General features: G+C 30.3%; 6 protein-coding genes across 15 annotated transcripts in view; 2 read left to right on the top strand and 4 right to left on the bottom strand.

Annotated features, from left to right (window-relative positions):
- LOC109608805 (IQ motif and SEC7 domain-containing protein 1) overlaps positions 1-11,522 on the top strand; it is a 63,571-nt gene extending 52,049 nt beyond the window's left edge. For 3 of the 6 annotated variants that reach the window (XM_020025355.2, XM_020025353.2, XM_049961087.1), the window contains 6 exons: positions 5,264-5,515; positions 6,174-7,434; positions 7,495-7,969; positions 8,060-8,254; positions 9,946-10,113; positions 10,166-11,522. In XM_020025355.2, coding sequence (XP_019880914.1) covers positions 5,264-5,515; positions 6,174-7,434; positions 7,495-7,969; positions 8,060-8,254; positions 9,946-10,113; positions 10,166-10,380 — 2,566 coding nt within the window. In that variant the 3' untranslated portion in view covers positions 10,381-11,522. The remainder of the gene's footprint in view (positions 1-5,263; positions 5,516-6,173; positions 7,435-7,494; positions 7,970-8,059; positions 8,255-9,945; positions 10,114-10,165) is intronic. The other 3 variants (XM_049961086.1, XM_020025354.2, XM_049961088.1) reach the window with 2 other exon arrangements.
- Positions 11,523-11,705: 183 nt separating this feature from the next.
- On the bottom strand, positions 11,706-25,904 carry LOC109608806 (laminin subunit beta-1). Of its 3 annotated transcripts, none has more exons than XM_049961084.1 (17): positions 25,533-25,904; positions 18,519-18,601; positions 18,411-18,464; positions 18,059-18,178; positions 17,507-17,762; positions 16,771-17,453; positions 16,534-16,722; positions 15,382-16,482; positions 15,184-15,327; positions 14,513-15,133; positions 14,163-14,459; positions 13,916-14,107; positions 13,427-13,860; positions 12,839-13,372; positions 12,621-12,784; positions 12,423-12,564; positions 11,706-12,371 (listed from the first exon to the last, which is right to left on the bottom strand). In XM_049961084.1, exons 2-17 carry the CDS (start codon positions 18,580-18,582, stop codon positions 11,907-11,909), a joined length of 5,460 nt encoding a protein of 1,819 aa, XP_049817041.1. In that variant the 5' UTR covers positions 18,583-18,601; positions 25,533-25,904; the 3' UTR covers positions 11,706-11,906. The 3 variants fall into 3 exon arrangements, with proteins under 3 accessions (XP_049817041.1, XP_049817040.1, XP_019880916.2); XM_049961083.1 differs by lacking the exon at positions 25,533-25,904 and adding an exon at positions 22,379-22,655; XM_020025357.2 differs by lacking the exons at positions 18,059-18,178; positions 25,533-25,904 and adding an exon at positions 22,379-22,654.
- A 2,709-nt stretch (positions 25,905-28,613) lies between these two features.
- Positions 28,614-30,469, top strand: LOC109608807 (putative GTP-binding protein 6). 2 transcript variants are annotated; one of them, XM_020025358.2, is made up of 5 exons: positions 28,614-28,712; positions 28,805-28,983; positions 29,038-29,884; positions 29,936-30,137; positions 30,190-30,469. In XM_020025358.2, exons 2-5 carry the CDS (start codon positions 28,841-28,843, stop codon positions 30,420-30,422), a joined length of 1,425 nt encoding a protein of 474 aa, XP_019880917.2. In that variant the 5' UTR covers positions 28,614-28,712; positions 28,805-28,840; the 3' UTR covers positions 30,423-30,469. The 2 variants fall into 2 exon arrangements, with proteins under 2 accessions (XP_019880917.2, XP_049817048.1); XM_049961091.1 differs by having other exon boundaries at positions 28,617-28,635.
- A 67-nt stretch (positions 30,470-30,536) lies between these two features.
- LOC109608793 (uroporphyrinogen decarboxylase) lies at positions 30,537-32,880 on the bottom strand. Its single transcript, XM_020025342.2, has 5 exons — positions 32,650-32,880; positions 32,408-32,586; positions 32,196-32,351; positions 31,012-31,311; positions 30,537-30,957 (listed from the first exon to the last, which is right to left on the bottom strand). The coding sequence occupies exons 1-5, from the start codon at positions 32,774-32,776 to the stop codon at positions 30,640-30,642; spliced, it is 1,080 nt and encodes a 359-aa protein (XP_019880901.1). The 5' UTR covers positions 32,777-32,880; the 3' UTR covers positions 30,537-30,639.
- A 1,645-nt stretch (positions 32,881-34,525) lies between these two features.
- On the bottom strand, positions 34,526-67,502 carry LOC109608792 (uncharacterized). Of its 2 annotated transcripts, XM_020025341.2 has the most exons (9): positions 66,967-67,501; positions 38,818-38,995; positions 38,386-38,570; positions 37,165-37,356; positions 36,995-37,107; positions 36,629-36,942; positions 36,031-36,575; positions 35,876-35,974; positions 34,526-35,127 (listed from the first exon to the last, which is right to left on the bottom strand). In XM_020025341.2, exons 1-9 carry the CDS (start codon positions 67,022-67,024, stop codon positions 35,021-35,023), a joined length of 1,791 nt encoding a protein of 596 aa, XP_019880900.2. In that variant the 5' UTR covers positions 67,025-67,501; the 3' UTR covers positions 34,526-35,020. The 2 variants fall into 2 exon arrangements, with proteins under 2 accessions (XP_019880900.2, XP_049817046.1); XM_049961089.1 differs by having other exon boundaries at positions 36,995-37,356; positions 66,967-67,502.
- A 4,546-nt stretch (positions 67,503-72,048) lies between these two features.
- The window catches only part of LOC109608783 (delta(24)-sterol reductase-like), a 10,803-nt gene continuing 10,762 nt past the window's right edge, over positions 72,049-72,089 (bottom strand). The window contains exon 5 of the mRNA XM_020025332.2: positions 72,049-72,089. This exon is cut by the window's right edge and continues 173 nt beyond it. The gene's annotated coding sequence lies outside the window, so the exon portion shown is untranslated.

The raw sequence follows: 72,089 nt of genomic DNA, 5'->3' as shown, positions 1-72,089 counted from the left end.
TCGTATAAAATTCAGTTTTTCCTGTCAAATACTAATTTAATTATTACTTTGATAATTGTTCCAAATTTAACATTATATAAAAATACACTGATGGATTATTTTTGTTGTACAAGAAATGAAATAATTTTCCTACAAACAGTTAATTTTTTTGTTAATTACTAATTTAATTGTAGCTGTGATAATTGCTGGTTAAATTAAATTATTTACAAGGAACAAACTAATTATTTTTTTGAATATAAATTGATAGTATTAATTCAGTCATTTATTGGAAAATACTTATCAATATTATAAAAAGATAGGGTACTGTTATCTGCAGGATTATCTGGGTCAATTGAATGCAGCAGAATAGTAGTAATATTATAAACATGTGAGAACCAATTGTTTTCCGTAGTTTATCTTTAATCTATTAATCGTAGATAATTAGACACATAAACAGTATTGACGTTTCAAGCATGCACCGATTAGTAATCATTACCTATTGTACAAACAGGAAAACTAACCGATATATGGATATTATAATTCAAAACTAATTTTCAGCTTAAAGCAATAGCTTCCCATTTAATTTACATCAGAGTGTATTGTTGGAAACAATAATTCGAATGCATTTGCACATTGGAACGAGATATTCCCCATTTAAAGCGATAAACCGAGTAAATTAATATAAACGATCAATTAACTCTTCTTATCGTTTTTATTGAATTGAAGACGCCTTTCATTTCGAGCCGTTTTGTGTTGATAAGCACTTGGGGGAAATGGGTTACAATTTACACACTTTGTGTGTATCCATTTCAAGTTTATTTATATTTACTTGGCGGATACGAGGAAGTTAATGTTCCACGATTTGTTGTTTCCCAATAAATTACGTTGTCGAAATGTGCCCGGCAGATTTTGCAAACGGACAGAATTCCTCAAAATAAACACGCTTTCGTAAAACACTTTTATGTAATCGTGTGTCGGCACGAAAATAAATTAACGCCTACCATTTATTATCGTCATTGCGGCCAAGAAGAATGGAACGTCGACCCAATTGATAATTTGTACTGTACAATTTCAACCCTGAATTTTAAGTTAATGGTTTTATGTCGTCGTACATGGCGAAAAAAAGTAGTTTAAGCGATACGTGACGGTCATGCATAAATGTATTAGTAATATTCGGACCGTCGATTATAAATTAACGATTAAATTAAATTAACGTGTGGCATTTTCGATGGACCAGTTCACCGCCACCAGATAATGTACCGGCCCAATGTAATCCCCGCACAGATTGCAGACTGCGTCCCTGTGCTCACAATGAGGTGGAGCAAAAAAAAACCTACTAAATAAAGAAAAGAAAACACCTGAAAATTTCGTGCAACAGGCTCATATACGAAATGCCCTGTCAATTTCGGAACAGCTGCTGCCTTATTTATGGTCTTATCTCTGTTCGGTGTTCCTTGTTTATACCTGTGATTTGGAATACCATTTTACGATCTCCAGTTTTGTTGTGGGTCCGTCAGTTCGCCATCTGCTACCTTAAGGGTAACTCGAGAAAAAAAGTATCGGAGCAGTCAGTCGACCACCGTCGTCAGGGTGTATTATTTTGTTATTGTGATTGTGATTTTATGAAGGTGCTAATAAATAAATAAAATATGATTATATGCATATCCGGATTCGTGGTGGGGAACAAGTGAGTTGGTTTTATTGGTTTTTAATATTAATTATGGATTTAATTAAGTGTTTTTAATTATGTGGACAGTGTGGTGTTTTCACTTGTCATCTTTGTCCAATTTATTCTATGGTATTAATGCAACAATATTTTAGTGTATCAAATCAAATCATTGATATTTTCAATAAAATTTCTTCATATTATATTTATTTTTTTCATAATTTATTTATGTGAATTTTAATAAAAATTATATATTTTTATTTTAACTAAATTTGAAAATTAATTGTTTAAAAAATAATTAAAAAGCATTACTTTATTCTAAAATATTTTTACATATTTTTAATATTTTTTTTTTTATATTTGTGGCCATATTATGTGACTAACTGATTATTTTTGAGCTCATATTAATTATTCTCTTGACAACTACTTACTTAATTACAGCTTAGATAAATGCTTCAAATAGAAATATTTGTACATAATATAAAAATATTCAAATTAATTATATTTTGTACACAACAAATATAATAAATAATAATTATAAGAAATAATTAATTTTTCTTTGTCAATTACTAATTTACTTGTTACTTTGATATTTGTTTCAAATTAAATTAAACCATACTGATCAATTATTTCTTTGGGCACAAGAAATACAATAATTTTCGAATAATATTTAGTTTCACCTGTTAACTACTAATTTAATTTTTACTTTGATGATTGATCCAAATTAAATTATTTGAACATTACATAAAAATATGCTAATGGTTTATTTTTTGTGTACAAGAAATGACATAATTTTAGTAAAAACAATTAATTTTTCTTTGTCGATAACTAATTTAATTGTTTCTTTGATAATTACTCAAATTTAATTAATTGAATATTATCTAAAACTATGCTGATCAATTACTTCTTAGGGCACAAGAAGTACAATAATTCTTGTATAAAATGTTGTTTCTTCTGTCAACTACTAATTTAATTATTAATTTGATAATTGCTTCAAATTAAATTATTTAAACAATATATAAAAATATATTGATGGATTATTGTTTTTGCACAAGAAATGAAATAAACAGTTCATTTTTCTGTCACTTATTAATTTAATTGTAGCTTTGATAATTGCTTCAAATTATATTAATTGAACATTATCTAAAACTATACTGATCAATTATTCCTTTGGTCACAAAAAATGCAATAATTTTCGTATAAAATTCAGTTTCTCCTGTCAACTACTAATTTAATTATTACTTTGATAATTGCTTCAAATTAAATTACTTGAAACATTATATAAAAATATACTGATGGATTATTTTTAGTGTACAAGAAATGAAATAATTTTTGTATAAACAGTTAATTTTCTCTTTGTCAATTCCTAATTTAATTGTTGCTTTGATAATTGCTCAAATTAAATTAATTGAACATTATCTGAAACTATACTGATCAATTACTTCTTTGGGCACAAGAAATACAATAATTTTCGTATAAAATTCAGTTTCTCCTGTCAACTACTAATTTAATTATTACTTTGATAATTGCTTCAAATTAAAATACTTGAACATTATATAAAAATACACTGATGGATTCTTTTTTGTGCACAAGAAATGAAATAATTTTTGTATAAACAGTTAATTTTTCTTTGTCAATTCCTAATTTAATTGTTGCTTTGATAATTGCTCAAATTAAATTAATTGAACATTACCTAAAACTATACCGATCAATTACTTCTTTGGGCACAAGAAATACAATAATTTTCATATAAAATTCAGTTTCTCCTGTCAACTACTAATTTAATTATTACTTTGATAATTGCTTCAAATTAAATTACTTGAACATTATATAAAAATACACTGATGGATTATTTTTTGTGTACAAGAAATGAAATAATTTTCGTAAAAACAGTTAATTTTTCTTTGCCAATTACTAATTTAATTGTTGCTTTGATAATTGCTCAAATTAAATTAATTGAACATTATCTGAAACTATACTGATCAATTACTTCTTTGGGCACAAGAAATACAATAATTTTTGTATAAAACCCAGTTTCTCCTGTCAACTACTAATTTAATTATTACTTTGATAATTGCTTCAAATTAAATTACTTGAAACATTATATAAAAATACACTGATGGTTTATTTTTTGTGTACAAGAAATGAAATAATTTTCGTATAAGCAGTTAATTTTTTTGTGTCAATTATTAATTTAATTGTAGCTTTAATAATTGCTTCAAATTAAATTAATTGAACATTATCTAAAACTATACAGATCAATTACTAATTTAATTATTACCTTGATAATTGCTTCAAATTAAATTACTTGAACATTATATAAAAAGACACTGATGGATTATTTTTTGCGTACAAGAAAAGAAATAATTTTTGTATAAACAGTTAATTTTTCATTTTTTGTCAATTACTAATTTAATTGTAGCTTTGATCATTGCTTCAAATTAAATTAATTGGACATTACCTAAAACTATACTGATGACTTCTTTGGCCACAAAAAATATAATAATTTTCTTATAAATTTCTCTTATTAAATACTGATTTAATAATTGCTTCAAAAAAAAATTGAATATAAAGTAGAAATATAGTTCTTTAGGCACAGGAAATATAATAATTTTCTTATAAAATAATTCAGTTTCTCTTGTCAATTACTGGTTTAATTATGGCTTTGATAATTGCTTAAAATAAAATTATTTCAACATTATCCAAAAATATGATATTTTTATTATATAGATAAGCTTGCAATTAATAATAAGTTTAATTATTCACGAAAAACAAATTAATTAAACTTTCGTCTGTATTAATTAGTCTATAACAGTTATTTAATTAGATTTTACCAGTAGAAAACACATTGAACTAAAATAGAAAATCTGCACATTAAACAGCGTATGATTGTTTATTTTAATTTGTTGTTATAATGTGTTCCACTGGAAATTCACCATACTACATAAGCTTTTCCAGACGTTTTACGTACACAAATAAAAACGAATACTATTTTTTATATACGCCTTTAATAACACAATAACAAAAAGCGGTACTACACATTTTAAACATGGCAAATTCGATGGCGTCTTAAAATGGTAATGAAAATCAACGGACCGTCAAAATCGTATTGAATTTGTGTGTCAGCCGAGTACGAACTGAAAAGAAACTGGGTCCTATACAGGTACACAATAGTTTCAATAATCTACCTTTCGAAGTTTCCGAGGTTTTTCAATGGCCAGATGGCCCCGATTTACAATTAAAACGGTCCCATTGCTGGTGCCGTCGCATTTTCTGTATTTCTGTTGTGTGCCTGTGATTTTTGATCCAGGGGCGTTTGTTTATCGCAAGGTCAGGTGTAAAAAACAGATTTGTTGCATGCGAGATTTTCATACTGATTACTGAGTAGATTACAAGGGGGAGTAATCTGGTGTTCATTTCCTTATCACCTTAAAAAAAACTGGATTGATATCCGGTTACAAAGTCGTTATCACGTGCATATTGTCTGTCAAAAGTATATAGTACCGCATCTGCAAGAAAATTCGTCTACGACAGCAATATGCTAGTCAGTACCTTGTAATGATGTCAGTCATACACCTCGATGTGGCTCGTGTTGTTATCGAAGTTGTTTTGTTGCAGTTTCCCACCGAAAATGGAGCGGTCCCAGATTGTGAATTCGATGGGATCGACGGACCACATACAGGAGCAGACTTACATCCAGGCACCTAACTTCGTGCAGGCCCAAAATTACAGTACGCCGGCCCCGAGTCCCATCTACTGCCGACCGTCGCCCAACAATTCCGGCTACGTATCCGTATCCGCTCCGCCGCTGCACAAGAAGGGCTCGCTGAGGAACGGGGACATACTCAAGAGATCCAGAGTACAAACGACGTAAGGAACCACCTCGTGTTTTTTCAAATATTGAGTTAGTTAGATGAAAACACGATAAATATGTTTATCGATTACGTTTAAACATGAATCATATCTAAAAAATTGATAATATTATTTGGATATATTGATTCAGCTTAGAAGACTGATTGACGCATCAGTACCGTTATAGCGCACGTGTATCAGTGACACAGAAAATAGAATTCATCCAGTGGATCAATTTTAAATAAATTTAGAGTGTAAACTCCTCCATTTGAAGACTAAAAGTGATTAGATTTTGAATGTGATTTATTGAAGAGTTTTTGTGATACCTGATATTTTTTTCATTCCTTCAATATTCGTTAGAGGTAATTTAACAGCTCAGTTACTTTGGAGTGTTTCCAAAATTTCTATGTGAATTTTTTGTCATGACCAGCAATGTCTCCAGACTTATTACCAATTGAACACGTATTGGTTTCTTAAGCAGGAACTTGAAATTCAACCCTACCTTAATAAATTTTGGGGATGTTAAGCGTTAAATAGAGGTAGCATAAAATGTGGTACCCCATCATCATTATCAGTCAAAGAATCAATAAAATCTGACCACTGGTTCTATGTGTTCTGTTTTGTAGGTCACTGAGTATATTATTACAAGCAATTTTAATAGTAAATCTTCTTCAAGCAGGTACGAATTATCACAAGACATCCTGGACAAGCAAATCGAAGTGCTGGAACGGAAGTATGGAGGCGTCAGGGCGAGGGATGCGGCCCTCACCATCCAGAGGGCGTTCAGGCGGTACACGCTGCTCAAGAAGTTCGCAGCCATAACAGCGATGGCCAAGGCGGAGAAACGCATCAGCCGCCGAATCCCGGCAGCTAACGAGGAGTGCAAGGGCCCCATCGAACAGGATCAGCAGTGCTCCGGCGAGTACATGAGGAACTTCGAGGGCCACGACTGCCGGGCCCTGCCGGTACGTTCGATGTCCCTACGCGAACGGAGGAACATCGACACGATGCCGATGCCCCGCAGCCAGTCCGGCACTCCGACCATCTGCTGGGAGAACTACTCGTCCTCCTCCTCCCTGCAGCACTACTACTCAGCTCCCGATAACAAGTCCGATTCGATCAACACCCAAATCACAGCTAGTCCGAGCTCGTGCAGCACGCCAACCACCTCGTCAAATGGATACATGAGGTCAAGAAATAGCATAAGTAGTCGTAAAGTTCCACCCGAAGTACCAAAGAGGACCTCCAGTATTTCATCCAGATCGATCGAACAACGCCACCAAAAGTCGAACGGGCTCAGCAGGAACAACGAGAACGGTTCCTTGTCCAGCGTTCAGAGTTCAGGCAGCGACAGCAGCATCTCCACCGACAGAATACAGGAGTTCTCCGGCTCGCCGGTGTGGAAAAGGAAGGGCAACAACTTGTCCGAGTACGCGGAACCCAGTCTGGAGGCCAGCCTGGGCAATATATCCAACACCAGCTCATCCACGTACACGTTAGAGCGGCCGCCCGACCAACAGGCGCCCACCAGCTACAAAATCTCCGAGACGATTAGGAAAAGACAGTACCGCGTCGGCTTGAACCTGTTCAACAAGAAGCCGGAGAAGGGAATCGCGTATCTGATCCGCAGAGGGTTCTTGGAGAACTCGCCCCAGGGCGTCGCCAGGTTCTTGATCTCCAGGAAGGGCTTGAGCAAGCAGATGATCGGGGAATATCTGGGCAACCTCCAGAATCCGTTTTGCATGGCTGTGTTAGAGTGCTTCGCCGCCGAGCTGGACTTGTCCGGCATGCAGGTCGACGTCGCCCTCAGGAAGTTCCAACAACACTTCCGCATGCCGGGAGAGGCTCAAAAGATCGAACGGCTCATGGAGGTGTTCTCGCAACGGTACTGCCAGTGCAACGTCGACATCGTGGCCAGGCTTCGATCCCCGGATACGGTAAGTCCTGCACCACGTCCACAATCGTTGAAACTAATTAACGTTAATGGTTTTTTGCAGGTGTTCGTGTTGGCTTTTGCCATAATAATGCTGAACACCGATTTGCACACTCCGAACATCAAGCCGGAGAGGAGGATGAGATTGGACGACTTCATTAAGAATTTAAGAGGAATTGATGATTGTCACGACATTGACAGTGATATGTTGACTGGAATTTACGATAGAGTTAAGGCAAATGAATTCAAACCCGGCTCGGATCACGTCACGCAGGTGATGAAGGTGCAAGCCACGATCGTCGGCAAGAAGCCCAACATGGCTCTGCCGCACAGGAGATTGGTCTGCTACTGCAGGCTGTACGAGATTCCCGACATACACAAGAAGGAACGGCCCGGCGTACACCAAAGAGAAGTTTTCTTGTTTAACGATCTGCTTGTTATCACTAAAATACTCAGCAAAAAGAAGTCTTCAGTTACGTATTCCTTTAGAAATAGTTATCCACTGTGCGGGATGGTGGTCACCCTGTTTGAAGCTGCACGTAAGTACCTCACTTGTACTTTGCCCCAATATATTTACTTACTTAAGGGCTCTACGTGGATGGATCTTTAATTGCCTTTTTCTTTTTTAGACTACCAATACGGCATACAACTTAGTCAACGCGTAGATCAAAAAGTTCTAGTTACATTTAATGCCAGAAACGAACACGACAGGTGCAAGTTCGCCGAAGATTTGAAGGAGGCCGTCAGTGAAATGGACGAAATGGAGAATTTGAGAATCGAAGCCGAATTGGAAAGGCAGAAGTCGAACAGAGGGAACAGAACAGGTAAGCCAAAACTCTGGTTGCTGTATCCTGTAATAGAAATTCCTGAAAGCGTATTTTAAATTTGCTTTTTAAATATTAAATATTTGAGTATTGTCATATCTTATTTTTTCTATATATTCATGTCTTGCTTACGTGTTTTAAACTTTGCCATATCGTGTTTGTTATTTATTAATGTCTCCTTTTATTTCAATCTTTGCTCAATTTAGCTTATTTTAATTTATTATGTATATTATTTAATGTTTTTAGCCAGATAATGAAGTTTGTTTTAGCAAAATTCTTTAGAAATTCACGAATACTATTTTTTTTAAGTTAAATTTTGATAATTTCTCATTATTTTTTACTCTGGTGACCTTTCTGTGATATTTGTTGTTTTTTATACTTCTATTAATTTATCATAAATGTATTTATATATTTTCAATAAAATATCATTTGTAAATAATTAATTTTTATTTTTTTGTTCTGTATTTGTTCATTCCTTATTAAATTATTCATATTCACTTAAAAAAAATGGAATATATGGAATTTAAAAATCCCTAATTTAAGATATTTTTATATAACTTTTTTTTTAAAAATAAAATGGCAATATTCCTTTTTTCATTTATTATATTTGTTTACTGTTAAATTGTGTTTATGTTGTTTTAAAAATCATTTATAAATTTATTTTTATTATTTATTTGTTTATTACTTATTTAAAAGGCAAATTATGTTATTTTATTTAAAGGAATATGTTCAAAAATTTATTGACTTAAATTTAATTAAAGAAATATAAATAAAAAGTACAATTGTGGCCATAATTATAGCAATTTATTAAAATATATTAAAGGTATAAGTATACTAATTGCATCGAGTTCGAAAAACTTGAAAGAAAATTGATAACTGGATAATTCGAATGTCAAAAAACAATATAATCTTATCATCAACTGAGATTGGATCCAATTTGGAGCAAATAGGACTTGCTGAAATTAGTTCAAGGACTGTGAGAATATGGTTAGTGGATGGGGATTCGTTTGACCCCAAACCAACAAGAAAAAATCCTTCAATTCTCGTCTGAAGTAGGTCCCCTTAGACTAATTTATGTACAGGGATATATTAAATAACAATTTGCTTCCATATATTGAATAAATAAATGTGTTTCAACATGAAAACTATCCCAAACAAATCCAACATTGTGACGGACTGGTTAAAAGATCAAAACATCGATGTTTTGTCTTGCCCATCCAGACATCAACCCTATAAAAAACATGGGGGTCACGTTTATAACCAAATTCGACATAAACATTTTACAAATTTAAATTAACTCATCACAGCAAATCAATAAGCTTGAAGGAACAGTCTATGCCACGGAAAATGGGCCAAAATTATAAAACAAAAAGGATATTATACAAAGTGTTAATGTTAAATTAAATAACACAGATTTAATCATTAATTTCAAAATTCAAGTTGCTATATTTATGTTCAGCTCAATTCAGAAAAATATATGTAACATTTTAAAGTATAAGAATATGGTAGTATAAAACAACAATAGTATATTATTATAACAGTTGACATTAAATAAAAGAGTTATGTGTGAAATATTTAACATTTTAAAAGGTTGCTATAATAATGACCACTATATTAATTTCTTAAATTCTGTTAGTATAATATTTGTGTATAAAAAAGTATTTGTTACTGATTGACAATTTTTGTTACAGGAACAGAGAATCGTGACAGCGGCGTGGCCGACGTGGAGGTCTGCCCCTGCCAATGTCCGTACTCTCAGAATCCGGCCATCAGCGCAAACAATGTATGCGTTGAAGAAGTGCCGCACGACATAAAGCGATCCGCACTAAGCAACTCATTGTTGGACATCCACGAACAATGTAAGTGTAATGAATGCGGCGAGCTTTTCACTGTAGATTCACGACAATGTAGTTGCAGGAGAAAAAGCACAACGTCGAGGTAGTGTGGGATCCTTGGATAGTGGTATGTCTGTATCATTCCAATCTACATCGGCTAGCACCTGCTCTAGGTCTGACAAATTAGCAAACAAGGTCAAACCTGGGCTTCATAATCACCAAGGCTTTTTGGGGGGTTTATTCAATAAAAAACAACAAAGCAATACTACCGTTAAGTCCACTGAGGTGTAAATAATGGACACTTTTCGTCCACAATATATATAATCCGTTGTTTTAAAAACAAATTTTAACTTTGTGCATGTCCAAAAAAAAAAAATAACCGCTAATTTTATAAAATTCTCGTACTATTTGCAAGTTATTATTATAAAAAAAAGACTTTGATTTCTAGTCTTTTGTTGTACTATCTTCAGTCGGGTGTAATGAATTTACGTTCACTCGAGATGGATTCGGTCTGCGTAGGTTCTACTGTAACCTACTGTTAGATGTGGCTAAATTTTATGTAAATAAAACGTTGGCAAAAAATTCAAGTCTTATTTTTGTATGGATAATGTCGTTTTTGCTGTACATATCATTTCTTGCGATTTAATTAATACTCTTGGCTGAAGTTACGATTGGGTATAAAATAATTGGACAATTAAGACAATATCTAGGATTAAAATTTCTTCAAAAAGCACTATTCATAATTTATATTGTAAGTCACTTAATTTATAAATATATAACGTAGGCATTGTATGATACTGATGCAATCAGTTCATTAAATTTATAAATGGACACTGGTAACTAATGAATAGTATGTGTCGTTTATAAAGTTAGCAAATAACCAAATACATTTTCACCATTTATAAGTGTTACCAAATATAATAACTATGGCTGTCTTAATTTTTTCGCCCACTGTGTACACTTAATATTTTTAATTTCATATGTAAAAGGCAAAATTAATGTCCCAGGTGTGGTTTAAGGTGTGTGATTAAAAAAGAATCAACGTAAATTTAATTAATAAGTGAGAATCGAATCAAAAATGTGTTGCATTTATCACAGGCATTCCGTTTTAAGTGTTTTTGTTTTTTATTTAACTGGTAGCTAGGTTGATTCTATACAAATTGACTGTATTAGAGTTTGCAGCTGTTCAAGTACATTAATTTTGCCTTTGTTTCTAGCTCTCTTAATGTTAAGGCAGCAACTCTGTAGTTGTATGTTTCCAAATTCTACACGTGTATATAAATTTTATCGTCACTAATGTTTTAAATTTTAAGAGAGCAACATGTTCTAGTCCAGTGTAAATATGTTAGAAATCTCATACTACTGATATTAATTTAATTTACTGAAACGTATTAAGTGTTTTTTTTAATAACTAATAAACAGTCGAATCTGAACGAATTGTCTTTTATTTATCCTTCCCTGATTCCCCTTTATTGTATTATGAATACTGAATTATCCAACTGTGGTTTCTAAATAAAGAAGTTAAGGAAAAATGTGTTTTACCACAATTAATTTTACAATATGTAAAAATTAATTAAGTAAATTAAGTATTTAGTTTTTGGCAAATAAAATATCAGTCAACTAAGTTATTGTTTTATTTTCTCACTCAATAAATACATCCATAGCTTAATGTAATAGGCAGTGATTACACATTGGTATAGATATTAAAAAAATATTCAATTAAAATAATGTTAATAGTATAACTTATTTAAAAAATTAATAAAAAATCTCTTTAAAACTGAAATACAGTTATTTATTGCAAGTTGCTATTTACAAAATTACGTACACTGCTTATAATAATCCACCTTTCCTTGGAGTTCGTTAGTGTATCTATTCATGTTTAATATTAGTCCATTTAATTTATTTTCGAGGACACTTAATAAGTCGTCCCTCGAACTATTTTCGAGCTTTTGAATGTCCTCAAGAGTCTTTGTGACCTTGTCTCCCAAAGCAAAAGCTTTCGTTATCAATTCCTTGGACCGTTCCTTGGATAATTTGACACGATTCAAGTCCTGGTGAAGTTGGTCCTTCGCATTATTGTATTTATCCTTCAACTGGTTGAAGTCGTCTTGAGTTTTTTCGGCATTTTTCATTATATTAACGGACTCTTCCATTATTTTGTCGGCATATATGCCATTGTTGGTCGTATTGGCTTGAAGCTCGTTCAGTTTCTGCTTCATCTCGTGAATATGGTTGCTGATTTCCGATGTGGTGACCTGAGCTTCTTGCGTCTTGTTTCCAATCTATAAACAAACAAATTATAATGGAATCAATGAAGTTTAATTAATTTGTACCTCGTATAATCTGGATTCAACTTGTTCGTAGTCCCTCCAAGCAGTGTCAATAGCATCAGAGGCCTCCTTCTGTTTTTCATTCGTTATATTCAACGAAGTTTTTATTTCCTCGGCTTCGTTGAGAAGCTTCTGCGATTGCTCCCTGAAATTAATGCACTCAGTTAACACCTAAACAACTTTAAACCTAACGTGTATTACTTTCTTTCCAGAGCTTGCATCTTTAATTGGTTCACTTTTTGTAAGTCGTGTTTGGTGGCCTCAATAATTTTGTCGGTGTTTGCTAAACGGTCCACCGATTCCTTGATTTGTTGCGCCAATTTCTCAACCTCACTCCTGTTGTACTTCATTTCAGTATCCAAGATCTGCAAACAATAAAGTTATAGACCTGTTGTAAATCAACAAAAACTTCCAATTACTTGATCAATAATCTCGTTCAACTCTTCAGGTTGTGTATGGTTTTGTCCCAAGAACTCCTTCATATCGTTCAGCAACTCAGTGGCGTTATTCAAGGTGTCATTGGTCGAAATTAAATTTCCTCTTATTTTATCGAATACTTCCTGAGATAAATCTCTTGTTTTTTGCGTATTAATGTGAGAAATATTCCTAATAAACTCATTAGCTTCTGACTCCTTGTTTCTTAACGTCGTTTCAGTATTATTGGCAATGCTAACTGCCGTTTCAGCAAGTTGTTTGGCACCGTTTTCGCAGGAGAACTGATTGCCGCAACTTCCACATCCAGCACCGCCACATATTTCATCACAAGGAAACTCACTTCCGTCACAAACAAGATGGTTTAATTCGGGAATTTGGTCGTTTAAGCTGTTAATTTTATCTACAATGGAATTCAGTGCATTTTTATTGGTCTCCAGTTGCTGTTTGTAAAACTTTTCAGTTGTATTTAAGTGGTTCTCTGTAGCTTTACATCCTACGTCTGCTTCTTTGATTGTTTCCTGAAAATAAGTCAATCAAATAATGTTGAAGGGTGGTTTGGCGATCAATTTTACCAGTGTGTGTTGAGCTTTGTTTGCAGCAGCATCAGCTTTGTTCTTTGCACTCTTGATCAAATTCAGGGCTCCTCTTACATTGGCTTCTTGCAATTGAGTGCCGTTTTCTTCCAACTCCTTTGTTTTAGTTTGTAAGTCTATCATCTTCAAGTTTAGTCTTTCCAGCTTCAAGGTTGTGGAGATCTGATTTTCTTTTGTGTTGTCTAGAAGTTCTTCAACATCCTTCAGTTTACCGTACTCAGTTTGGTTGATTTGATTTCTCAGCTTCAGCAATTCTTGCTCGATTCCTTCTACGTTAATGTCATCAGTGTTATTGAGTAACTGTTCAGCTTCGTCCAGTTGGTTTTGCATGTCTTCAAACTCTTTCGTGTAAGCACCAGTGGCTCCAACCTTCTTAATGTCCCCAGCTCTTTCAATGATGTCCAAGGTGTTATCTAAAAACAATTTGACGTTTGAATTTTCGTAACAATTAAGAAGATAAAAACATACTTCTGACTTCTCCCAAAATTCTATCCCAGTTGTCGAAGCATTCACCGCATGGTTGGCAATTAGGTGAGTCACCAATGTATCCTCTGGCACATACATCGCATCTATATCCACCGATGCCAGGTTTACAGACGCAGGCGCCAGTAACCATGTCACACTGACTTGTTTTTGAACCATAGGGGTCACAGTCACATGCTAAAATCCACATTATCTAATTAAATAGTTCTGATGTATAATAGTTTGTCCTTACGTTTGCATTCTTGTCGTGGATCACCATAGAAATTCCTCATACATTCATTACATTGTCTACCTCCAAAACCACGAGCACATTCGCACTGACCATCAAATTCGTTACATTGCGGACTAAGAGAACCTTGTGGGTCACAGTCGCAGGGTTCGCAACCCTCACCACTGGCAATCTTCCAGTGGAACTCGATACATTCGTCACAGGTGATTCCCGCAACGTTGGGATAGCAGTTACATTGTCCACCTTCTGGATTGCAAGCACCTGCTGTGGCGTTGGATCCAAGAATGAAGCACTGACAAGCTACAAAGAAATTGGTTAGGCGGTTAGGTTAATCAAGTTGAATGGCTCCTTACGTTGACACCGTTCGTCGGGCCCGTATCTAAAGAAACCAGGTCTACAAACTTCGCAGTGGTCACCGGTGGTGTCGTCAAGACAGTTCTTACATTTGCCGGTGTGCGGGTCACAATTTCCTGGAGTGAGGTAATTAATTTTGCCGCTGCAGTCGCACGGTTGACAAGAACCGCCGGGCACCTCCGGATTTCCAAAATAGTTGTCGGAACAAACGTCACAATGCAGACCAGCGTATCCTTCCTTGCAGTCGCAAATGACATCTTTGGAGTAGGGGTCTAGCGAGCAATTGTCTGCGTACGAATGATTGGAGCCTGGGCTGCCTGGACATGGGCAAGGTCTGCAGGGTATGTCCACACCAATCCTAGGGTCACCGTAGAACGTTTTAACACATTTCTCACAATAGTGACCTTCTGTACTATCTCTACAACTGATGCAAGCGCCGGTACGGGCGTCACAAATATCCGCATGACCGTTACAGTCACATCTTTGACAGTTGGGGAAGTTCCAGAACCCTGTGCGACATTGGTCGCATTCCCTGCCGTACGTGTTGGCTCTGCATTTACATTGGCCAGTTGTTACATTACAGAAGTTGTCCAAGGAGCCAATGCTGTTGCAATCACAAGCTACAACGCAAAGATATAGTTGTATATTTATATAGGACAACAATATTTACCTTTGCATCCTTCCGGCCCAAAGCCGTAAGTACCAGGGGCACATCTATCACATTTCCTTCCAACAACGTTGGGTTTACATTGGCAGTAACCTCCGGTGGAGTTGCACAGCTTACTTGTTGAGCCAGTGGGGTCGCATTGACAAGCTAAATTAAACCAATGATTGAAATCCAAATAGCCACGTTATTTAATTAACTTACATGCAGCTCCATTATTGAAGTAAGCTCCAATACTGACGTGGTACTTTTTACAAATCTCTGGTATTTGTGTGTGGTAAGCGTTGTGCATCAGTTCGTCACAGTTATATCTGGTGTATTCAGCTAACCTGTCTTCAGCAGCAACAGACCCGTGGAAGATGGGAAGTTTATCAATTGACGGAATCAAAACAATTGAGTCAATTAGTACAGAAGCTGAAGGTGTTTCTTTGTCGAAGCTGTATCTTCTGAATTCCAAGGTGACTTTATAAACTTTGTTTGCTTCTAGACAAGAAGACGGTACTACTTTGATTGACGTTCGGTCAGATAATAAGGCGACACGTTTTTTGTCATTAATGAGGTCGTAGTCCTTACACGGGCCGTTTGGATCTATGTAATCAGGTCTGTGAATTGTTACATCAACATCCTCCCAGGCACCAGGTAACAATGGTTCGTAACGGATGATAATATCGTAATCTGTTGATGTTTTGATGTCATCCACAACAAACTCCATGTAGTTTCCTTCAGTGACTTTATTGAAACCTTCTCCTGTCCAGGTGTTCGGATGGCCATCACGGAAGGGTTCTCTGATTAGTACCTGTCCATTGGATTGGGCGTTCTCAGCTTCGTATAGTAAGAAGTCTAAATTAACCGTGTAGTATTGTTGAGCAGGGGTGTCACAAGTACGGCCAGTCATAAAGTCTCTGCATCTACATTGACCGGTAATAACGTCACAGTTATTGTCGTAAGAACCACCCATATCACAATCACATGGTGAGCAACCGTAGTCCTGTTCCGATAGTCCCCAATATTCCGGCAAACACTGGTCACAGTTACTGCCAGTGACGTAACGTTTGCAAGTACAAGTACCGTAATCAACGTTGCAGCCTTGATTGTCAACAGTACCCAAGGTGTTACAGGTACAGGGTTGACATCCTTCTGGATTAGCTTCAGTGAAGTTCCAGTATCCATTTTTGCAGCCATCACAACGTCTACCTTCCACGTTAGCCTTACAGTGACATTTACCGGCTACCAGACCATTGACTGTATCTGTAATTGAGTCGCAGCTACCTCCTTCCAGGGAGCCTCTTGGATCACAATCGCACTCTGAAAATTTAGTTAATTACACACGTTATTGAGTAGGTGTTTGAACTGTACCTCTGCAAACTTCGGGATCTTGTATGTCCTTGGTCGGGTCTCTGTAGTAGAAGGGTTTGCACTGCTCACAGTTCGACCCCATGGTGTTGTGTTCACAACCATCGCAAACACCTCCACTTACCTGACCCGTGGCTTCGTACAAAGCTGGGTCGTAATGGCAACTCGTCGCGTGGTTGTTACAGTTACATCCTACAAAGAAAACAAGTTACACAAGTTAAATATGGTGATGGCACATACTTTTGCAGGCGTTGGATTGTTTTCCAATGGCCGGCCTCCAAGGAAGGTCGTTGAAGAAGTCTTCGCACTGCTCGCAGTTTCTGCCTTTGGTGTTGTGGGTGCACTCACATCTTCCGTGCACCATGTCCGCCTTAGGTTTGATGCCGGGCAGCGGGAGGCATCTGTTGGCGTGTCCGTAACACGAGCAGGAACCTCTCACAACCATGTCGGTGATCGCGTAGTAGTACTTCTCTTGTATCTCCGCTCTTTTGTCGAGCAAATCGTCACCCAAGGTGTGCAACTTGGTGAAGTTGATACGCAAGTTGGTCATTTTCAGCAAGCTTTGCACTTGTTCGGAGTAGGGGTTGAGGATTGAGACGGTACGGGGGATGACTTTGTAGATGATTTCACCGTCCGTCAGAGGGTCTATCCCCGAGTAACGGCTTTCGCAGATCACGTCAGTTAAGTTGGTTGGGTCTCCTTGTCTTACGCCGGGGAAACTTTCCGTACAATTGTGGGCGAAGTACCGGTAGACTTGCCAGTTCTTCCCGAAGTCGTCGGATCGTTCGATCAACATGGCCGCAGGCCTGAACGTTTTGAACGTTATTATCATGTGGGTGAAGTGGAACTCGGCTTCCAAGTCCAACTGGATGTACACGTTTTCCTTGCCATTCTCCGATTGCCACCAGGTTTTTTGGTTGGTTCTGTTTGAGTGATGAGGTTAACAATTTTAATTACTGGCATGAAGTATACTTACCCCGGGAAGACTCTGTAGACTATGTTGCTGATGTTGTGGCTCTTGACGGAGCCGGGCCTTTCTCTGGCGCTGGAGTCACACCAGAAGCACTTCTTCCTGTCCTCTAAGTGGGACACTATGCAGTATCTTTCTTGCTTCTCCAAACCACATGTTGATGAGGCGTACAACTGCTTTTCTCTGCCTATCAGCAGGTTTCCAGTGGCTGGGTAACATGAGCTTTGCTCGCACGGGTGTGGCTTTCGTGGTTCATACACACCTAATGATGAAATCCCGTATTAGAAACTGATTTGGTTGAGGTGTGGGCGTAGTCATGCCTGTGCCTTTGTGAAGTTAGTGTGGTTAAGGCATCAAACGTGAAACGAAAATTGAACTTGTCGACGCCGGTTTGTTGCGTCGACAAGTCCAGTTGTGTTATGAGGTTAAGAGAGCCGACCACCAGGGAGAAATCCAAAATAAAATCAAAAACATGTTATACATTCCACGAAACGAATACAAGTCATTCTAGTAATCCTTCACCGTCTTAGGGAGTGTGTGGTCACTAGAAATTTTTACCCTTATTAATATTATTGCGCAGATGATATTTGAGTACGTCAGCGAATGGATGAATTTCACCATCGAGATCCTGGTCTAAATCTGGTGGAGGTGGTTGATCACCCCTAAGTATTACCGGTGCTAATCAAACAAATTATAATTTTTTATTTATGCCAAACATGTTGTGTGTTCTGTGGAACATTTCCGTGTTGTGTTGTCGAAAATCTATTGATATTCTAGTCAAATATTTAATGAGAATTAATTAGATAAGTTACTGAAATATTTGAGTAGATATCAATAAATAAATCAATTAAGAATGAACTGCGTTAGTCTGTGCAACAGTGCTTATTTTAAGTGTGTCAGAGATACTTACCCTTGTTACCCCTAAATCTTTGTCTGTTTCCACTATACTGAAACTGTGGACTTGCTGAAAACAACCAAATTTAGTACCACATTTCTGATAAAACCTCCAACAACTTACTTTCTGTTAAAAATATAAATTGTAAGAAAATTAGGAACCATATTCCAGACGATTGTCTATACATGGCGAATTTTTGGTACGTCCTGGAACAACAAATAAACATATTTTTACATTGTGAATTCATAAAACAACTACAAAGCAGCTTCCTGTCGCAAACCTACCAACCATTAATTAACGAACAAGACGTCTGGTCTTTAGAAAATCTAAATTTAAATTTATGTGGAGGCTAAACTACGAACCAAACCAAACGGTTATGGTGTATGAGCCATGGTTAAAATTACATTCAACTTAGACACAAAACATGGTACAAAGTTATAAATTAGTTATACAAACACTCCGTATTTATTAAACAAATAAACTCAGAATTAATTAGCAACAGTTGTAAAAAATTCTACTGATGGTTCGTTGCAATTAAACACTGTAATTGACCGAAAAGTGATCTAAAATAAACCGTGATGGTTTGTCTTCCGATTACGTCATACATAAACAGAACTATAATAAAATAAGGCGGCTCGTTTAATCGAATCCGGTGCTAAATTATTTGTTAGGTACTTAGTAGGACTAAAACTTGCATTTCCTGGTAAATACCTAATTGAACTCGGCTTCTTGGAAAATCAATCGAGATTATTCACAGCACCAGTCCGTTTCGGATTGATTTAGATAATGTGACCGTACATAAGATAAATGCCGAGAGGTCAACTCTCTTTGTACAATATTGTGTGTGGATAAAGGTTTTTATGTTTGTAAACTCACTATTGGGGGACCGAGGATCAGATTTACAAGGGATCAATGTACCAAGTCCTTTGGAAATTATGATTTGAGGTGCTTTGAAGGTTTTGTCATGAAAAGAATAAGTACCTGTTCGGTTATATGAATAAATAATAAATTACTGGAAAATAGCTGACATATTGGAAGCCATTTTTTATTTATTATTTAGTGGGGTCAAGAATTGATGATAAAATGAATAATGAAAGAATTGTTTCACACTAGTGTAAGTGAATAAAATATACAATTCTCGTTTTTCATTTTATTGCCATTATGTAATAGACAATTAATAAAAAATAATGTGGTTCTTGAAATGAACTGTGATTTTATAGAGTTGAAAATAATCGAATGGGCATTTCAAGGATGTTTAAAATTAAAATCAATTATATCATTTATTTGCAGACACATTAAACACTAATTGAATGTTATATTTGTATTAAGAACATCCAAAGACAGTACCAATTTGAACACCAAAAATATAAATGGAATCAAATTGTGTCCAATGAAGTAATAAAACATAATTTAAACACTTAAAAATTTAGAAAATCCCCATATTGGTTATAAAATGTGTTTATTGGAAAGGTATATGATTATTAGATACCAACAAAGTAGTACCGCGTATGAAAAAATATATATCTGTACGATTAAATTTGTATAGAAAAATAAATATAAATATTTAAATAAAAATATACCTTGTTCCAATAATATTATTATTATATAGTAGAATAAGGTAGTACCACATATGAAAAAGTATCCAATTGAAAGATTAAATTTGTGTGTAAAAATAAATATGTATTACAGGCTTAAATAAATAATACCTTACTTCGTTAGAACTAAATGACATTGTGGAACCAAAAAAGTAGTACCACTTAATAAAAAAAATAAAATATATCCAATTGAAAGATTAAATTTTTTGTAGAAAAATAAATATAAAAAATTTAAATAAATAATACTTTGCTTCGTCAATATTATATGGAATTATAGAACCAACAAAGTAGTACCACGTTCAAAAAAATACACAACTAAAAGATGAGAAAGAAAAATTATGTAGATAAATAAATATAAAATACGGATTTAAATAAATATTTTTTTTTTTGGGGAATATTATATAGAATTGTAGAATTAAAAAAGAAGTACCATGTACGAACAAATTTTTAAGAAAAAAATATAATTTGTGTAGAACAATAAAAATAAAATGCAGTACCACATACAAAATATAACTACTGAAAGATTAAATTTGTGTAAAAAATAAGTATAAACGTAGATTTAAATAATAAATTGACCAATATTATATAGAATTGTGAAACCCACAAAGTAGTACTAGGTTCGATAAAATACGCAACTAAAAATTAAATTTATGTGGAAAAATAAATATAAAGTGCAGATTTAAATAAATAATAATAATAATAAATAATAAATTATGGAACCAAAAAAGTAGTACCACGTATGAAAAAATATCTAAATAAAATATTAAATGAACAAAAATAAATGTAAAGTGAATATTTAAATGAATAATATTGTACATATCCAATATTATATAAAATTGTAAAACCAGCAAAGTAGTACCATGTTTAAAAAATACGCAACTAAAAGAAAAATAAATATAAAGTGCAGATTGAAATAAATAATACTTTCTTTTGTCAGTTTTATATGGAATTGTAGAACCAACAAAGTAGTACTAATTGTACAAAAAATATCTAAGTAAAAGACTTAATTTGTGTAAAAAAATAAATATAAAGTGCAGATTTAAATAAACAATGTTTTAATATTATATGAAATTGAAGAACCAACAAAGTAGTACCCCATAAAAAATAAGTAACTAAAAGAGTAAATTTAGTATAACAGTAAATATAAAGTCTAGGGCAGTATTATATGAAATTGTGAAACCAAAAAAGTAGTACTAAGGATGATAAAAAGACTAAATTCGTATAAAAAAATAAATACAAAGTGCATATTTAAATAAACAATATTTTAATATTACATAAAATTGAGGTACCAACAGAGTAGTACCATGTTAAAAAACACTTAATTAAAAGTTTAAATTTATGTATAAAAATAAATATAAAGTGAAGATTTAAATAAATAATACTTCTATAGAACAGTATTATATGAAATTGTGGAACCAAAAAAGTAGTACCACATATGAAAAATTATCTAAGTAATTTATATATAAAATTAAATATAAGTGCATATTTTACTAAGCAGTACTTTGTTAACATTATATAGAATTGTGTAACCAACAAAGTAGTACCACGTTAGAATAAGTACTGCTAACTAAAAATTTAATTTCGTTTAAACAAATAAACATAAAATATAAATTTAAATAAATAACATCTTGATTTCAAATAATTTATTTAACACAGATGTAAATGTTAAGCCTCTGGTAGTGCAACATAAAATTTAATGTGTTTTGTAAATGTGCACAAAGCGAACGAAAATAAACATCAATTGCGAACGTTCGGTACGAGATTTTCGTATTGCGGTACCATTTTTCTACAAAATATTCGTCGATAAACCGGTCCAACAATTCGATTTTTCGTATAAAATTAAACTTGTTTCCATATATGAATGGCAGCAAATTACAACTCCGGCATTATATGCATTCTGAATCCATTATTAGATATGTCATTGATTACATCACTATTATATTAAATTTTTATTAGATGCTAATATTTCCTGCAGACAGACAACATTCGGCATATTTAACAGCGTCTGGATTTATAAGTCTATCGATTCAATTTATTTGGTTGGGGAGGGGTCACGAGGATGGAATTTTTTTCTTGGTGTGGTACCACAAGGGCACATTTTAGTGCGCCAACTAAACCATTTGTTGTGACAACGAAAATTTAAAAGTGGCAACCGAAAACACATGGCGGCATCTCAACAATTAATCAAATTAATAAGTTTACGTACCTTAGTTGGTTGGTAACATTAGTAAACAAATCGGATAAATTGCATTAATGAACAAACCATGAATTGGCTAGTGATTAGTTACGGTGTAAATTTGCTGAATCCAGTAATTGGATCGTTTCCCGTATTTAACGTTTAAACAAATCTGTTGTTAACTTACGAAAACGATTAAATAAAGTATTTACCTATGGCAAAAGTGCGCTTATAAAATCGATTCAACAAAAGAAATGGGCTTTCACTTGACACAGTGGACGGAAGGGCTTGTAAAAATTCGTGATGTTGCACATGTTTACACCGAAAATCTCTCCACTATCTAAACACTATATTTTGTATCCGGTCCTATTTTTTTCCAAGGGGGTAATGCCCTAGTCACAATTTTAATGCTTGCGGTGCTTAAACACTAAAATATACACGGTTTATATATATATACTTATACAACGAAGCAAGCACACGGACCCGCTGCCGTATCGAGGTACTCGACTGAACTGAGAAACAGAACCATTGTACCAGAGAGTCTCTCTGATTGTACCACTAAGGCCCTAATGCAGTGGCGCACCATCAGCCTCTTGGGGACAGACTCGGTCAGGTTATTTTTGGAACTAATCGTGGACCGCTCTCCACTGCGCTTCGGCGTCTTAAGTCAGTTAATAACGCTGTAAATGTGTTTTCGGTCTCGGTTAAACGTTTATGTGCCTCACATAATTTGTGATCAATGCTTTTATTGAGTAAAATGGTTGAAATTTACGGTTTTTGATTCACTCGTCGATGTGGCACTTAATTAATTCTTAATTATGGCAATAAACGACTTCTCAATAAGACATTTTTATTAATTTGATTTGATCAATACAATAAACGGCACAAAAGCACTTATAAATTTCTTATAGGTCAAATTAATAAAAAAAAGTCTGGATATTGCAGATAGTAATTTACATTTTTAACGTTTATTTTAAATAATTTTTATTCAATTCAATTCAATTGGTGAACAATTTATTGCCTTATGCAAGTAAATTTGTCACGAGAAAAAATACTGTGTACTTAGAACTGAAGAAAAGATCAACATCAGTTTTGACTCCCCCTTCAGAACTACGTAAAAAGTTGGAACGCAAAAATAAGTAATAGTTACATGTAGAAACATCCAAATTATGTGGTAGATGAGTTAAACTACAAATTTAACAATTTGAAACTTTCTTTGAGTCTCTTGCTTTGTCATGAAGAAGCTGAAAGCCTTTTCTATTGGCTTTTTGACTCCTTTTTGAGTTTTTCATAAAGTGGGTCAAATGGTTGAACGTTTGACCTCTTGAGAGGTAATTAATATGTAAAATTCATCTCATAGTTCACCATACTTTCATCAAAAACTTTCTTGGGTTAAAAGTTTTATCAAGTACTAGTCCATCAAGTTTACCAACTTCAACTCGTTGTCCAAATCGTTGAGAATAGTCGGAATCAACCCAAGAAACAATACAATCAATTAAAGGTTCAATTGCATTGCGTGCAATTGACAATTGTCAAATGCCTAACCTCACTTAATTTATGTGGAATCCATTTGTCCAACTTTTTGATTAAATTCATTACATGAAGATTCTTTCTAATGGTTGATTAATCTCAGTTTATGACTGGCCTATTTTTAAGTATTGCACGAAATTTGCTTAATTTCTTCGTTGGAACAGGTTTCAGGACGACCTTGACGTTGTTCATCTTCAATGCATTATTTGACACTTTTATCAGACTTCATCACTTTCAGCATCATCTCTAAATGCTTTGAGGACACGACGTTCTGTCCCTGTTGCTTTAAGTTAATTTTTGAACTCATAAACCACTTGAATACACCATTTTTGACCTCAAAATAAAATGTAGGAAGAAAATAGGGAACCTTTAAAATAATATATATAATTTTATTCAAAAATGTTTAAATATAACTAAAATTTTCTCAAATAAATCATGAACAAAGAAAGTAAATTACTTTTTAATTTATAACTATTTAAATGAGAGATTTATGCATAATAAAAATTCAAATGATAATGTAAACAAGTCCAAATTTAGATGTTTTGTTTAAAGGTAATTTGCTGATATTTTAAAAACAATCCTTTTATAATATTTTATAGTAGATATTCTGTGGAAATTTTTATTTATAAAACTAGAGAAATATAAAATTAAATTAAAACAGATCGAATAATGAAGAAAATCTAAATAACATTTTTTCTTTTTTTCCCTCCTGAAGAAAATACAGTCACCTCAAATTTAAATTTCAGAAATTGTTCTTTTCTTGCCCTATTTTCTACGTCAGTAAATATTTTGTAAACTATTAAGCTTTTCGTATTATTTGCACATTTTAAAAGAAAAAGGTACTCTTCAATATTGAACGTGTTTTGATTGCTCCCAAATTATGATCACCTATTTTAGTAATATAAGTCGAGTATTTTATTATTAGTATTAACTGTTTAAATAACAATGAATTTGAATATGTGGATAAACCAAATATACAATTATAGTCACTAACAATAAAATTAATAGTAAAAATTAACAATTCATACATTCATTGATTAATGAATTTCGATGTGGTTTCATTCTACTACAAATTTACATAAATCGTGTTCTGTGAATCCCACAGTAAGACAATGCCGGAAGCTCATTGCTACGAAGGTTTTTCAAAGTTCATATTTCTTAGGTGTTGAAATATTAGCGTGTAATTATCGCAAATTAATTTAAATTAAAATTACATGCTTGTGTTTTTATAAAAGAACACATGCGACAGTAAGTAAATATAAGAAAACAAATAGTTTTGTTCATATGTGAATTATTCTTATCGATGACCTCAAAAAGCCATTAAAATTTGTCGGTTTCTAAAAATGATTTGCTTTATGACATAACAGATCTGTGAGAAGTTATCTCACATTTGTCACCTTTGACATATTTATTCCAATTTATTACTTTTATATACAATTAAAGATCCATACATATAAATGCATCATATATTTATTATCTGTGAGGGACAACTTTTGGAACCACCAAGTTTTGGACCTGTTTCCCAATTTCTTCTATTCTTTCTTGCACTTTTTTCAATTTTATGATTGTTTAAAACTTTTACTTGAAAATAGGTAAGTCACTCTTCTACTCAGTTGTTCTTTCAGTTTATGAAATTTCATAAAAACATAATTAAAACCATTAAACAACAAACAGGTAAAGACTTGATTTTAAATAATTATAATAATTACCATTAATTTAATGTGCTTGTTAACATTTGTGTGGAGAATTGATTGTTTAAAACCACTTTAAAATAAGTTTCGTGTGCCAGAAATTTGGAATATTTTCTAGGTACCGTCACTAGTGATAAAAACTTACCAGTCGGTCTGTGTGTATGACCGTCTGAACGTGCTGTAGTGGCGTTAGCTCGGAGGCGCTAGTCTTATCCAAAAAAAGTGCTTGTTAAACGAAAAGAACGTATTTCACTTCCAAGTTTAGACTACGCACGTCGCCGACACAGCAAAATTATCGTGGTAACGATTCTTTAGTTTGTCCATTGAAATGTACACTATCGTATTTTCCACCACTGAAAACTTGAAAACATGTGTTCAACAAATGGTACGGAACAGTGTTGAGCCCGGCCAGTCGGCTCACTTTTTCTCGTTTATCGTGGTCTTATCGAGTGAAGAAATTCGGTTGGATTTAATATTATTTTCTTTGATTTGAGGACACTGACACTGATTGATCTTCGACACTGTTATCAACTTCTGTAGCGTTTCGTGGTGCTACTAAAAAGAATTTTTATTTATCAAATTTAAAAATATATCATAATGAAACTCTTATCATTTCCGACCGATGAAGTGTGGACTTCCTGTAGATGCGTGGGCGACCGGATAATTTGCATCCGCATATGCCACATTCATTTTTGTCACAATTTTTCAATTACTCAACCACAAATCAAAATATATTCACACCATTTATTGAGGCGTCAAGTCTTTATACAGGGTTGGTTATTCAATTAACTATATGAAATTAAAGTATATCAGTAGATAATTCTGGTCATTCTATTAGATACAACAAAGTTGTTGACATTTAAATTGGGATAAAATTAAATGAAAGTACCAAGCACTCTGTGTAATAATAAATTTTAATAGTAGAGATAGTGGTGACCAGAGACATGGCACCCATTACAATTTATTGTTAATTAGGAATTGCACACATCTACTTAAATGCAATCAACATATTTTATATTTTATTTCAAATAATTCACTATATTAAATTAAATGGAAGTACTAAGTACTCAGTGTAACCAGAGACATGACACACATTAAGTCTTAAAGAAAAAAAAGATATATATGAAAATTGTAAATATTTTGTTGGGTGTCCTTTGTTTGTTATGTGAGACATAGATTCAATGATATATTGGCAACATTTGTTTGAAATTAGTTCTACGACTCTTCAATTAAAATCCACAAATCTAAATTTTATATTTTTTGATGTTTTAATCGAGACATGTTGTTCCATAAGTTTTCAATTGGATTTAGATCTGGACCTTGTGCTGGCCAATCGAGAACCTCAACATAATTATCTTTTAAGCAATTTTGAACCACTTAAGATGCTGCTTTGGATCATTATCATGCATAAAAATCCATGTAACTGGTAAATTATCGTTGGCAAATGGTTCCATTACATCTCTCATGATTTTTCTATACATGACACGGTTCATTTTACCAATAATTTTCTATAATGATACTATACCATGCCAAGAAAAGGAACCCCAGACCATAACGTTTCCTCCACCGTGTTTCAAAGTCTTTGTAGTGTGTCTAGGCTCCAAACTTCTATTTGGAGGATGATGAACATATTGTTTATGGTACCATCTGACTCTATTTTCATCCTTGCAAATTTTTCTCATTCAGTCGACGTCTGATTGTTCTACTAGACATACTGATATTGTATAATTCAATTAATTTTTTATTTGCCTAGAAGACATGAAAGGATTTTGTTTATTGATTCTTCCAATTTGTTTGTCTATAAAAGGAATTGTTTTTTTTTTTGTTAGGACGTTTTCTTATTGTATTTTCAATAGAGTGTGTTGTTTCATATTTGTTAATAACATTGTAAACCATTTCAGGGGAGCATCTTAAGTTTTTAAAGATGTCAGCAACATTTAAACTTTGATGTTTCATCATGTTATTTATTATTTGCCTCTTATCTTGTGTGAGTTATTCAATAAAATAAAATAAATCCTATTAAGAAGAAATTCTTAAATTAAGAGTATTGTTAAATAGTGTGACAAAAAAAAAACGTATAGAATATTGAAATATATTTTTTATGATTCCTGGACAAATTTTGTATTAAATCCATAATATATTTTAAATTTTGTGCTATTTCTTTGGCCACCACTGTGTACAAAAAATAAATAAAGTATAAAAAAAACTATTTTAATATATTGTCTTATTAATTAGGGAACATCAAATAAATGATTTTTTAAGTACTGGAGCTTAATTTTTAAAATTAGTAGTCATATTTGATACAGTATTGTATGTGAATTAAATTCATGATAACCCATGAATGATTTATGTTATCAGTCCGAATGTATTCTTAAACTTATTTCATTAATAAACATTCAATTTAATTTTTTTTTAATAGTAAAAATTACATAAAAATTATCTAATCTAAATAAATGGACTATAAAATTAGTAAACTTGGACACGAATTTAACAGATTAAATTATTCATGCGAAACTGAATTGAAATGTTCCTTCATTATATATGTAAACGACATTAAAAACAATATTTATAAATATTGTATACAAATCTATTTCATAGTTCTATTTTTATAATCGTGTGTCATAAATAGACAGGAAATGTGTTGATTGCATTTGAAATTAGGATCATGCAAAGAATAATTTGTCTCCGTGCCTTTAAAAAAATCATTTTTTATTACCCTGAAGCAATTACAAAAAATGCAAATATTTATACATTATATACCTATAGGTAATTTCCCTAAATATTTCACTTCTTGTTATCTCTGTGTACTCATTTCGTAAAACTTAAGAAAACAAAGGGGTCACGCACTTCATGTTTATTTTCTGTGTTTAAATACTGTTGTAATTTTTCTGGTTTTATATTTTAGACACATTATAAAGCATATTAGATAGATTTCCAACAAGAAACAATAAAAAATAGATAATTGTTTGAGTGTTTGGAATTTATTTGTCGAAAAAATGAGCCCCCAATTATTTATTAATAGCAAATAAGCTAAATGTTAATGTCCGTCACTAATTAAAATTAATTCTAAACGCATATTTACAGTGATCAAGTACCTCTTTCATCCGTCCGATCGACTTAATTATATCGCACTTCAACTAAATTTACTTAAATGTCGACGAAAGAAAGTGTACTGAAACATCCCGGTTACTCAACCTTTTGAATTTACCTCCTTTCAACTACACGTGCGCAAGCTACATATCTTTAAAGTGAGCACTCATTCCGCATTACTTTTTTGCTTTTATTATTAAATAAACATGCTGTGAAATGAATTAATTTATTTACGGTTAGTTGCTAAATGTTAGTTATTACATGTAGACACAGTACATAAAACATTTACCCCGGACAAACAAATCATGTGTATTCTCTCATTTGTAGTCGGATCGATGGTACCAGCGGCGCCATATTTAAATCATGTTTTGCTTAAGGAGCGTGCGCCACTTTGCACACCACCAACTCAAATTCAAATTGAGGAGGTTTACAACCGGTAACTTTTTGAGGAAGGAAGAAACTAACGAAGATGATGGGAAAATTGATGAGATTTTATCTTCAGATAAGTAAGACTACTGCCATTAATAAATGTGCTACATTTAAAACACCTACAATTACAGCGACTACAATATAATAGCAGAGAACTACTTCTCCTTAGGACAATCCCATAATTGCCTCATAATTCAGCCGTACGTAAAATGGGGTCCCAAGAAGAAGCAGAACATAACTCCAGAGGAACAACTGGATGAGGCCACTGCCTTAATTAAGACTTTACCGAACTGGAACGTCCTTGACACGATTGGCATCCCTCTAGACACCCTAGAGAGGAAAACTTTGTTCAAGTCCGGCTCCATGGACAAACTAGTACAATTAATACGCCAAAGAAGCGACGTTAGTGCCATATTTATGAACGTAGGTAACTTAAGGAACATACAAGTGGGTTTGCTGCAAGAAAATCTTGGCAGACCAATCCTGGATAGATATCAAATAGTCATGCAAATTTTAAAACTGCACGCCACCAGCAAACACGCGAAACTTCAAGTAGCCCTGGCTGAGCTGTACTACATACAAAAGAAGGCTCAAAAGAGCGCCCTATTTGGCACCAGCAACTCAGATGCCGTCAAACTGATGTTCCAAAAGCGCGAGGCGAAGCTCAAAACGGCCATAGACAATCTGAGAAGTCAGCGAGCTTTGTTGAGGAACAAGAGGAAGAAAATGGATTATCCGGTGGTGGCGGTTGTGGGTTACACGAACGCCGGCAAGACTTCTTTGATTAAGGCTCTAACGGGGGATTCAAGACTGACGCCAAAAAACCAATTGTTTGCCACCTTAGACGTAACTCTGCATTCAGGTATTCTACCGTCAGGTTTGGAAGTTCTGTATGTGGACACAGTGGGCTTCATTTCGGACATACCAACCAATTTGATTGAGTGTTTTGTGGCCACGCTTGAAGATGCAGTACTGGCGGTACTATTTTGTAATGTTTTAACTTATTGTGTATTTAAAACTTTGTCTTAGGACGTAATACTTCATGTAGAGGACCTAGCAAGTACAAACTTTGAGTTCAAGCGTTCGCACGTTTTGAACACTCTGAAGGATTTAAGCAACAAGGCAGAAGTCGGTGACATAATGGCTAAGGTCGTCAGCGTTGGAAATAAATGTGACATAGGCCATAAAACGGACCTATCACCTCTTAACGTATCTTCAGTAACTTCTGAAGGTTTGTGGGTTGCCTACTGTTGATTCTAATTATGTAATTTAATTATTTTAAGGCTTGGATGAATTGAGGTATCAATTGGAGGCGGCTATTTTAAAGGCCACTTCGAGGCAAAAGCTCACTATCAAAATACCAAATGGAGGCGACGAATTGAGATGGCTTTATAAAAACTCCACCATTATCTCAGAAGAAGCAGATGAAGAAAACAGTCAACTTTTGAAAGTCAAGATTATCATTACCACGGCAAATTTACAAAAATTCAAGCACAATTATCTGAAAAGGAGATGAAAATGTCAAACATTTTTATTTATTTATAAAATAAATTTGTAATAGAACTACTTGTTAAAAATCATCCACCCCATCCTCTTCAATATTGATGTTCTTTATGAAAATGAATAACTATTTTGTATTTTTTATTTTTTTATTATCAAAATATAGAAATAACACACTTTAAACTATGAACAACAATAACACAAATATAAAAGTCCATGGTCAAAATTTAAAATCAAATTCTGAAACTGTGGACGACATCAATGAAAGTCTGTACTGCTTCAATTGGTGCATCTGGATAAATTCCATGTCCCAGGTTAACGATGTACCTTTTGTTCTTGAATTTTTCCAGCATTCTGGTTACAATTTGTGCCAATTCCTCCTTTGGTGCGTACAAGGCGCAGGGATCCAAATTGCCCTGAATTGTCACGTTCTTGTTTCCAACTACAGACGTGATGAAATCGGGGTCCATTGACCAATCCGTTCCAACAACGTTGTAACCCAAGTTACAAATTTCTTCTAGGCAAAAGTGCGCTCCTTTTGCGAAGATCACCTAAAACAAAATAAATGTTACTATGATCGAGTTTTTGAAGACCATGTAACTTACCATTGGAACTTGTTCCAACTTTAACCTGGAAACTCCATCTCTGACCAGTTTCAGAATGGTTTTCAAATAGGGTAAACCAAATTTTGTGTATAAATCTTTGTTCAAATACTCAGCACTGCTGTCAAACACTTGAATTATTTGAGCCCCACTTTGTACCTGCATTATCAGGTAATCTGAGATCACGTATGTCAACATATTTAAAAGCTTGTGAGCTAATTCCGGATATGCATATAACCATTTCTTGGCTTTGCTCATAGTCTTTGATCCTCCTCCTTCAATCATATATCCCATAAGGGTCCACTAAAACCATAAAATTTATGGTAAATAAAAGGAATTTTTAAAAAATGGTTATAGTTATTAACAAATATGAAATAACACACTCAATCCAAAATACAAAAAGAAAACGTCCCAACTCCTTTACAGACAAATTGAAAGAATCAGTCTTCTTCCAATTCGTGTCTTCTAGCCAAATAAAAAACGAATTAATTCAGCGTGTCTAGAAGAACAATCAAACGTCGATTGAATGAAAAAAATTTGCATGGATGTATTGCAGTAAAGAAGCCAAAAAGAACATTCAAAAAAGAATGAAGGTACAGAAATATATTAAATATCCTCCTGAATTTTGGTGAAGATTACTTTGGAGTGAAAGTTCAATAGAATAAGATTAGATGGTAAACTATTCGTCGTTCTCCAAATAAAAGTTTGGACCTTAGATACACTACAAACATTTTGAAACACAGTGGAAAAAATGTTATGGTTGGATCCGAATATGCGTCCAAAGTCTTACAAAATTGGTTAAAAGATAATCATGTGGAGGTTCTCAATTGGCCAGCATAAAATCCGGATCTACATCCAATTGAAAACTTATGAAATAACATAAAATCTCAATTAAAACACCAAAAACCATCAAATTTAAATGAATTGTGATTATTAATTGAAGAGTCATGCTTATGTAATGGATATGATCTTTTACAGTGCAGAAAAAAATTAGTTTTGTAAAAGTATAACATAAATATTAGTCAATTATAATAGCTTTAATGTAATTTAATCTCAAAATCAATTCAGTTATTTGTTTTTCAGTCTGATTCAAGGTAAAGGCAACAAAGTGCCTATTAAATACTTTTTAATGTATTATTAATGAAAGCATGCTAATTTAATTACGTAATCGTAAATAATTATCTTACTGGAGCTCCACTAAATCCAAACAATGGAACGGACCCATTCAGTCGGACTCTGGTAAGAGTTATGGCATCACCAACATACTTCAGTCTTGAAACAGCCCCTTCGGGTGTCAATTGGTCCATGTTGTCTGGGGTCAGCGGATTAGGCAAAACTGGCCCCTGCAATCGATAACACAACATAATTACCAGCATTAGAGCCGACATTGGAAACTTACAACACCAGCCTTCATTTCGACAGTCATTCCCAACGCCTGGGGTATGACCAGGATGTCACTGAAGATAATAGCGGCGTCCAAATCGAACCTTCTGATTGGCATCATTGTCACTTCACTGGCCAGCTCGGGGTTCTGACATATTTCGAAAAAGGAATGTTCCTGACGCAGTTTTTGGAATTCTGTGGAAATTGTGAATGAAAGTCGGCTTGAAATCGCACAGAAAAGGCACAATTCATACGTACCAGGCAAATATCTTCCGGCTTGTCGCATGATCCAAATGGGCAGTCTGTCAAGAGTTTCACCCCATGCCGCACGAATGATAAAGTCATTTTTCAACGGGGGAAACTTGATCATGGTCTCGAAACTCATGTTGGTTCTGCAATGTGCTAATTTAATTTATAATTTATGCAATGTTTTCGTGGATTTAAAAACATGTACAAAAACTACGAAATCACTCCGGAAATGTCAAAACAAGTCCGCTACCAATCTGACAGCTGTAGCAGCAGGATGCCACAGTAAATTGTTCGATTTATAGATAACAATTCAATATAAATCGTCTAAACTAATTTTTATTTAAATAAAATAGTTTTATATAAGTAAAGATTGTTTAAAAAGTAATTTCTGATAGAATATAACAATGTGCACTCTTGGTTGCCTATAGTGTGATACAATGTTAATGATATTTTATTAAATAATCAGTTAACGTGACTATTAAATAATAATTATATTTTAATGGATTTATAAAACTATTAAGTCATGGTATTACATGTCAGATTTTACTTACGTGAAGAAATAAATAAATACTTCAGATTTTGTAATGATAAGAATTAATATTTATTAATAATAATGGTTTGTAATAAATAATTGATGTGAAAATCGGTAAATCATGATATATATGGTCAGATTAATTTAATTAGTTTTAATTGTAATGATCATAGATATTATATAATATTGTGAAATAATAAACTAATATTTCTGAACAAAAATATATTATTATTCAATCAACACTAATAAAACAAGAAGAATTACTAAAAAATAACTTTAAAAACCATTTATAGAACCAGTTAACTAAAATGCCTATACTTATAATACTGAATAATTTTTATCAGATTGGTAATAACCATTGTGATTCCCATAATATAGAGTTTGGTTTATATCTACAATAAAAATTAATTAATTAAATGCGATTAAACATTCGTTCAATTCAGTTGATCTTAATTCAGTTAATGGACCTTTATAACATTATTAATTTAAATTGATATTCTTACAAATTTAATTACTATAATGGATCATTTGCAAATAAAAATTAAATTAAGAATTAATTTATATAGCATGCGATAAAAAATGCACTCAGAGGCATAGAAAATAAATAAAATAGATCCAGAGGTCAACTTTTATTGATTCTTGGACGTCTAAAGTAACAGAGAGTAGTAAATGATGACTTTGTGGTCAATTTTTTTGATGTAGACTCCCTTAGTACAGGGTAATATTAGATAACAATTTGTTACTATGGTAATATATGTATTAAAGAAATGATGCTCTTCATAAATCCAAAGTTTATGACGGATTGGTTAAAAGACCAAAGCATCAATCAATTCCAATTTCCAACGTTTATAACCAAATTCGACATAAAAATTTTACAAATATCAACTCAACTCAAGGAATATACAGTACGAAAAGAGTTTGATACATCTGAATCCTGAAAGAGACATCATGTACAATAGAGACAGTAACATGAGACAAATTTCAACTGTCTCTGTCATGCATGATTTCTCTCTCTAAATTAAGACTGTAGATTTAATAATGACTATTACTGTATATATGATATACATTTTAATTTATTTACAATTTGAACTTAGGATCTATGTGCTCTATTTATATAAGTTATAATTGAATAATATAAGAGTTAATTGGATAAAAATATAATTAATTAATTTAGCTAACTGTGTTTGACAACCACGTGTTTCAGGTGCTCTGAAATAGACTATTGATCTATTATTTCTTTTACTTAACTACCTAGAAATTTACCTGAAAATATTACCACTCATTGTGCGTCCTTCCTTGGCAAATTATTTTTGGGTAAGGTCCAATAAAAAGCAACATTTATAAAAGGTTTTTATTAAATATAAATATATAAAATCACATAAATTAGGCATCACTACAGGATAACATACTCTAAGGAAGAACCTTACGAGTAAATAGGAATATTTAACACATAAATATAGATTTATAAAATTTTCAAAATATGTTAAACAATATGTACGAAAAAATTTTGTTTCTAAATAGTCTTCCTCTCTTCTTTATGTCATCATAATACTACAATAAGCATAATTCGTTGTGAAATACTTATTTAAACAAGTGGCAAGTCTTTGAGAAACATAAAAATAAAAAGTACACTGCCCTCCCCAGTCAATTAACAACAGCCAGGGGATCTCTTTTTTATTTTGTTTGGAACAGCGCTAGACTTTGGGGTTTGTGAAGTCGTAGGAGATTCTCAATTAATAAACAATAAAAAAAGTACAAGAGAATCAATTAGTTACAACACGTATAAACCCACATTTGCACATCCACCCGACTATTATGGCCTAGAGAGAACTCTTGAAGTTACACAAGTCACAGAAGGGCACGAAATATACACACAATTATATACAACGACATGCAAGTACGCAAAATATTTCCATCACTGGTATCTTCATCACCGGCCTTTGGTATAGAATTATCTGAAACGAAAAAAATTCCGGTAAATGGCAACATAGTGTTTTAATTTTATTGGTGCTGTAAAGGTAGGTGAATTTCGGTTCTAAAAGTCACAGTTTATTGGGGGCAATAAATAAACAGTGCAAACACGAGTTTATATAAGCGGATGGATTTGTTAGCGGTGCTACAATAACTTAGTTGTTAACAATGTTTTACTATCACCGGACGGAGATTATTGAACAGGTAAAATTCTTTTATAAACTACTAGATTAACCTTTATTGCTAATAACGTTTTTGTAAAGAACACCTGCTTCATGTCTAACAAGTTTATTGGGACCTATGTTGCGGTATTTTTGTCAAATAGGTTTTCCTTAAGCCCAATTAACAATGGGCTTAGCCTTACATTGGTTTTAAATGAAATTAAGAAATCTATCTATCGGTTATCGGTTCCTTCTTTACTGTTAGAGGGATTAAGAGAGGAAACATGCTTATATGTGAAATCTTTTTAGAGAGTATTAACGGGATAATAGGTTTTCTGGACATTGTGAAAAGTAATCCAAATTTTAACACACAAAAGGGTCTTGTAACAAGTTATTAGGAAAATGTAACACAAGTGTTTAAATATCATGAACATTCAATTATTTTCTCAGAAATTCATTAGATAATTTATAGTGCTTAAATATACTGTGATATTTTTGTATAACATGTAATCTCTTATTTGATCGTGTACCAAAAATATCTCTGATCTAGCTAGATTCAGTTTAAACTCACCGAAATAAGTGGTAGGAGTCCTCCTTCTGGTAGTAAATGTGGTCTTGGTAGGAAGAGTCGTGCTCTGACTAATAACTGGTTTAGGCGTGGTGTCACGTGCTATAAAAAAGCCAAAAATAAACATCTGAATACGATATAAACTCCACACAACTCACTTTTACAAGAGTACGTCTCCGCCTTCACCAGTTTCATCCCGTACTTGTAAGGATCCACGTCCCGTTGGCAGTGCTCACCGGCCTCCTTGATGCGAATCTCAGTCTTCATGGTGATGCTCCCAACGAAACATTCGTACGTGCCAGCTGCAACGTCGTTACGTTGCGTGTAGGTGTACAGCATTCCGGACTCCCTCCAATGTCCCAAACATCTATACTCCCTGTCCTCGTAAATTTCGTTTGAAAGACAGTGGTAAACTTGATAATACATCAGTTCCGGCGCCCGACAGTCCGACCACATTTTGCCGCAGAGCATGCTGTTGTCTGGTAGCTGACCTGAGTACTCCCCCTCAATGGGGCACATGCCGGGCGAAGTCTGGGGCTGGACGTCCAATTTTCCTTGCGTTATCCAGGCCTCGCCCATGAAGTTTTCGTCGGCACACAAGGTGTACACGTCGTAGGTACTGCTTGAGTTCGTTCCTATTTGGAATTCGAGTATGTTCGCGCTCCTATTGGCGATCCTCATGCAGTTGTAGCTCTCCTCGTTGCTACGTAAATATATTTAATTAAAAACGCCGCTTATTAATCAGAGTTTACTCACCATTGACTTCGGCTGTAGATCAGGTATCTGTTTTCCTCCTCTTGCACACCCACACAACGGATGGTGTAAGTCTTGAACGAGCTGTGGTCTTTGTAGATCATGGTGTCTTCTTCCACTCGTACGTGCTCCCAGTTGCCCTGCATCCACTTGGGGAAGGTGCATATTTCCGACGCTTCGGCTGGCCACTGTTCTTTGTAAGGTGTAAGGACGAACTTCTCGAACCCTGAGGTGGAGTTTTGAAGCTCGTTGTTGCAGGTCGAGTCCTTGCTCAACGCCATGTGGATTTTGCCCGTGCTTTCGTCCTGTTTGTACATCTGAAACGAGTACTTTTAGATATTTTCACACACAATTGGGGGTAGTACTAACAGCACATCTGTATTTTGGTTTGTTGTGGCCGTCCCTGTATCTGTGGTCGGTGAACACCAGGAATGATTCTCCGTTGAGGCCTTTCCAGTGTCCCATACAGTCGAAGATTAGCTCTGTGAAAACACTTATCAAATGAGTACCAAAAGTAAAGAGGTTTGGTGAAGTGTTACCATAACTGTCGAAGGTGCAACCTTTAAGTCTAAAGGTTAGTGTAGACCCGGAGGGACAAGAATCAACCGTAGAGTTGAACCCTTTGCATTCACTCTTCATGGGGGTGTTAGTTTTCTCGTAGTTGACGTAGTACTTGCCATCAATGGGGCAATATTCTTTGTTGGTTATGTCAGTTCGTCCATTTTTCGTTTCTGTAAATATTAATGTGGTTTTATTAACGGGCAAAAATGCGAATTTTATACAAGTCAAGTACTTGTATGTAAATAACGTCGGAAATTACTTCCCATAGCCTACAAAAATGTTAATGCTCGTGTATAAAAATGATGTTTTGTGTGAAATTATTTTAATGCACTGTTAAAACCAGTTTAAGTGATGTTACAAGAGCAGCCTGTTAAGTTCATCAAAGTCTAAATGAAATTTTTATATTCATAATTCTTATTTAACAGCTACATTAAGGCTGGCCTTAAATGTTATTATAAAAACAGTTAAAAAAATGTGGTAAAATAATTAAAGGAATTCTAGTTTGTCGCTTAAAAAAATTGACAATTATGGTTGAAGGTTTTTTCTAATTCAGTTATTTGTACTTCCCATGGAATTTGTTTTAAAAAATAAGTTTATCATGATTAATATTTCCTTCTTTTATTTCGTTTCACATCGTTTTCGCCTTTATGATGAATTAATTTGTTTGGTATTATTAAATAGGAAAATGGAAAGGAAGTACTTAAAAGTTATTATTAAATATTTCTTCTAATTAAAGTAAAATTTAAATATTTAGTTCTACAAACGTTGTAAGGAAACCGTTACAATTCTTATGACCATTATAATAATTAACAAATTTCTACAACAAAGCTAATTAGTCACTGTTTCTTGCCTCGATAAATTACCTTAAAAATAATATATAAAAAAGAATTCACAGTGACTATGGCCCAATAAATAAACAAAATAATTTTAAAACCAGAAAAAACCATGGGATTGTTGGTAGTGGCATTCTTCCTCGGTTCGAAGACTTTTTTCCCATCACCACGGTAAATTATATTAAAAATTAATTTAGTTTTTGTGCGTAATTAAGTTTAAAACGATATTATTTATTGTGCATGCCATCCAGGTGTCTCGGCAATTCACGTGCACCACTGACACAAGAAATATGATTTATTATTGGAGAATGTTTTAATATCCATTGTTACGTGTTTAATAAAACTACAGCTATGCGAGGAACTTACTGAATAACAATATTTCTGCCGCTTCTCTTCTCAAAATGGACTCCTCGGACGGACAGTTGGCGAGGGCCGATTCTTCATTAGTGAAGCACTTCGACAGCGACTCCTGGCTGGCCGCAAAAACTTGCAGGATATTGGCAGATCGCAATTTCAAATGGAGACATCGAATGCAACTCGTTTCGCTCACGCTGGAAGGGAAAAAAACGGGAGGTAATTTAATTTAGTGATTGTACCAGTCGCAAATGGTTATTAAATTACGGTACGTACAAAATGTTCATTCAACTAGTCGAAAACGATTAAGGCTCACTTTTTGTCGGTGCCCGCTAAAACCATTACAAAAATTGCCTTTTTTTGCCAAGACTATTAATAAAAAAGGCTTGATTGCCCGGCGGAGATAATTCGAAAATAAATACGGCTTAGCCAAGATCGACTTACTTGTCCATGAAGATGAAGTTGTTGCCGAATCTTTTGTGGCAGTTGCCCCAGATGGGGATGGAGTTGTCGGTCACGCTGAGGGTGCTGTACAGGATGCCGTTGCCGGGACTGGACGAGTCCTGCGTCACGTATTCGCCTTGGAACTCCTGCGAGAAGTAGCAAGTTGCCCCCACCGATTCTGAAACAAATGAAAAGATGTTTTTTTTTTATTAAATGTTGATGGTAAGACTAATTAAACGGTCCAGTCAGTATAAAAAATGTATTTCAATATTCTGTTTTATGTTTTTTGTGTCACATATCTTTAAAACGATTAAGGTATTAATGGAAACTCACATATTAGTCTGATTTGGTTGGCCAAAGAAGTGGCACACACACTCAATTGAAAATACAATAAGAAAACATCATAACAAAGAAACAACTCCTTTTATAGACAGACAAAATAGAGGAATTAGAGTAAACGAAATTCTTTCTTGTCTTCTAGTCAAACAAAAAATGAATTAATTGAACCATACAATATCAGTGTGTCTAGTAGGACAATTAAACATCGACTGAAACTTGCAAGGATGTATTTCAGTAAAGAAATTATTGGTATCAAAAAAGAATATTCGAACAAGACTAAAGTTTACATAAAAATATATGAATTATCCTCCAGAATTTTGACAAAGAGTACTTTGGAGTGATGAATAGGTCAGATGGCAAACAATATGTTCTAAATAAATGGGCTCTAGATACACTACAAAGACTTTGAAACTCGTTGGAGGCAACGTTATGGTTTAGGGTTCCTTTTCTTGGCATGGTATAGTACCATTACAGAAAATTATTGGTAAGTTGGACCGGTTCTTGTATAGAAAAATCATGAGAAATGTAATGGAACCATTTGTCAATGATAATTTACCAGTTACATGGATTTTTATGCATGATAATGACCCAAAGCAGCGTCCAAAGTTGGTCAAAATTGATTAAAAGATGATCATGTTGAGCTTCTCGATTGGCCAGCGCAAAGTCCGGATCTAAATCCAATTGAAAACTTATAGAACAACATGAGGTCTCAATTAAAACATAAAAAAATATAAAATTTAGATGAATTGTGGATTTTAATTGAAGAGTCGTGGAACTAATTTCAAACAACTGTTGCCAATATATCATTGAATCTATGTCTCACAGTTTGCAGGCTAACATAACAAACAAAGGACACCCAACAAAATATTTACAATTTTCATACATATCTTTTTTTTTAAGACTTTGAAACTCGTTGGAGGCAACGTTATGGTTTGGGGTCCCTTTTCTTGGCATGGTATAGTACCATTACAGAAAATTATTGGTAAAATGGACCGTTTCTTGTATAGAAAAATCATGAGAGATGTAATGGAATCAATTGCCAACAATAATTTACCAGTTAAGTGGATTTTTATGCATGATAATGATCCAAAGCAGAGTTCAAAATTGTTCAAAATTAGTTAAAAGATAATCGTGTTGAGATTTTCGATTGGCCAGCGCAAAGTCCGGGTCTAAATCCAATTGAAAACTTATGGAACGACATTAAACCATAAAAAATCATCAAATTTAAATGAATAGTGGTTACTAATTGGAGGAATCATTAAACAAAATTATTTTGATTAAGGAATAAAACGTATAATTGCAGAAAGAATCTTAATTAACAATAAATAGCAACTTGCCCACCACTATACAGTGTACATAAACATGAAACGAGCCACAACACAAAATGATTTACAAAGAAAATATTCGGTAGAGTAATCAAGCGGCGCAAATGGCATCTAATTGAGGATTTCAATAAGGTCTTCGCGTTATAACTGGATGATGTTGTGGAATCAAATAATAAACGTAAATGCGTTCTTACATTCTTCCTCACAACCAGTTCCAACCAGTGCCGGATACTCCCGTGTTCAATTTTAGGTCGGCCGCGCGCATGACGTCACGCGTAGAGTAACTTGCATTACGGAGATATGAATTTTATACGAATATTCTCAGAAATGTGTTTATTTTCATAGTTTACAAAAAAATCTAATATAAAAAATGCTTGTTATGCCATATTTTATAAATTAAAGATAAAAAAATTTAGCGTAACTGTGCTATAAGATGCATTACTGTTGCCGTAAAAAAATTTTTACTTAAAAGTTTATTACAATAAAGTTTATTAAAGTTTATAAGGATAACCAACCATGGTTTTAAATATAAATTTTTATTAATACATTTTGACAGGTAAACATAGAACAAAAAACATAAAAACCTAACACTTGAATCTACGAAACAATTTTTTTCCATTTTCTTTTGCCGATTGATTTGTCTCTTAAAGCCCTGTTGAGTTCCTTAATTCTGAAGAACATTCTAGTTCTAAAAAAAAGCTGTTTTGCTTGTATAGGACAATCAATTTTACTACTTTTCATTAAAAGATCATGGATAAAATTTTGTTTTTCGGTTACTATGAGTTCACCATTAACTTCGAGAAACACTTTGTTTAATTCTTCAACTTGAGACATAAAACTTAACGACGGTTTTGATAAACCACCCTCAGTGAGGTGATCAATCCATGACCATGATTGACTTGGACTTTGTAAGGTGGAATCTTTTAGCTTGTAACAAACAAACCCTGCCAAATTTTGTAAAGCGTCATTTTCACTAAAAACCCGTTTAATTGCAGCAAGTTGTTTTTTAAGTTGTTCATTTTCAAGTGCGAGGTCATCTAAGTTTTTCCATGTTTCGTTTGTTTGAACACTAAAATTTTTAACACATAAGCAAATGATATGATAAATGATTTATAGAAAAACCATTACCCTTTTCCAAAGTAATATTTGATTCCACTACCATATTATTATCTAAATTTTCCTCCACCTTACAATCATTACTAACTACAGGCTGAGCTGCCCTTTCCCCAACCCTGTTAAGCAAAAAGATAAGCTAGTCTCATACAATCAAATCAACACACCACCACAATTTGATATTTCAAAAACTTACGTGTTTTCAGCCTCAAGCATGTTCTTTATAAAACGTGCTGTTTCTCTTTTTTTGTACGCAACTTTTCTTCTTTTTCCAGCTCCAGAAGTTGAAGGTGATTGTACAACTGATTGGGGTAAATTTTGCGTAGGAACAGCATCATCTTTCAGTGCGGGAAAATTTTTAGGAGTGTAACCCAGAAGGATATGTTTTAAGATAACTTTGTAATCAGTTTCACAGAAATGTTTGGAACACATTACAGCGTTTTTTGTGTTTACTTTGTCTTTTCTCTTTGTGAGATGTAACCACGTTTTGCATAGATTATTGTCTTTAGGAAATCTAAAAAATCTAACGTTTCCGATAGGACTACGTTTAGACTGGTTGTCAGAATTACATCCTACAACAGCACACCGCATTTTTATCACTTTAATACACAAATTTAATCCAGAAATTATGTAAAAAACAATACACACAGAAACAAAACGCCGAAAAGAATACCGTACATATGTTAAATAAGTATATGTATGATAGATTAGCGACTGTTAATCTGTCTTTTTAGTTTGATTAAAACACTAAATTCACAATAATACGCTTTATTACAACAAACGTACTTTAACCCTCTACATCTAAAGCTTGACTGCCTGGTTCTTTTTTAAGAACTGCCCCGATTATTAAATGTAAACAAATACTTCAGATTTGTTTATAAAACAAAACTAGTCTAAATAGATGTGAGCACGTCGCATTGGTCCATCGGTGAAGGTGAAGACGTAAGCTAATATGTATATTCAACTATTTACTTTTAATAATGCTTATTGAAACAAAATTGCCAAAGGGCATAGTAATTCGCAGATTATAGGTCAAAATCATATTGTTCAGTTCAAAACCTACTCTACGCGTGACGTATTCGCGCTAAAGTAAGCACCGCCCACCATGCGCAATATCCTACCTTATATTCAGTGTATCATGAGTTCCAACGACCAACGATTCGAATTCTGGCTGTTTTGAAAGGAAACATTTTCTGGTTGTCTGTTTTTTTTTTTCCTGTCTTCTTTGCTGGTCGATCTATTTTGTGTCGGTTGTCGCGTATCTTTATGGTGTTTTTTGCACGTCAGATAAGCGTTGTAATCTTAGACCACCCAATTCTGCGAATTTTTTTCCTATTCTGTTCGTACTATTAGATGAATACGAGGTACAGTTGGTTTTTGAAATGGACACCATTTATTTTCGGATGAGGTCCCATTAGTGGTTATTGAAAAGCTGATATCTTAATTGATGTTTTTAATTACCTGACCTGGTTTATATAAAAAATCGGTTTGTTCAATGTATTATTGGAACGGTTATTGGTTACGGAAACCATTCAAACGCGAGCCCATTTTATGTTCGACTTGTGGTTTCAACTATGTGAGTAAAAAATTACTCATATGCGAAGTATGATTTGTCATAGGAAGTGATTCACGTATCTAATGGGTTGGTTGTGGCGTTGGGTTACCTGCGTGGAAATACAGAAGTTGGCACCTTTCCTTAGGGTGGAACTTTCACCAGGTCAGGACTAACAGTTATTGTACTTCCACATGTTTTCAACAAGTTAATTATCCCTAGTTAATGAAAACTGCTAATTATAATCTGTGGCAAGTTGTTTCTGCTTTAGTTTGATTGCAAGTTACAATTAGGTTTGTAGTGGATTGTGGAGAGAGATTGCTGATTTATCATAAAACAATCCGTGGGTTTCACATACTTAATCTTCTTCATTACTTCATAATAAATCTTATCATTGTGTTATAATTATGGTAAACTGCTTACGACCTGATGCAATTGCATTTTAATTTAGAAATCACTTGATATCTTTAGTTAATGGCTCAAATTCCATCCAAGACTTTCTGATTGGCTGTGAATAATATCTTAGCCACAAATAGGAGTAACATTTATTTATATTGAAAGACATTATTAGTTATGGGTTTCATTTTATTATACTATTTGAATGTTTAAAATTGTTTAATGAATGTTTTTTAACACAGATTAATCTTAAACTCAAACATCACTTTATTAAAATTGTATACAAAAGCAAAATTTATTGCTTGATTGATAAAAATCTTGTCTTTTTCTGAAAGAATAAGTTATTTATTATTTCAAGAGATTGATCATCTTGATAAGCATTTTGTTGTCCTGTAAAATATCTGTTCAAAATCCAAAATTATGATCAGTAGTGACTGGATACTTCTTAAGATTAATTATAATAATTTAATAAAATTATTTCTAGTTCAATTTATTTGCTGGTAATAATTAGGTTTGTAGTGTAAGTTTTATATGAAGATTGCTGATTTAACATAAAACAATCAGTGGGTTTCACATATTTAATTTCCTTCATTACTTCACAATAGATTTTATCATTGTATTATAATTAAAATAAACTGTTTAAGACCTGTATGTTAATTTAGTAATTATTTCAAATCTTCAGTTAATGGTCCAAATTGTATTCTGATTTTTTTAACTGTTATAAGTTCTTAATCTACAACATTGAATATAAATGTAAAATTTGTTACTTTTATTGAAAGAAATTTGTATTCTTTGATCCACTTCAAGAGACTTATCATCTTGATAAATATGTGTTCTTAACTTGAGAATTTAAAATTACCATCAGTAACTCAATAGTTTACAAGTTTATTGATTATATCTAGTTAATTAAAACTGCTAATTATAATCTATTGCACGTTGTTTCTAGTTCAGTTTAGTTGCTAGTTACAATTAGGTTTGTAGTGGATGTTTTATAGAGAGATTGCTGATTTAACATAATACGATCCGTGACTTTCACATATTTAATCTTCCTCTTTACTTGATGATAAATCTTATCATTGTATTGTAATTATAAATAAATTGCTTAAGGCTTAATGGAATTTCATTTTAAATTAGAAATCACTTGAAATCATCTTTAGTTAAACTTCTATACTAAATCTTCTAAATGGAATACAGATTAATGAAGATTTATTCTATAATAGCTTTGTTTTAATTTTACAAAATAATTTGTGGTATAAATAATAAGAATTTGTAATTTTCGTCTTTATTTGATAACAAATCTTATCATTGTATTATAATTATATATAAATTCTTTGGGACTTAATGGAATTTCATTTTAATTTAGAAATCACTTGAAATCATCTTCAGTTAAAGGCTGAACTTCTATACTGAAACCTTCTAAATAGAATACAGATTAATGAAGATTTATTCTATAATAGCTTTGTTTTAATTTTACAAAATAATGTGTGGTATAAATAATAAGAATTTGTAATTTTCGTCTTTATTTGATAACAAATCTTATCATAGTATTATAATTATAAATAAATTGTTTGAGAAATAATGGTATTTCTTTTTAATTTAGAAATCACTTGAAATCATCTTCAGTTAAAGGCTGAACTTCTACACTGAACCTTCTAAATAGAATACAGATTAATGAATATTTATTTTAAACTTGTTTTAATTTTACAAAATAGAGTATGATATAAATAATAAGAATTTGTAATCTTCGCCTTTATTTGATAATAAATCTTATCATTGTATTATAATTATAAATAAATTCTTTGGGACTTAATGGTATTTCATTTTAATTTAGAAATCACTTGAAATTATCTTCAGTTAAAGGCTGAACTTCTGTACTAAACCTTCTTAATAGAATACAGATTAATGAAGATTTATTCTAGCTTTGTTTTAATTTTACAAAATAATGTGTGGTATAAATAATAAGAATTTGTAATATTAGTCTTCACTTATCATTGTATTATAATTATAAATAAATTGTTTGAGACTTAATGGAATTTCATTTTAATTTAGAAACCACTTGAAATCATCTTCCAAGGTTGAACTTCTATACTGAATCATCCAAATGGCACTAAAGTGGATAAGATTAATGAAAAAAACTAAGAATTTGCAGGTGTTTTATAATGTAACTGTAAAAATTGGAGTGTATGGGTTTGGCCAATTCATTTTTGATAATATTAAATTCTAGTCTTCCTCTAACAGATAAGATAAAAGCACAAAGATACTTCTCGATTATAAAAGTGTGAAAGAATGTGGAGGTGTGTTCATTTGTAACGACCTTCCTCTTGTGCAGCCTCAAAAACGTACATCTGTTACTTTTGTCTGTGGCAACAATGAGATGTACAATATGAAAAATGCCATGTATAAATAAATTTAAGGAACAAAGTGGACAAATTTATGAATAATGTTATTTGGGGAATGCAATGTAAACACAGCCGATAAAAACAGTGTAGTCCAGTGACATATATATACAAACGTTGTGGGCTTGTAACATGTTTTAAAGATCTGAAATATGCCTGTTGTCGGTGTGTGGGTCGGGCATGTTAGGGCCGTCCGTAGGTATGGAATTGTCTGAGTGGAGAGAGACCAAAAAAAAATTAATGATGGAATTTCACCACAAGTTTTATCTATAAGCCGCAAACTTAAGTGTGCTGTGGTAAGGCTCTGACGAGCATACCGGTCGCTGACATTATACCCATCAGAGCGTAACTCGGTTACATTAGCCCATTCCTTACGCGAAAAATCAGACCTGCTATCTCCCCGCAACACGATTTCATTGCGTATTACACGTCAATTACCGAATTGACGACAATCAACGCGGTCCATCGTCGCAATTTAAATCGGCACGACGTGGTAACGTGTTGGCCGACCAGGGAACGCCGCAATGGTATCCTTGGTGCGTTAAACCTGACCATTATGTGTTATTAATCAACGCCAGTCAAATAACAAATATAATAACGCCATGGCGTCGCCCTTCGGTGTACCAAAGTTGACTGAACATGGGTTGTTGCGTCAACAGGATGGATATGCCCGTCAACTGTACTCAACCATATTCACTCACTCACTCACTAATTTATTTAGTATTTGCCAAAAAAGTGATCAGCCTAAATCATTAACGTTTCCGTTAGAAACCACCAATTATTGTAAGAATTAGAATAAAACGGTGATCATAGTTAGGACTTTTAACCACAGCAAGGCAGGTTAATGTAGTCTGATGTTCAGTACAGGCATAGTTAGACTCCATTTTATTAAACAATTGAATACAGGAGTAAAATTGATTGTTTTATTATAAAAATCAAGTGTCTTTTACTGAAAGAGATTGTTCCTTATGTTTTTCATTATATTGTAGTCTTAGTTGAGGGTTTCAACTTCAAATTGTTTAATACAGAACTTTCAATGCAGTCTGATTTCCATTACAGACATTGTTAATCTCCACTTTATGAAACAATTGAATACAGGAGTAAAATTGATTGTTTTAATATAAAAATCAAGTGTCTTTTACTGAAAGAGATTGTTCATTATGATTTTCATTTTATTGTAGTCTTATTTGAGGGTTTCAACTTCAAATTGTTTAATACAGAACTTTCAATGTAGTCTGATTTCCATTACACACATTGTTAATCTCCACTTTATGAAACAATTGAATACAGGAGTAAAATTGATTGTTTTATTATAAAAATCAAGTATATTTTACTAAAAGAGTTTGTTCACTATGATTTTCATTTTATTGTAGTCTTATTTGAGGATTCCAACTTAAAATTGTTTGATACAGAACTTTTACTGTAGTCTGATTTCCATTACAGACATTGTTAATCTTCACTTTATGAAACAATTGAATACAGGAGTAAAATTGATTGTTTTATTATAAAAATCAAGTGTCTTTTACTGAAAGAGATTGTTCCTTATGTTTTTCATTATATTGTAGTCTTAGTTGAGGGTTTCAACTTCAAATTGTTTGATACAGAACTTTCAATGTAGTCTGATTTCCATTACAGACATTGTTAATCTTCACTTTATGAAACAATTGAATACAGGAGTAAAATTGATTGTTTTATTACAAAAATCAAGTATATTTTACTAAAAGAGATTGTTCACTATGATTTTCATTTTATTGTAGTCTTATTTGAGGATTCCAATTTAAAATTGTTTTATACAGAACTTTTAATGTAGTCTGATTTCCATTACAGACATTGTTAATCTTCACTTTATGAAACAATTGAATACAGGAGTAAAATTGATTGTTTTTATTATAAAAATCAAGTGTCTTTTACTGAAAGAGATTGTTCCTTATGTTTTTCATTATATTGTAGTCTTAGTTGAAGGTTTCAACTTCAAATTGTTTAATACAGAACTTTCAATGTAGTCTGATTTCCATTACACACATTGTTAATCTCCACTTTATGAAACAATTGAATACAGGAGTAAAATTGATTGTTTTATTATAAAAATCAAGTATATTTTACTAAAAGAGTTTGTTCACTATGATTTTCATTTTATTGTAGTCTTATTTGAGGATTCCAACTTAAAATTGTTTGATACAGAACTTTTACTGTAGTCTGATTTCCATTACAGACATTGTTAATCTTCACTTTATGAAACAATTGAATACAGGAGTAAAATTGATTGTTTTATTATAAAAATCAAGTGTCTTTTACTGAAAGAGATTGTTCCTTATGTTTTTCATTATATTGTAGTCTTAGTTGAGGGTTTCAACTTCAAATTGTTTAATACAGAACTTTCAATGTAGTCTGATTTCCATTACAGACATTGTTAATCTCCACTTTATGAAACAAATAAATACAGGAGTAAAATTGATTGTTTTATTATAAAAATCAAGTATATTTTACTAAAAGAGATTGTTCACTATGATTTTCATTTTATTGTAGTCTTATTTGAGGATTCCAATTTAAAATTGTTTTATACAGAACTTTTAATGTAGTCTGATTTCCATTAGACATTGTTAATCTTCACTTTATGAAACAATTGAATACAGGAGTAAAATTGATTGTTTTATTATAAAAATCAAGTATATTTTACTAAAAGAGATTGTTCACTATGATTTTCATTTTATTGTAGTCTTATTTGAGGATTCCAATTTAAAATTGTTTTATACAGAATTTTTAATGTAGTCTGATTTCCATTACAGACATTGTTAATCTCCACTTTATGAAACAATTGAATACAGGAGTAAAATTGATTGTTTTATTATAAAAATCAAGTGTCTTTTACTGAAAGAGATTGTTCCTTATGTTTTTCATTATATTGTAGTCTTAGTTGAGGGTTTCAACTTCAAATTGTTTAATACAGAACTTTCAATGCAGTCTGATTTCCATTACAGACATTGTTAATCTCCACTTTATGAAACAATTGAATACAGGAGTAAAATTGATTGTTTTATTATAAAAATCAAGTATATTTTACTAAAAGAGATTGTTCACTATGATTTTCATTTTATTGTAGTCTTATTTGAGGATTCCAATTTAAAATTGTTTTATACAAAACTTTTAATGTAGTCTGATTTCCATTACAGACATTGTTAATCTTCACTTTATGAAACAATTGAATACAGGAGTAAAATTGATTGTTTTATTATAAAAATCAAGTGTCTTTTACTGAAAGAGATTGTTCCTTATGTTTTTCATTATATTGTAGTCTTAGTTGAGGGTTTCAACTTCAAATTGTTTAATACAGAACTTTCAATGTAGTCTGATTTCCATTACAGACATTGTTAATCTCCACTTTATGAAACAAATAAATACAGGAGTAAAATTGATTGTTTTATTATAAAAATCAAGTATATTTTACTAAAAGAGATTGTTCACTATGATTTTCATTTTATTGTAGTCTTATTTGAGGATTCCAATTTAAAATTGTTTTATACAGAACTTTTAATGTAGTCTGGTTTCCATTACAAACATTGTTAATCTCCACTTTATGAAACAATTGAATACAGGAGTAAAATTGATTGTTTTAATATAAAAATCAAGTGTCTTTTACTGAAAGAGATTGTTCATTATGATTTTCATTTTATTGTAGTCTTATTTGAGGGTTTCAACTTCAAATTGTTTAATACAGAACTTTCAATGTAGTCTGATTTCCATTACACACATTGTTAATCTCCACTTTATGAAACAATTGAATACAGGAGTAAAATTGATTGTTTTATTATAAAAATCAAGTATATTTTACTAAAAGAGTTTGTTCACTATGATTTTCATTTTATTGTAGTCTTATTTGAGGATTCCAACTTAAAATTGTTTGATACAGAACTTTTACTGTAGTCTGATTTCCATTACAGACATTGTTAATCTTCACTTTATGAAACAATTGAATACAGGAGTAAAATTGATTGTTTTATTATAAAAATCAAGTGTCTTTTACTGAAAGAGATTGTTCCTTATGTTTTTCATTATATTGTAGTCTTAGTTGAGGGTTTCAACTTCAAATTGTTTGATACAGAACTTTCAATGTAGTCTGATTTCCATTACAGACATTGTTAATCTTCACTTTATGAAACAATTGAATACAGGAGTAAAATTGATTGTTTTATTACAAAAATCAAGTATATTTTACTAAAAGAGATTGTTCACTATGATTTTCATTTTATTGTAGTCTTATTTGAGGATTCCAATTTAAAATTGTTTTATACAGAACTTTTAATGTAGTCTGATTTCCATTACAGACATTGTTAATCTTCACTTTATGAAACAATTGAATACAGGAGTAAAATTGATTGTTTTTATTATAAAAATCAAGTGTCTTTTACTGAAAGAGATTGTTCCTTATGTTTTTCATTATATTGTAGTCTTAGTTGAAGGTTTCAACTTCAAATTGTTTAATACAGAACTTTCAATGTAGTCTGATTTCCATTACACACATTGTTAATCTCCACTTTATGAAACAATTGAATACAGGAGTAAAATTGATTGTTTTATTATAAAAATCAAGTATATTTTACTAAAAGAGTTTGTTCACTATGATTTTCATTTTATTGTAGTCTTATTTGAGGATTCCAACTTAAAATTGTTTGATACAGAACTTTTACTGTAGTCTGATTTCCATTACAGACATTGTTAATCTTCACTTTATGAAACAATTGAATACAGGAGTAAAATTGATTGTTTTATTATAAAAATCAAGTGTCTTTTACTGAAAGAGATTGTTCCTTATGTTTTTCATTATATTGTAGTCTTAGTTGAGGGTTTCAACTTCAAATTGTTTGATACAGAACTTTCAATGTAGTCTGATTTCCATTACAGACATTGTTAATCTCCACTTTATGAAACAATTGAATATAAGAGTAAAATTGATTGTTTTATTATAAAAATCAAGTATATTTTACTAAAAGAGATTGTTCACTATGATTTTCATTTTATTGTAGTCTTATATGAGGATTCCAATTTAAAATTGTTTTATACAGAATTTTTAATGTAGTCTGATTTCCATTACAGACATTGTTAATCTCCACTTTATGAAACAATTGAATACAGGAGTAAAATTGATTGTTTTATTATAAAAATCAAGTATATTTTACTAAAAGAGATTGTTCACTATGATTTTCATTTTATTGTAGTCTTATTTGAGGATTCCAATTTAAAATTGTTTTATACAGAACTTTTAATGTAGTCTGATTTCCATTAGACATTGTTAATCTTCACTTTATGAAACAATTCAATACAGGAGTAAAATTGATTGTTTTAATATAAAAATCAAGTGTCTTTTACTGAAAGAGATGGTTCCTTATGTTTTTCATTATATTGTAGTCTTAGTTGAGGGTTTCAACTTCAAAATGTTTGATACAGAACTTTCAATGTAGTCTGATTTCCATTACAGACATTGTTAATCTCCACTTTATGAAACAAATGAATACAGGAGTAAAATTGATTGTTTTATTATAAAAATCAAGTATATTTTACTAAAAGAGATTGTTCACTATGATTTTCATTTTATTGTAGTCTTATTTGAGGATTCCAATTTAAAATTGTTTTATACAGAATTTTTAATGTAGTCTGATTTCCATTACAGACATTGTTAATCTCCACTTTATGAAACAATTGAATACAGGAGTAAAATGGATTGTTTTATTATAAAAATCAAGTGTCTTTTACTGAAAGAGATTGTTCCTTATGTTTTTCATTATATTGTAGTCTTAGTTGAGGGTTTCAACTTCAAATTGTTTGATACAGAACTTTCAGTGTAGTCTGATTTCCATTACAGACATAGTTAATCTCCACTTTATGAAACAATTGAATACAGGAGTAAAATTGATTGTTTTATTATAAAAATCAAGTGTCTTTTACTGAAAGAGATTGTTCATTATGATTTTCATTTTATTGTAGTCTTATTTGAGGGTTTCAACTTGAAATTGTTTGATACAGAACTTTCAATGTAATCTGATCTCCAATACAGTCATAGTTAATCTCCCTTCGATGTACCAAAGTTGACTGAACATGGGTTGTTGCGTCAACAGGATGGATATGCCCGTCAACTGTACCCAACCATATTCACTCACTCACTCACTCACTAATTTATTTTGTGTTTGCCAAAAAAGTGATCAGCCTAAATCATTAACGTTTCCGTTACAAACCACCAATTATTGTAAGAATTAGAACAAGACGGTGACCATAGTTAGGACTTTTGACCACAGCAAGGCAGGTATCTTGTAAATTGACGGAAACGAAACGTTAATAACTATATTGGAACAAGTACCAAGAATACACATGGTTGTGGTTAATCTCTACTACTGTACAACCATTGGACGTGTCAAAAAATTTGTAGTAATAGATTCGGAAATCGACGAAATGCCTGAGATGAACCAATCGAAGTGAAACACACATTTCCTGTGTGCAAACCAGGAATTTAACGACAAAAAGCGATACAATTTATGACTATAAGCTTCGTGCCTAGAAATTACAAGGTGAAATGCGATGGATGACACGTAGAAACGATTAAGATTGTTGAATTATTACAGAATTGTGTCGTTAAGATCTCCTTTTGGCTGAAAACCAAATGTACATTTTTTTTGGCCTTGAATATAAAAAGCCTGTTTTATTTAATTACTGAAAACGATTCAATTGTGTCTAGAAATTCTCAAGCAATTGACAATTTGGCATTTGAAAAAAAAGTTATTTAGATTTTATTTTGACTAATTAATTATAATGATGATTTGGGTTTGTGTGCAAATAAAATGTATTGTAGTTTGTTAAGAACTAAAATACAATTTAAATGTGATATTTTTTCTTGAAAAGCTTTTACAGTGTTGTGTCACTGACTAACAGATTATTATTCTTTTGTTTCCATTTTAGTGTAGTCTCATTTAATAGTTGAAACTTGAAATCTTCAGTACATACTAATATAATCTTCACATTATTAGATGAGTGAATAATACAGGAGTGAAATTAATTTGATTAAAAAAATCAAGTATATTTTACTGAACGAGGTTGTCTTATTGTGTTTCAACTTTTTTGATATAAAACTTTTAATGTTGTTGTCAAATTGATTGTTTGATCATAAAAATCAAATATCTTTTACTGAAATAAATTGTTCCTTATGATTTTCATTTTATTGTAATCTTATTTGAGAGTTGTAACTTAAAATTGTTTGATATAGAACTTTTAATGTAGTCTGATTTCCAATACAGATATAGTTAATCTCCACATTATTCAACAATTGAATACAGGAGTAAAATTGATTGTTTTATTATAAAAATCAAGTATCTTTTACTGAAAGAAATTGTTCATTATGATTTTCATTTTATTGTAGTCTTATTTGAGGGTTTCAACTTAAAATTGTTTGATACAGAACTTTTAATGTAGTCTGATCTCCAGTACAGACCTAGTTAATCTCCACTTTATTAAACACTTGAATACGTGAGTAAAATTTATTGTTTTATTATAAAAATCAAGTATATTTTATTGAAAGAGATTGTTCATTATGATTTTCATTTTATTGTAGGCTTATATGAGAGTTTCAACTTGAAATTGTTTGATATAGAACGTTTAATGTAGTCTGATCTTCAGTACATACATGGTTAATCTCCACATTAAACAATTAAATACAGGAGTGAAATTAATTGTTTTATTATAAAAATCAAGTGTTTTTTACTGAAAGAGATTGTTCCTTATGATTTTCATGATATTGTAGTCTTACTTGAGGGTTTTAACTTGAAATTATTTGATACAGAACTTTTAATTGATCTCCAATACAGATATCATTAATCTTCACTGTATTAAACAATTGAATACATGTAAAATTGATTGTTTTATTATAAAAATCAGGTATCTTTTACTAAAAGAGTTTCTTCATTATGATTTTCATTTTATTGTAGTTTTATTTGAGGATTTCAACTAGAAATTGTTTGATAGAGAACTTGTAATGTAGTTTGATCTCCAATACAGACATAGTTGATCTCCATTTTACTAAACAATTGAATACTGGAGTAAAATTGATTGTTTTATTATAAAAATCAAGTATCTCTTACATGAAAAAGATTGTTCATTATGATTTTAATTTTATTGTAGTCTTATTTGAGGGTTTCAACTTGAAATTGTTTGATACAGAATGTAGTCTGATTTCCAGCACAGACCTAGTTAATCCCCACATTATTAAACAATAGAATTCAGGAGTAAAATTGATTGTTTTATTATAAAAATCAAGTATATTTTACTGAAAGAGATTGTTCTTTATGATTTTCATTTTATTGTAGTCTTATTTGAGGGTTTCAACTTGAAATTGTTTAATACAGAACTTTTAATGTATTCTGATCTCCAGTACAGATATAGTTAATCTCCACTTTATTAAACAATTGAATACAGGAGTAAAATTGAGTGTTTTATTATAAAAATCAAGTATCTTTTGTTGAAAGAGATTGTTTATTATGAATTTCATTTTATTGTAGCCTTATATGAAGGTTCCATCTTGAAATTATTTATTAAAAAGTATTCTGTGTTTATTCTATACATTATTAAATAATATATAATATTATATTATATATAATAATAAAAGTAAATAAATAATATTTTATTGTAGTTTTATTTGAGATTAGATAAAATATATTTAAGACACTTTATTAAACAAAACAAGAATAAAATCGTTTGACCACAAGAATTCACGCACGACAACAATTTATAAAAGAAAAAACAACAGAAATCTTTAATTAATGTCGTGGTACAGGAAATGATAAAGCTGCGGTTAAATTTATAAGACCTGAGCCACGTCCAGTATGTTTTCTATTTCCCATAAACAATTAATTAACATTAAAACCATAAAATCCAGTGCACGTCAATATTTAAAAATAACTGCGGTCATAATATAGCTAAAATATGTCACTTTTGAATAATGTAACCATTTGTAGATACACAGATAATTATCTGTGGTTATACATTAGTAGAAAATCTCTATTTATAAAGACGTCATTTAAGGTAAAAATATGCGTTCGTTTTGATACGGCCACTTAATGTCGGTTTAAATAGCTTTTTTAATTAACTGTGAAATATTGCTTAATTTTTTCGTGATTTTATTTAAGTTATTGCTTCCTTAATTTTAAAAAATCGTGGGTCGGCGTATTAATTAACGTAATCCAATGGTGCAATTAGGAAAGGCAGAGGCTTACGTTAGAGTTTTACGATTTCTGGAATATAATTGAAACGTCAACATCTCGGTTATATTTTAAGATAACATTCCGATGCGTAGCGCCCATAAACATCACATGCACCGTGAATTTTGAGCAGCGCCAACGACAATTTGTGGATCAAGTTCGCATCCGTACGTGGCCACCTCCTCGTCCGTATCTTTTACCATAAAACAAACTTTCGGTGTTTGCCCAAGCCGGCCCGAAAGCACTTCGCATCGTCGGCCGGAACGATTTCTCGTGGTCTCGTGGGATAATGCGGATTTTGGCGGACCACAAACAATCGATTTCGTTCGGCCGCACTTTTTCTCGGCCGCGTTCCAATCTCTTACGGTGGGTTCCTCCATTTTTTCTTCGCCCGTTTATGTTGTTGTGCTGTGTCTTTTGTTAATCGGGAGGAATTGTCTCGCGAGCGTTCCGAATGGCATTTCGGTCGGCCGCACTTTTTACCGAAACTCAAATATCGCAGTTTATTCAAGCACCGAGAACACGATACCCTCTTCTCAGAAACCGGTATGGAGCGGATGCCCCGGGTTGAAGGAATCTTTACAAGAGCGGAAATCGAGAGCATGGATCCGGGATACTTTGTTTACATAACAGGTGGATTTTGAAGCCGTTCACACAAAAATTATCACATCCTGAAAACATTTTTTTTTTCTTCGTCTTTTCAATAATGGACTCCATCAACTGCGTTTGGGTTTGTTAATTAAGAGTTTTCCGATTCAATTTCCAACGAAATTTTAATTAAGTGGTTAAATAGTTTTTACGAGGTCGACGGTTTTTAAGTGGAATTCTGACCGTTGGGAACATTCCGACAAGACTAGAAAACTTGATGGACACCAACTTACACTTCAATTTGGTGTGTACAATGGCGGAAACGAATTTAACACTGTAACGTTCGATTTGTACGAGTGTTATTAACCTTATCGCATTGAAAAAATTGTAATTGAATTTATTTGGTACTGCTAACAAGTGTGGATAATTCTTTATTTGGCTTTTATGCGATGTTGAAATTGGAGGACATTGTCAAGGAGGCATTTTATAAAATTTCAGCACGTGTTTTTTATGTTTTATGAAACATCATTGTTGAATTTAGTTAAGTTTATAAATTTTAAAATCTCACGTATTAATTTTATTTTATTATTCACTTAAATAAATTCCTCATATTTATTATTGTTGTAGATATATAGTTAAAATATTGAATATTTAGACTAACTGAATACTTTTTAAGTCAAAATAAGAATATTAAAAGAATTTGTTTTAATGTTTTCAATAATTTTGGCAACCATCAACAAAAAGTATATTATATATTAGTATATACAATAAAATTATGACTTGTTTTACTAAATAAATTTCTTACAGTTATTAATAAAAATGTTATTATACATATATGTAGTTAAAATATTAAATATTTACACTAAATGTATGTTTTTTGAGTCAAAATAAGAATATTAAATATATTCACAATTTTCGTAATAAAATTATGACTTGTTTTACTAAATAAATTTCTTACAGTTATTAATAAAAATATTATTATACACATATATTTAAAATATTGAATATTTACTCTAACTGTACGTTTTTTAAGTCAAAATAAGAATATTAAAATTAAAAGAATTAGTTTTAATGTTTTTGATAATTTTGGAAGTCACCAACAAAAAATATATTCACAATATTCGTAATAAATTTATGACTTGTTTCACTAAATAAATTTCTTACAGTTATTAATAAAAATATATACATATATATTTATACATATATATTTAGAATATATATATACATATATAATACATATATATTTAGAATATTTACTCTAACTGTATGTTTTAATAAGAATATTAAAATTAAAAGAATTAGTTTTAATGTTTTTAATAATTTTGAAAGTCACCAACAAAAAATATATTCACAATTTTTGTAATAAAATTTTGACTTGTTTTATTAAATAAATTTCTTACAGTTCTTAATAAAAATATTATTTTAGATATACAGTTAAAATATTGAATATTTACATTGACTGTATGTTTTTTAAGTCAAAATAAGTATATTAAAATTAAAAGAATTAGTTTTAATGTTTAAACAATATTGGCATCCATTATCTAAAAATATACTCATAATTTTCGTAATAAAATTATGACTTGTTTTAGTAAATAAATTTCTTACAGTTCTTAATGAAAATATTATTGTAGATATACAGTTAAAATACTGAATATTTACATTGACTGTACGTTTTTTAAGTCAAAATAAGTATATTAAAATTAAAAGAATTAGTTTTAATGTTTTAAACAATATTGGCATCCATTATCTAAAAATATACTCATAATTTTCGTAATAAAATTATGACTTGTTTTAGTAAATAAATTTCTTACAGTTCTTAATAAAAATATTACTGTAGATATACAGTTAAAATACTGAATATTTACATTGACAGTATGTTTTTTAAGTTAAATTAAGTATATTAAAATTAAAAGAATTAGTTTTAATGTTTTAAACAATATTGGCATCCATTATGTAAAAATATACTCATAATTTTCGTAATAAAATTATGACTTGTTTTATTAAATAAATTTCTTACAGTTCTTAATAAAAATATTATTTTAGATATACAGTTAAAATATTGAATATTTACATTGACTGTATGTTTTTTAAGTCAAAATAAGTATATTAAAATTACAAGATTAGTTTTAATGTTTTAAACAATATTGGCATCCATTATCTAAAAATATACTCATAATTTTCGTAATAAAATTATGACTTGTTTTAGTAAATAAATTTCTTACAGTTCTTAATGAAAATATTATTGTAGATATACAGTTAAAATAGTGAATATTTACATTGACTGTACGTTTTTAAGTCAAAATAAGTATATTAAAATTAAAAGAATTAGTTTTAATGTTTTATACAATAATGGCATCCATTATCTAAAAATATATTCATAATTTTCGTAATAAAATTATGACTTGTTTTATTAAATAAATTTCTTACAGTTCTTAATAAAAATATTATTGTAGATATACATTTAAAATACTGAATATTTACATTGACTGTATCTTTTTTAAGTCAAAATAAGTATATTAAAATTAAAAGAATTAGTTTTAATGTTTTATACAATAATGGCATCCATTATCTAAAAATATATTCATAATTTTCGTAATAAAATTATGACTTGTTTTATTAAATAAATTTTTTACAGTTCTTAATAAAAATATTATTGTAGATTTACAGTTAAAATACTGAATATTTACACTGACTGTACGTTTTTTAAGTCAAAATAAGTATACTAAAATTAAAAGAATTAGTTTTAACGTTTTAAACAATATTGGCATCCATTATTTAAAAATATACTCATAATTTTCGTAATAAAATTATGATTTGTTTTATTAAATAAATTTCTTACAGTTCTTAATAAAAATATTATTGTAGATATACAGTTAAAATACTGAATATTTACACTGACTGTACGTTTTTTAAGTCAAAATAAGTATACTAAAATTAAAAGAATTAGTTTTAACGTTTTAAACAATATTAGTATCCATTATTTAAAAATATACTCATAATTTTGGTAATAAAATTATGACTTATTTTATTAAATAAATTTCTTACAGTTCTTAATAAACGCACAAAATAATAATATTAAAATTAAAAGAATTAATTTTCAACAAAATTGAATTTTATCACTAAAAATATTTTCAACAGTGTTGACATGCACAAAAATATAATCATAATTTAATTAATAAAATGTATAAAAATTTATTAAATGATGTTTTCAGTTGATAATAAAAATTGAGTAACAAGAATGATAAATATTACAAGTAATAAAAATACCATTTTCCTTTTAACTAATCTCCTTCGACATTAAATAACCCAGAGGGAAACAATTTATTATTTTTCCACCGGTTATTAATAACCCAAGCCACAGTTTTCTTGTACACATAAAAAAAATAAATAAATAAACACATAGAGAAGCTATTTTATGATAATGACAAGGCACATATTCCTAAAGGCAGCAATAACTTATTAAACAGGTACACGTTGTCTTCACTTGCCGTAGCGTAGACGTGAATCTTCTAATTTTTTCAATTAAACGTCTGCAAGGACGGAAATTATCAAACAGGATTTACGAAAAAATGAAACAGGTGCATGTGCATTAACCAGCTGTAAGTCCGCTAATGAAGTTCAACATCAACCAAAGTCGAAGAGCGAGAGCGAAACTCACCGGAGAACATGCACGGCGGAAAATGGGCACGACGGCCTTTTAAATTGCAATAAACGGTACACATTTTTTCATTTTTGAGTGTGCAATCGACGAATTTCGGCGCACAGGCCCCGCGGGCCAGCGTCTACCGTAAATAGATGCAGACCTCTTTTTAATGTACGTAATGAATGATGGTGATCTGGGAAACACTATAATTTATAATGAGCTGATTACTGAATATCATTACGCTTCTTTTTTTTATGCTGGCTGCTTTTATTTCCAGCTTGCTCGACGCAAAAATTATATTCATTCAATATCTGTAATAACTGGGTTAGTTTTTATGGAACATTTTTTGTTTTGCTTTTATTTATTTTCTTGTGGATGTGAGGTGAGAGTCTTATAATAAGTGAGTAACGTGGTTTTACTTAATTCTTGCGGAGTTAAATTTGAAATAACATTATTATCAACAAAATAATCAACCAAAAAGCTCATTTGCATTGCGTGCAAGTAGAGGACTGTCAATTGTCAAACGTCTAGCTTTCTTAACCTCACTTTATTGATGTGGAATCCAATTGCCCAACTTTTTGACGAAATTCTTTGCTTAAAACTTGTTTCTAATGGTTGGTCCATCACTGTTTTAATGACTGGCCAATTTCAAAACGTGTTGCAAGAGGATTTTGCTTAATTTCTTCGTTGATACAGGTTTCAGTTTGACCTTGACGTTGTTCATCTTCAATGCACTCATTGCCCCTGACGCAAATTCAAAAAAATCATCAACCAAAAACGTAAAATTACGTTCTGGAACTATGGCAATTAAATAAATTTAACAAGCACCCAAAAATTGTAAAACCCAAACAATAGACGAATGGGATAAAAGCATAAAAGGCAGTAATGCAGAGTTTACTCTATTGTGTCACAGCATTCATAATTGTATTTCCGTTGTTGTTCAGAAAATACTCGTTCGAGAACTTAAAATACAGGGAACACTGAAAGGAATTTCGTGGCAAATCTGTTAAATAAGCAACGGTCGAGTGATACTTAAAATCTCTCTCGTACAATTACCGCTTAATTTACTATGATTTCAGGCAGGTACGTTCAGGTAATTTTCAAAGGAACAAGTTTTTTATGTGGCGTAGTAGAAATTCTATATAGCGCCCAGTGTGGCTACTTTAAAATTGCTCCGGCTACCTAATGCCCCTTTTCAAGTTAATAAATCTGGACATGTAATCGAAAGGCATGCCCCTTACATCAGACAAGTTAACCTGGTAAAAATTTACAGAATGTTTTAATAATGCATTTGTGTGCGCCTCTCTATTCAAGTCAATCAATTTCAGACGTCGTTATATGCTTTATTAAAATACTTTGCTTTCAATTAATTAATTGGTAAATCATTAAATTTTAAATTATAATATTATAATGTAATATAAACTGTAACTTAAATTGGGACAGTCTCAAACAAATTTTCTGGCCCACATTTTTGCACCAAATCATTTTTATAGATTATTATTAACCCATAATTAAGGTATAATAATAATTTGGTTGATCATAAGTTCCAGTCTGAAACTTAAAATTAATTTTTATTTCTATAAGTAAACAAACTTTATGATAAAGGAATCAAATAATCTTTTGTAAAAACGTTGCACATTTATTTATGTTTGTTACTTACATAAAATGTCTTTAATTAAAATATTATTAACCCACAATTAAAGTCTAATAATATTAATTCAGTTGGTCACAAGTTCCAGCCTGAAACTCTTAGAATTACCTTTTATTTCTGAATTTATGTAAAAAAAAATAAAAATTTGCATTAAGCTCAAACTAAAAAAAAGAAAAACAATTTATTTTCAGTTGTCCAATTCTGAGAAAAAGTACCAGAGAAAAGCAATAAGCAAACAAACTTTATGACTCCCATTTTTATAAAATATCCTGTACCAAATAATATTTATAAACAAAATTTTTTGTAAAAAATAATTACACGTTTATTTATGTTTGTTATTCAGATAAAATGTTTTTAACAAAAATATTATTAATCCACAATTTAAATCGATTAATATTAATTCAGTTGGTCACAAGTTTTAGCCTGAAATTCTTAGAATTAACTCTCATTTCTAAATTTATGTGATGGAAAATAAAAATTTGTGTTAAGCTCAAACTAAAAAAAGAAAAACAATTTATTTTCTATTGCCCAATTCTGAGAAAGAAACTTTATGACCCCCATTTTTATAAAATATCCTGTATCACATAAAATTTATACATAATTTTTTTTGTAAAAAATAATTCCACCTTTATTTATGTTTATTATTCAGATAAAATGTCTACAATTAAAATATTATTAACTAATAATTAAAATCGATTAATATTAATTCAGTTGGTCACAAGTTTTAGCCTGAAATTCTTAGAATTAACTCTCATTTCTGAATTTATGTGATAGAAAATAAAAATTTACATTGGGCTCAAACTAAAAAAAGAAAAACAATTTATTTTCTGTTGCCCAATTCTGAGAATATTATTAGAGAAAAGCAATAAGCAAACAAACTTTATCACCCCCATTTTTATAAAATATCCTGTATCACATAAAATTTATACATAATATTTTTTTGTAAAAAATAATTACACCTTTATTTATGTTTATTATTCAGATAAAATGTCTATAATTAAAATATTATTAACCCACAATTAAAATCGATTAATATTAATTCAGTTGGTCACAAGTTTTAGCCTGAAATTCTTAGAATTAACTCTCATTTCTAAATTTATGTGATGGAAAATAAAAATTTTTGTTAAGTTCAAACTAAAAAAAGAAAAACAATTTATTTTCTGTTGCCCAATTCTGAGAAAATTTCCAGAGAAAAGCAATAAGCAAACAAACTTTATCACCCCCATTTTTATAAAATATCCTGTATCACATAAAATTTATATATAATTTTTTTTGTAAAAAATAATTACACCTTTATTTATGTTTATTATTCAGATAAAATGTCTATAATTAAAATATTATTAACCCACAATTAAAATCGATTAATATTAATTCAGTTGGTCACAAGTTTCAGCCTGAAATTCTTAGAATTAACTCTCATTTCTGAATTTATGTGATAGAAAATAAAAATTTACTTTAGGCTCAAACTAAAAAAAGAAAAACAATTTATTTTCCGTTGCCCATTTCTGAGAAAATTACCAGAGAAAAGCAATAAGCAAACAAACTTTATGACCCCCATTTTTATAAAATATCCTGTATCACATAAAATTTATACACCATTTTTTTATAAAATATAATTACACCTTTATTTATGTTTATTATTCATATAAAAAATAATTACACCTTTATTTATGTTTATTATTCATATAAAATATCTATGATTAAAATATTATTAACCCACAATTAAAATCGATTAATATTAATTCAGTTGGTCACAAGTTTCAGTCTGAAATTCTTAGAATTAACTCTCATTTTTGAATTTATGTGATAGAAAATAAAAATTTACTTTAGGCTCAAACTAAAACCAGAAAAACAATATATTTTCTGTTGCCCATTGACAAAATTACCAGAGAAAAGAAGCTTTATGACCCCCCATTTTTATAAAATATCCTGCATTTTTTAAAATAATTTCATGTTTATTTATGTTTATTATTCAGATAAAATGTCTTTAATTAAAATGGTATTAACCCACAATTAAAATCAAATAATATTAATTCAATTGGTCACAAGTTCCAGTCTGAAATTCTTAGAATTAACTTATTAGTGAATTTTTAATTAAAAATAAATATTATTGTAAGTCGGTATCTACGTAAAAAGTCTAAATTTGCATGAAACTCAAAGTTAAAAAACAAGACAATTTATTTTCAGGTGTCCAATTCGGTTAAAATTACACGAAAAAAATAAATAATCATTTAATCTGCTCAAATAATTATTTTAAATACATAATCACTGCTGATGGTAGATTGAAGTCACGTGGGTTATATATTTATAATTGATTTTAATTGTATATTATTAAATACAGTCTAGAATATTTAAGTTGGACAAAACATTATGATTAAAATTTCCGAAATTACAGTGTCTGAAAATCATGAAGTGAATTTTTCTGACATGTGTCGAGCGTGTATGCGGAACTCAGACCGAATATAATTGTTTTATTATATGAATACTAAACGAAGCGAGTATTTGTTGATATGAAAATTAACCATACGTATTGTATCTGCGATGTATGCAAGATACATATTAAGTAGTCAATATTTATCATTGCAATTTAATTTATTGTAATTAATTCGAGAAATTTAATTAATTTTAGAAAACCGTGATTCATCCGACGAAGGTAAAACAGTAAATGTATGCAAGGAAAAAAGTTATAAATATATATATATATGTACGGTAAATTTCCTATTACGAACCGCATACACAACTTGAATAACTTCTTTTATATGTCAAACAATGGCGATTGTGATACTTAAACTCGGAACATAAATTGTAATACGAAACTCTGAAGTCGACCTGTCGCTGCTTTATCGAAATTAAACGCATAAAAGAATGTGGATGAAATAATACCGGCCAAGTTTATCTAACTTAGTAATGCCCAACTTGTTTGGAATTTTTATGGTCAATTTCGCAATAATTTTTTTCCTTTTTTTGCCTTTTGCTTTTCGTTTATTGGTTTGCGAGGTTTCACATCTCATCGTCCGTTGAAATTACGCACATTAACCCGTTCATTATGTGCCGAACAAGAATTTCACATTTTTTAAATTCGTCTCATTATGATGAATGATGATGAAGTGTCACTTCGTTATGAACGTACAAAATAACTTTGCTATATATATATATACTTTTTTTTCGTTGCACCACCTCTTTTATAAATACATTTTAATTTAAGGCGAATAGTTTAATGTGCCAGCAGTAAATTTCGACAAAAACTGGTTTTTACAGCCCAAAAAAATGACATTTTACGGGGAAAAAAACTCATTTTACGGTCCGGTGCACGAAATGATAATTTGATTGATTCGAAATTTTTTGTAATTATCATCAATGTAAGTTGAAAATGAAGAAAATGACAAAAAAAAAAAAAAGAATAAAAAGAGGATACAAAATTTAAAAAAAAAAAGTTTTTAAATGTATATTTTTTGTTTTCAATTATTTATACAAGAATATTTTATGTTGTGTAAGTTATATTGATAAAAAAGGAAAGAATATTAATTGAAATTTAACTAAATCAGTGAATAATAGAATATTATAGAATATTTTCCATAAAAATAATATTAAAAAATGAAAGATTTTTATGTTAATTAATTTATTACATATTTAATTAACATTCCTCTAAAAATAAAAATGTTATAAGTAAAAACATATTATTTTTTTTTTGTTTTGTATTATATATTTTTTAAGTTTTCAGGAAGAATATATCTACAAAATTATCTGTTTTACATTTTTTATGATAAAAAATAAATATAGTTATTAAAAGTAAAAACTTTCATGCGAATTTTTTGGATTCTTTATATATTTTTTTAAAGTTTTCAGGAAGAATATTCGTATAAAATTATCTGTTTTGTATTTTCTACGGTAAAAAAATAAGAATAATTATTAAAAGTAAAAACTTCCATGTAATTTTTTTCGATTCTTTATAATTTTTTCAGGAAGAACATTCCTACAAAATTATCTGTTTTATATTTTTTTATGGTAAAAAATAAATATAATTATTAAAAGTAAGAACTTCCATGTAATTTTTTTCGATTATTTATAATTTTTTCAAGTTTTCAGGAAGATCATTCCTACAAAATTATCTGTTTTATATTTTTTATGATAAAAAATAAATATAATTATTAAAAGTAAAAACTTCCATGCTAATTTTTTGGATTCTTTATATTTTTTTTAAGTTTTCAGGAAGAATATTCATCCAAAAATTATCTGTTTTATATTTTCTACAACAGAAAATAAAAATAATTATTAAAAGTAAAAATTTTCATGTTAATTTTTTGGATATTTTATATTTTTTTTAATTTTTCGGGAAGAATATTCCTACAAAATAGTATGTTTTATAATTTTCTGTGATAAACAATGAAAATAATTAAAATTAAAAAGTATTTTTTTGGATTCTTTATAGTTTTTTTAAGTTTTCAGGAAGAATATTCATAAAAAATTATCTGTCTTATAATTTTCTAACAAAATGATAATTATTATTAAAAGAAAAAACTTTCATGCTATTTTTTTGGATTCTTTATAATTTTTTTAACTTTTTAGGAAGAATATTCCTACAAAATTATATGTTTTATATTTTCTATGATAAAAAATAAAAATAATTATTTAGAGTAAAAAGTTCCATGTTATTTTTTTGGATTTTTTATATATTTTTTTAAGTTTTCAGGAAAAATATTCCTAAAAAATTATCTGTTTTATATTCTATTCTTATATTGCATTCTTTATAATAAAGTTTTCAGAAAGAATATTCCTACATAATTATCTGTTTTATATTTTCTATGATAAAAAATAAAAATTAATTATTAAAAGTAAAAACTTTCAAGCTAATTTTTGGATTCTTAATAATTTTTTGAAGTTTTCAGGAACAATAGTCCTAAAAAATTATCTGTTTTATATTTTCTATGATAAAAAATTAAAATAATTATTAAAAATAAAAATTTCCGTGCTAATTTTTTGGATTTTTTAACTATTTTTTTAAGTTTCCAGGAAAAATTTTCCTACAGAATTATCTATTTTATACTTTCTATTATAAAAATTGAAAATAATTATTAAAAGAAAAAACTTATATATACTTTATATATTTTTTAAAGTTTCCAAGAAGAATGTCCTCAAATAATTATATGTTTTATATTTTCTATAGTAAAAAATAAAAATTATTATTAAAATTAAAATATTTTTGATTCTTTATATATTTTTCAGTTCAGTTCAGTTTTCAGGAAAAATATTCCTACAAAACTATCCATTTTATAATTTCTAGTACAAAAAATAGAAAAAGAAAAAATTTCAATGTTATTTTTTGTATGAATGACAAAAGTGTTCGGGAAAAAAAATTAATGTTTCTTTTTTTTAACTTTACAAAAATTAAATAAAGAAATATTGAAGAAAAAAGAAATGTTTATTTCTAGATTAAGATATGTCTAATATACTTAAATAACATTTTATCTATAACAGATTATTCAATTCTTATTTTATGATATATTTATTAATATAATAATATTTTGAAAATTGGTGCTGACTTGATAAATAAATAGACGATAAATATTAATTGAAAATTTTATTGTTTTGAAGATATTATACATGACGTACTTAAATTTTAAAAAAATATTATTTATAGGTAATCTCTTTAAAAATAATCTTATAAGGGGTATAAATAATAAATAGAAAGAAATATTTTAAAATTTTTAAATCAAAATTACTTATTTCATAATTCTCCTAAACTGACCTAATGAATGAAACAAGTCCAACTTCCAAACTTCATTATTTAACTAAAATATTACAAAATACTTTAAATATTGTATAATCTAATTGGGTAGATTCAACTTAACACAAATTCTTATTGTCCCGTATGAAGTCAGAAATATTACACCAACACAAATATTTACTTACTCGTATAGACAGTGTAGAAAACGACCAGAAGGAAGAAGAACCTTGAATCCATCTCCATGTCGCAGGTCCCCGGTTTCGACCCCCCAAAAACAACCAACAAAAAAAAAAAAAAAACGAAAATCCTGCCGTAAAAACAACGAAAACCACACCGTACCGCACTGTCACCACATAGGTCCGTCACAACTCACAAAATCGGACGAAAAAAAAAAAAATCAAAACTAAAACAAATGCGAAATTATCGGCCGACGAATTTCTGGCTGCGTCCACGAGACCCGAAAAAGTGTGTGTGTGTGTGTGTTTTTTTATTGTCGTGGAATGCAGGTAGACACTGGGCGAGATGCTGACTATCGCGGAGCAGGTGTAGATACGTCTGTGACGACCGCGAGCACGTTTGTGCTCTAGGGCTCTTGGCGAATGAATGGAGCGGCAGCCGGCTCCGACAGATTTTATGAATGAATCCCCCGGCGGCGTGTTCAAGAAGAGATCGACAACCAGGTACATACCAGGACCGGAACACCGGACTTTTTCCCATCTAGATACGCCGGCACTCACCTAACCGTGACTCACGCACGACGAGACCCATTCCGTGTAATCCCCCATTCGGATTATTCGCTGGCGAATGTCAACAATGCCGTCGTGTTGTGTGCTGAAAGGCTCTTCGCACCTCGATTCGATTAGTGGAACGGAAAAAATTTGCTGGTCCATGCGCCTTATTGTTTCAATTCGCACAGATTACCACCAAGAATGGTTGAGGTCCTCCAACCCATGGGCGAGTTTGCCAAAACCGAAAGCCTCCAAGCAACTCGCGCCGTCCCACGGCCGTGTCCGGCTAATTAAAAACGAGTGGTGATCGAATTCGATCGAAAAAATTACACAGTCCAATTGGAAATGACCATAAAACCTTATCTCTGGGTACTGCCAAGTGAAGGTTTCGTGTTGAACGACATTTTTTTTATATACTATTATACCCACATCCTGTTTTTTTTTTGCGTTTGTTAACTAAAAATGGATATTTGATACACGGTCTGACTTAAGAAATATCTACGTTGTACGTTCCTGTTTATTGTCTAGCAACCGCATGCGCCCAAAGACCCGTATCTACCTGTTACAAACTTCTTACTAATCTCGTATCAAAAGGATCGTAAAAACTATGTTGATTTTCTAGCATTATTATTATTATGAATGCGACAAGTGTTTTGTTACTATTTGAGTTTCACTTTCGTTGTATTGGTGTTCTATTTGTCCAATACTGGAGTAAACTTGTCCATTACTTACAACATTTTAGTTAATATTCAAAATATTTACAATTATTTGTTGAGCTATTAAAGTTGTCATAAAAATAAATTAATCTAATAAACAAATAAATAAATAATTACAAAACATTAATGTAAGTTTTTTTACACAAGTTAGGTAACTTTTTTTAAAATACATATCTTGATGATGTGTTACAATTAAAATAGATTTGGTAGAAAACAGGAAGAAGGAAAAAAAATCAATGTATCAATTATATTCGATAAAAATTAATTGTTGTATTTATTATTATAGAAATAATTATTTTCCTGTTTTGTGAATTAAAAAATATCTAAATATAATTTATACGTGGAACAACTATATAAATAAATTAAAATTATGCAAAACAGTTCCTGTTTAAAATTTCAAACGAAATTCAATCAATTTATAATATTATTTGGTTAACGAATAATATACCATATTAAATATTGTGAACAAAGAATTTGAATGTGATTATAATTAAAGCAATATTTTATCATTTATTTAAAAAAGACAGGAAATATATGATAACAAAAAAAGCTAAAAAATGTATTAATATATTAATACGTCAAATAGTAAAACGGAATCAAATTATATTTTCCTTTTATCTTCATCAGTTAAGAATAATATATTGTTAAATATTCAATTACTTTAAACATATTTTTTATTAGGTTTCAAGCAAAAAATTCATAACGCAATAAATTTTTAATATCACATTTTTAATGTTTTATTTTTAATTTAATTCTTCAAATAAATTTTAATGTAACACATCAAAATTATTAAAATTAAAATTAAATAAAAATTTATAACAAATTACCAACAATATATAATTAATTAAAAAATAGTATATTTATTAAAAAACATAACAACAACAATAATTGTTAAAAGCTGTGTGAAATAAATATATAAAATAATAAAAATAAATTTTCAAAATTTAATAACTTACTTATTATAATTAAATAAATTAATATTACAAATATAATTATTTAATATTTAATTGATTCATTCTGTAAATTATAACACAAAATTATATTTGCGTTGTAATAAATTCATTTGTTTTTTAAAATTTATTAACTCACCACAATAATATACAAAAATTTGAATAAAAAATATATTAAAAATAAAAATGTATGTAATTAATAAGTTTATCTATTTTCAGGATTTATTAACTCCCATTATAATTTATAGAAATATTAAATAAAGGAATTTATCAAAAATATATTATTTAATATTTAATAAAAATGTAGGAAATAAAAAGATTTATCACAAAATATTAAAATTATAATTATCTAATATTTCATTGGTTAAATCTGTTAATGAACATAATAATTTATTGTCAAGAAATACTTATTTAACAATTACAATTAGAAATTTCATGAAATCAATAGATTTATTAGAATATATATATATATATATATATATATATATATTTAGATTTTATTAACTCACTATTATAATTTACAAAAGTATTATAAATAAGTTTATTGAAAATATAATTATTTAGTATTTAATTCGTTAAATCTGTTAATGAAAATAATAATTTATTCTTAAAAAATCCTTAATTAACGATTTCAATTAAAAATTTCTTGAAATGAGCAGATTTATAGGAAAATATAAAAATAATATTTTTTTTCATATTTATGTATTTAATAAATTTATCTATTTTTGGGAATTATACTATTATTATATCATAATTTACAAAAATATTAAATAAGCAAATTTAATAAAATATAATTATTTAATATTTAATGAACAAAGTAGGAAATATGCAAATTTATCACAAAATATTAAAATATAATTATTTAGTATTCAATTCGTTAAATCAATTAATGAAAATTTTAATTTATTGTCAAAAAATCCTTAATTAACAATTGCAATTAAAAATATCATGAAATGAGCAAATTTATTAAAAAATATAAAAATAATATTTTTTTTATATTTATGTATTTAATAAATTTATCTATTTTTCAGAGTTTATTAATTCATTACAATAATTTACAAAAATATTAAATAAATAAATTTATTAAAAATATAATTATTTAATATTTAATAAAGTAGGGAATAAATAGATTAAAAATATAAATATTTAATATACAGCTGGTCAAATCTCTTAATGAAAATAATAATTTATTGTCAAAAAATCCTTAATCCTTACAATTAAAAATTTCATGGAACGAGCAGATTTATATTGTTTTATAATTTATAAAAATATTAAATAAGTAAATTTATTATTTATTTATTTTAATATTTAATAAACAAGTAGGAAATATACAGATTTTTCACAAAATATTAAAAATATAATTATTCAATATTTAATTGGTTCAATCTTTCAATGAAAATACTAATTTATTGTCAAAAAATTTTCTATTTTTCAGAATTTATTAACTCACCATTATAATTTATAGAAATATTAAATAAAGAAACTTAAACAAAATATTAAAAATATAATTATCTAATATTTAATTAGTTAAATCTGTTAATGAAAATAATAATATATTAGCAGGAAATCCTTATTTAACAATTACAATTAGAAATTTCATGAAATGAACAGATTTATTAGAAAATATAAAAGTAATATATTTTATACTTATATATTTAATATGTTTCAGAATTTATTAACTCACTATTATAATTTACAAAAATATTAAATAAATAAATTTATTGAAAATATAATTATTTAATGTTTAATAAAAAAATAGGAATAAATATGTATAAATATGTTTATATTTATCACAGAATTTAATAATATGATTGTTTAATATAATTGGTAAAATCTGTTAATGAAAATAGCAATTTATTATCAAAAAATTTTTAATTGTAATTAAAAAATCCATGAAATGATTTATTAGAATATAATAATAATATTTTTTTTATATTTATTTATTTTCAGAATTTATTAACTCACCATTATAATTTATAAAAATATTAAATAAAAAAAAAATTATCAAAAGTATAATTTTTTAATATTTAATAAAGAAGTATGAAAACAACAGACTTGTCACAAAATATTAAAAATATAATTATTTATTATTTAATAAAGAAATAGGAAATAAACAGATTTTATCATACAATATTTAAAATAAAATTATTTAATATTTAATTAGTTAATTCTACTAATTAAAAATAATAATATACTGAAAAATGTCAATTATTCAAAGGTGCTTGTCCTCACGCAAAAATTTTATTTTATTATATATTATTTTAATTATTAAGTAATTATAATTAGTTTCAAATTATGTACAATATATTCTTTTGTATCTTCCTAAACTCATTAGTTAATTAATTTAAATATTATAATACAGTTACTGAGATTCAATATTAAACAAAGAACTTCAATCAACTTGTTATATGAATAAGAAAATAATAACTGTACTTAATAGACTTACCTTAAATTAATGTTATCAACTTTTTAACGTACCCACCCTCAGGTACTCGATGTTTTAAGTCGTAGATCTTTTTTGGACCACAAAGTACCTCGTAACAAAGGCTTATTTATTATTTTAGAAAGTCTAAATAGCTGCAGACCTATTTATCTATTGTAATCTTTTAAAAGATAACTCAAAGCCAATTGAGAATTTATGTCGTTATTCCCATTCCGGCAACAAGGGTATTGTAAATTATCAGTTTTAAAACGCTTGTAAATTACAGATTAGGAACAGGAAGACGGAATTATACGAAATTAAATCCGTAGATAAGCAAAGTGCATTCTTCTGCTATTAATTAAGACCGTCCGTCGAATAACGATAATCTAACTCGGATTAATTAACATACATAATTAGGTTTCAGGTTTATTACTTAACTTAAACACAAACAGGCGTCAAAAATATAGTTTATTATTGTTAAAAAAAAATAAT

The sequence above is a fragment of the Aethina tumida genome, chromosome 1, assembly GCF_024364675.1.
Source record: "Aethina tumida isolate Nest 87 chromosome 1, icAetTumi1.1, whole genome shotgun sequence".
Classification (NCBI taxonomy): Eukaryota; Metazoa; Arthropoda; class Insecta; order Coleoptera; family Nitidulidae; genus Aethina; species Aethina tumida.
This window is presented reverse-complemented; position numbering and strand designations above follow the sequence as displayed.

Bases quoted from the DNA above. Each gene is read 5' to 3' on its own strand.
- LOC109608793 (XM_020025342.2), bottom strand. From the start codon at position 32,776: ATGAGTTTCGAGACCATGATCAAGTTTCCCCCGTTGAAAAATGACTTT. The intron at 32,352-32,407 runs GTAAGTTTCCAA...TATCGATTGCAG, and splicing joins TCGAAATGAAGGCTGGTGTT to GGGCCAGTTTTGCCTAATCC. The intron at 31,312-32,195 runs GTAAGATAATTA...TTATGGTTTTAG, and splicing joins TTGGATTTAGTGGAGCTCCA to TGGACCCTTATGGGATATAT.
- LOC109608792 (XM_049961089.1), bottom strand. From the start codon at position 67,024: ATGGAGATGGATTCAAGGTTCTTCTTCCTTCTGGTCGTTTTCTACACT. The intron at 38,571-38,817 runs GTAAGTCGATCT...TTTCCCTTCCAG, and splicing joins AACTTCATCTTCATGGACAA to CGTGAGCGAAACGAGTTGCA. The intron at 35,975-36,030 runs GTGAGTTGTGTG...GCTTTTTTATAG, and splicing joins GGAGACGTACTCTTGTAAAA to CACGTGACACCACGCCTAAA.
- LOC109608806 (XM_049961084.1), bottom strand. From the start codon at position 18,582: ATGTATAGACAATCGTCTGGAATATGGTTCCTAATTTTCTTACAATTT. The intron at 16,723-16,770 runs GTATGTGCCATC...TTTTCTTTGTAG, and splicing joins ACAATCCAACGCCTGCAAAA to GATGTAACTGTAACAACCAC. The intron at 13,861-13,915 runs GTATGTTTTTAT...AATTGTTTTTAG, and splicing joins AATTTTGGGAGAAGTCAGAA to ATAACACCTTGGACATCATT.
- LOC109608807 (XM_020025358.2), top strand. From the start codon at position 28,841: ATGTTTTGCTTAAGGAGCGTGCGCCACTTTGCACACCACCAACTCAAA. The intron at 29,885-29,935 runs GTACTATTTTGT...ACTTTGTCTTAG, and splicing joins TTGAAGATGCAGTACTGGCG to GACGTAATACTTCATGTAGA. The intron at 30,138-30,189 runs GTTTGTGGGTTG...AATTATTTTAAG, and splicing joins ATCTTCAGTAACTTCTGAAG to GCTTGGATGAATTGAGGTAT.